The 64,638-nt window shown below is 46.9% G+C and overlaps 1 protein-coding gene across 1 annotated transcript; it reads left to right on the top strand.

Moving 5' to 3' along the window:
• Positions 1–1,470: 1,470 nt before the first annotated feature.
• MAML1 (mastermind like transcriptional coactivator 1) lies at positions 1,471–48,525 on the top strand. The gene is made up of 5 exons (XM_072731857.1): positions 1,471–2,043; positions 36,949–38,361; positions 40,416–40,655; positions 42,843–42,939; positions 45,048–48,525. The coding sequence occupies exons 1-5, from the start codon at positions 1,669–1,671 to the stop codon at positions 46,025–46,027; spliced, it is 3,105 nt and encodes a 1,034-aa protein (XP_072587958.1). The 5' UTR covers positions 1,471–1,668; the 3' UTR covers positions 46,028–48,525.
• Positions 48,526–64,638: the final 16,113 nt, after the last annotated feature.

Genomic DNA, 64,638 nt, shown 5'->3' on the forward strand with positions numbered 1-64,638 from the left:
GCAGTAATTTGTAAATAATATTCTTTAAGACATATGAGAGCCATTGAACTTTTAAATTTTTTTTGAACTTTTAAATTTTTATTAGAGAATGTTCAGAATCAGACTCTCTTATCTGTGCTTACTTGTGTATTTCAAGGATGTTTTTGAAAATTAGGCCAAAACTTAAGTGCTTTTAGGCTTTTGGATTGCTTACCAGAAGAGAGCGGAGTGTAGTACTCTTAGTTACTGTTATCTCGCCTATTAGAAAATAGTTTAATTCTAATGTAAAATACATGTTGGTAGACTGGAAAAAAAGAATCATTGATGTGGCCTTCCTGAGCTCTAGGCACTTTTGCCTTCGCCCCCCCCCCCTTTTTTTTTCTGCATTTGTATAAAAACAAATACTACTTGAGTAAGAACTCTTTTTTTTTTTTCCTTCTGATTTTAAAATAAAACATTTTGGTGGGCCCTGGTAAAAAGTTACTGTAACAGATGTCTGAGCTTTTGGTAGTGACTGTCCTGTGCAGCCTCCTGACACCTCCTGGGTGACCTTGACCTTTCTAGTCTCGGACCAACGCAGGCTTAGGTACCTAGTTTGGGTACTGAGTCATTGCTGGTTTTTCCCCAAGTCCCCCACCCCCAAGGCCTGCTGGTTATATATAACGCTAGAACGTAGTAGTCTCTGGTTGGATTTTGTTGAATGACTAAGTTTTACCTAAGTCACCATCCTTAAATGTCAGGCCAGGCTCCCTGTTTTTTGGCTGAAGCACTATCCTTTACATTTCACTCCCCCCCCCCCCCCCCAAGGGAGCTTAACTCTTCTTCACACCCTCCTCTTCACGTCTGCTGGGGCTGCTGCTTTTTACATTAAGTGGAAACTGACAGCCCCAGTGATTCAGAATGGTGCAAGAGAAAAACCTCTTAAAGCTCACTCATGGACAATTCCGATCGATTATGAGGCCGGATGTAAGGAATGCGGTCGGAAAACAGCTGACACTGAAAAAAGCACGGCTCCTTTCGAGTTTGTGAAAACAACTTAAGAGAGTGCAGGGGAAGAAAATGGTGAAGCGCGGAGGTGCCAGGCGAGCGTCCCGGTCCGGCAGCTACGCGGCGCGCACTGCCCCTTCCCTTCACGGGCCCGGAAGGGCCTGCCGGCGAGGGGTGGCGTGGAGGACCGGCTCCTGTCGGTCATACTTGGCTCCCCGCCACGCTCTGAGGCCCGCCCAGGGGCTTCCCTCCGCCCCTCACTTGAGAGTTCCTTTTAAACTCCGCTCGGGAGCCCCAGCTCGCCTCTTTGCGTGTTCGCCCCCGCCCTCCGGCGGCCCGCTCTCCCTGCTGATTGGCCGCGGTGCCTGTCCGTCAGCCGTGACGTCGGGGTCGTCCGCCGGGGCCCCGCCCTCTTCCGAGGGCCCTGAAAACAATTTTAAGATGGCGGCGGCGGCGGCGCGGAAAACAATGGGGCCGGGGCGGCGGGGACAGGCCGAAGCCTGAGGTGGGCAGCGAGCGCCGGCCCGGGTCGGGCCAAGCGGGGCCCGACGAAGACCCGCCGCCGCGCGCGAGCCCGCTCCGCACTGTGCGGGGCCATGGCGCGGCCGTGAGGCGGCCGGGCCGCCGGCGAGGTGCGGAGCCCGCAGTGCCAGCCGGCCCCGACAGGCCCGCCCCGGGCCCGGTCAGCGCAGCCCGCGGCCCATGGTGCTGCCCACCTGCCCCATGGCGGAGTTCGCGCTGCCGCGGCACAGCGCGGTCATGGAGCGCCTCCGCCGGCGCATCGAGCTGTGCCGGCGCCACCACAGCACCTGCGAGGCCCGCTACGAGGCCGTGTCGCCCGAGCGCCTGGAGCTCGAGCGCCAGCACACTTTCGCTCTGCACCAGCGCTGCATCCAGGCCAAAGCCAAGCGCGCCGGCAAGCACCGGCAGCCGCCCGCCCCGGCGCCCGCCCCGGCCCCGGCCCCGGCCGCCGCCCCGGCCCCGGCGCCCGCCGCCGCCGCCCCAGCGCCCGCCGTGCCGACTTCGGCCCCGCGCCTCGACGCCGCCGACGGCCCCGAGCACGGCCGCCCGGTCGCGGTGAGTAGGGCTGGGGAGCAGCCCCTGTCCGGGAGGCGCTGCCCCTGCCGCTGCCCCTGCCGCTGCCCCTGCCGCCGCCCCTGCCGCTGCCCCTGCCGCCGCCCGGCCGCCTGGAGGCTTCCCGGGAGCCCTCAGCTCCTCCGCTGCGGCTCGGGGGAGGCTGACATGGCAGGGACTGAGCAGTTGTCAGCAGCGGGAAGTGGCACTGTGGCATTTACTGTGGGAGAACATGACCGTGAGGCCCTGGCTGGGAGGCTGGGGTGAACCGTGCCTGAAAGGTGCTTCTTCCACGCTGGATTCCGAACTTTTGATCGCTCTTTTGGGGGGACCAGACGGGCATAGAGTTGCCTCTGATAGTGGCTTCCTTGTTATGCGAATGTTTATAAGGTCCTTGCCCTTGGAAGAGTCAGGGCTTACATATGGAAGTAAGTCGACCCGCAGTTGTCCAAATTAAACTGTTCTGAACGGAAAAATCCGCAGATCTGGGGCAGTCGTTGTAAAAGCCATAATGCTGCTTATTGAGTTGGAAAAAAGTATTGCTTATTTAGGCAATCAGGAATGCGTGAACTTGTGATTCCAGCAATATTGTTGACAATGCCCGTTTTAATTTATAAGCCTTTTTAAGATTTCTGATGTCAGAGAATTCGTTGGTTAGAGGTTTAACCTCCCAGAAACCGACCTGTAAAAGAATGACAATAAGGTTTTATTTTATTTTTTTGGTGGTAGTGGTTTTCATGGTGATTTAAAGTTTAAAACAAGTGTTACTAATCTAGTTTCTGTGTGGTTTTTAAATTTGTGCCTTTATTGCCTCTCACCTAGGCTGTTGCAGTACAAGTCTTGTCTTTTTCTCCTCTCTAAATGCTGTGTCCCCACAGGTCCTATGCTCTGGTTGAATTCTTTTCCTTATTCTCTCCTCCACTGGGCTGCTGGACACTTCACTGCTTATCATGTGGACTAGTCCAGCCTTCTGAACCTCACTTTTTCCATCTGTAAACTGTGGGTGTTTTTAGCTTCTTATCCTCCCGGGTTCTTGTAAGACTCAGAAGAGTGCCGATGTGAAAATATTTCATAAACAGAAAGGCTGCTGCCTGCAGGACCCTTCTCCCCTTTCAGAATCCTGCCATCCTTCAGCTCATCTTCCTCTTCTTTAAAGTGAGTTTCTGACCGGAGTCTTCTTTGTGAAAACATGTAGAAAACAACGTATGGTCTGGATGGCACCTGGGTGGCTCAGTGGTTGAGAGCTTCTGCCTTTCAGGTTGTGGTCCTGGGATCCTGGGATTGAGTCCGGCATCCAGCTCCCCGCAGGGAGCCTGCTTCTCCTTTGCCTATGTCTTTGTCTCTCTCTGTGTCTCATGAACAAATAAATAAAATCTTAAAAAAGAAAAGGTATGGTCTGTGCTATTTATTTTTAGCGCATAGTGGTACTACTTTAGGTCATGTCTTGCCAACTAGACTGGAAGCCCTGGGAGGCAGGTAGGAGTTGGGCTCCAAGTCCTGTGCACATCTTAAGGCCTTCAGCACATGTTTGTTGAGAGACTGATATTAAACTTTGTAGTACTTTACTCAGTAATCTATTCTCTTGTGCACTAACCTCGAAAAAGCAAAATGGCTTAATTTCATGAGCCACCTTTACTAACTCTTATTTTAAGGAAAGCCTTTAAGAGTAGTGGGTGGTCATTCCAATTAAGTACACCGTGAAAGCTCATAAATACCTAGTTTTATACTCAAAATAGTTACCTTGAACACCCTGTAGAAGGTATATTAGTAGTGATTCAATTTGTTTAAAGAGAGTAAGAGCTTAGACCCTGTATGTTATCTTTAGTCCTGATTTATTGGAAAGAAATGAGGCATGCTATTTGAAGAGAAATTAATTATGAGTGTGTTAGAACTTGAATCTGGACTGAGCAGTTGTTTTATATGGCTTGTCAGTCATTCCTTTGGGTGTTAGAGCCTGATCAGATGTGCCATGTTATGCTGATGTCTTTTCACATTAAACTTTGACCCATGGATTTCATGAGTTTAAACATCAGAGTGGAAGTGCTCTTCTGCCTCTCCTGGGATGGGGGACCCTTTTCATTTCAGTCTACAAGTGATTCTAGCTGACCTCTTTGGTCTTGGGATGAGGTCCTAGTAACCAAAGATCAATGTCTCTAAGAAAACAGTGATTTCCATTTTAACAGCTTTACTCAGTTCACAGGGGAGCACGGCCTTGCCTGGAGAGGACTTTGGCTTGGAGGGAGAGAAAAGCTTTGCACAGAGAGATGGAGAGGAGAAGATGCTTCTTAGTCATTGTTATGTTGGACAGTTCTATATATGTACTTGATCTACTTAATACACCTTTCATAGGGAATATTATTACTTCTTTTTTTCCCAAATGTACTATAATACTGGTAGGCCACTGTTTCATAGCCAGAGTAACCATCAGCAAACCATTTGTAAAACTGAAAAAGGATCAGATTTACAATAGAGTTCACCTTCAGGTTTTCTCCTTTTTTAGGATGTCCTACCACTGCAGTCTTAACCTCTATCCACTTATTTTGTTGAAGATGGATTCAAAACAGTGCCTCAGACTTTTTTCTATTCTAGTTGTCAAAGAATGACCCTATTAGGTTTTCTTTATACTGTATATGTATTAAAAACCAGATTGTTGGGGTTTTAAGATTTACTTATATAGGTGGGGGGGGGGGGGGCAAGCAGGGGGAGGGGCAAAGGGGAGAGGGATAGGGGGAGAGAGAGAATCCCAAGCGGACTGTCAACTGCAGAGCCCAATGCAGGGCTCAACATCATGACCCTGGGATCATGACCTGAACTGAAATCAAGAGTCAGACACTCGGATCCCTGGGTGGCGCAGTGGTTTGGCGCCTGCCTTTGGCCCAGGGCGCGATTCTGGAGACCCGGGATCGAATCCCACATCGGGCTCCCGGTGCATGGAGCCTGCTTCTCCCTCTGCCTATGTCTCTGCCCCCCCCCCCCTCTCTCTCTGTGACTATCATAAATAAATAAAAAATACCTTAAAAAAAAAAAAAGAGTCAGACACTCAACCGACTGAGCCACCCAAGTTGCCCCCAGATTGTTTTTAATGGCAGTTAAGATTGACTTCTTTTTATTAGGAATGCTGGATTATAGAGAATTATCTAACCACTATACAAGCATTTATTCTGTAATGAAAATAGTCTTCTACAGTAGCTTGAACATTTTTAGTAAAATGCTGTAAAGGTTTATGCCTCGTCCTGTTGTCCGTCATTGTTACACCTTTGCTGCTCATTTCCTTAAGTAGTTGTGCAAGTCTGTGGAGATATTTGACAGTTGCCTACCAACCATTCATGGAAGTTGCCTTCCCTGTTTAGGTGTGGAAACTTTTCCTTTCTTTTTCTCTTTTTGATTTTTGATTTGTATATAATTTAAAGCTTAGAGAAGAACTACACAAATAGTACAGAGAACATCTGTACAGTCTTCACTTAGATTCTGCCCGTGTCACCATTGTGCCCCATTAACTTTATCATTTGCACACATGCTCTTTCTCTCCTGTCCACACCCATCCATCCATCCATCTCTATCTTTCTCCCTTTAAAACCTTTGTTCTCTGAACTACCTCTGAGCACCCGCATATCTCATGGCTCTCTACTCGCAGACACCCCAGTGTGTACCTTCTAAGAGTTAGGAAAGATGTACAACATTTTAATAATGATATTGTGGACCAAACTATGTTAGAATTATGCAAATAACAAATTACTTCCAGGGAGTAGATATTTCTGAACGTGTAACAGACACGGTACTGTAATCATATGGAATAGTTTTAGAGAAAAGAGGACTAATGTGGCTTTAGGATCCCATTTTTTCCTATAACCTCTGGGACCTTGTCCTGGCACTCTTTGCTTTTTTATCTTTAGTATCCCCTTTCCCACCAAGTCCTTCCCTTCAGCTTGAGAACATAGGTAATTATTCTCCTTTCTTTTGTCTTTTCTCACCACCAAAATAGTATTCCATCTTTTTCCTTCCCTTTGCCCTTTCCCCTTGAACTTCCCATTTACTCATGGGGCCATTGTAATCTGCCTTTCACCGCTTCTACTCTTCTGAACTTGCCCCTGGAAAGGGCACCAAAGATGGAATTGACAAATTCAGTGGCCTCTTAGTCATCATTCTTTTTTACTTCCTCCTTCTCAAGGCTCTTCCTTTAGCTTCTCTCTTCTGATTCTCTTTCCAGCTTTCTGGTGTTGTCTTAGTCTCCTGCTTTCCCTTAGTAATTCATGCAGCAGGTACTTGAATGCCTACTGTGGATCAAAGGGGGTTTTAGGCACCAGGAGAGTATAGCAGCGAGCAAGACAAAACTCTGCCTTTGTGGAGAAAGAGATGGTGATTTTAAAAATTATTTTTTATAATATTATAATGCTAAGGAAAAAAGGAATGTCATACTGGTTGACTTACAGTAGCAGCTTTAGATAAGACACTCTTGTCTTTATTTGGGCCTGGTTGACAGGAGGTCATCAGTCAGCAGAAAGTCTCAGAAAAAGTATTCCCGTTAGAGAAAACCACCAGCACAAAGTCTCTGAGGCAAGAGCCTTCTGAGCTTGCCTGAAGAACAGAGAGAAGGTCAGTATAGCTGGAGCCGCATGGCAGGTAGGCAGCTAGTGTGAGAGGTAGGTAAGAAGGACCAGCTCAAGTGCACTGGGAAGGGTTAGCAGGGTTTTAAAGGCCAATCTGGTGCTGGGTGAAGAATGCTCAAGGTTGGTGTGCACAAGAGTGGATACAGTTGGGACACCTGGTGGCTCAGCGGTTGAGTATCTGCCTAGGCCCAGGGCGTGATCCCAGAGTCTGGGATCGGGGTCTGGGATCGAGTCCCGCATCAGGCCCCCCCGCAGAGAGCCTGCTTCTCCTGCCTTTGTCACTGCCTCCCTCTCTGTGTTTCTTGGAAATAAATGAGTAAATCTAAAAAAAAAAAAAAAAAAGCATACAATTAAGGCTTTCACGGTGGTCTGAACTGGGGCTGGAGGTAGCAGTGGCGATGGAAGGGAGGGGGTGTCACCTCAGCTCCCAAAGGCAGAGGTGACAGGGCTAGGTGATGGGCCAGATGGAGTGCGGGGAAGGGGGACAGGAAAGAGGGGGAACCGAGGGGAATTCCGAGTTTTTTGACTTGAGAAGCTTTCTTTGCATGCCTTTTAGATATTAGTGTTCCCCAGTTACTCTCTCCTCCACGTTTTCACTCAGTTGTGTATGTTCCTGGGTCATGTCATTGTTTCATGGTTTCATCTACCACCTATAATAATAAGGTCTTCAGATCTCCAGATCTTTTTTTTTTTTTTTTTTTTTTTTTAAGATTTCATTTATTTATTCATGAGAGACAGAGAGAGAGAGGCAGGCTCCATGCAGGGAACCCGATGCGGGACTCAATCCTGGGACTCCAGGATCACGCCCTGGGCCGAAGGCAGGCGCTAAACCACTGAGCCACCCAGGTGTCCCATCTCCAGATCTTTCTTCCAAGATTCGGATCCATTTTTTCAGCTGTCTACTGGACATTTACACTTTTATTTCCCACATATCCAAAATGGACTCTCCTTTTTTCCTACCAGTCTTATATTCCTTCTGAGTATTTTCCCTAGTCTAGTCATCTGAAGTACAAACCTGTGAATTGTCCACTCCTTTTCTGCATTTCCACCTTTCCATTGGTCATCTGTTCAACCATTTTAAGCTCCTGTTAAGAGCCAGGAATCGTGGTGGTACTGGACCTATGTCATGCAGACTCACAGGGAGTAGGTGGTAAACTAATTGTTGCACGGCTGTGTTGAGGGCTGCAAAGCCTGTAGAAATACTGGGGAAGGGATGCCCCTTGGGTGGAGTTCGGAAGGCATTAGAACTTGACTTTTAAACGAGGTCTTAAGATTTTGCTAGATGCTTTCCTTAAAAGGTGTTCCATGGAACATTTATTTCACAGAATATTATAAGAGTTGGAGAAGCAAATTTAAATAGTTTCCTTTATTTGGACTTTTCCAAGCCTTTAGATGCACTAATATGCATGGAGACTTGAGCTCTTATCACAGGGCACCTAAGAGGATTTTGATCTCTTTGGGAAACTAAGCAAAAGCACAAAATTATGACAACGAGTAGTTCTTTGAATTTGGGGCTTCAAGTGCTAAAAGCTAGAAGATGAAGCTAGAAAGTAGGAGTCATATTCTGAAAGGCCATATATTTGATACTGGACATTTGGACTAAAAAATTTTGCAACATTCTGGACCCTCAGCACATTTTTATGTTGACATCCAAAACTTTTCATTCCATGTTTTTTTTTTTTTTTTTTTTTAAGATTTTATTTATTCATGACAGAAAGAGAGAGAGAGAGAGAGAGGCAGAGACACAGGCAGAGGGAGAAGCAGGCTCCATGCAGGGAGCCCGACATGGTACTCGATCGCAGGTCTCCAGGATCACACCCTGGGCCAAATGCGGCACTAAACCGCTGAGCCAGTGGGGCTGCCCTCATTCCAAGTTTTTAAGCTTATGGGAAATCATAATGCGTTCATTGTGTTGATCAGCTGTATACTTGATACCTTTAACTCAATTTATTATGTGAAATGTATGAAATAAGAAGTGTAGGTAACCATCTTATAAATGCTACGTATATTCAGTGTGAATCAACTATTTTGAAAAGACAGAAAATGCTATTTGTAGTTTCAAGGGATGTAGCTTTCAGAGAATTATAAATATTAACTTTTAAAAATAAGATGGTTACATCACTTTTTAAAATGTAGCCTGTGGAATCTGAATACCTTAGCAGTATGCTTTCATCAGCCATTTGAAGAATGCTTTTCTTTCATAGAAATTTTAAAACCTTCATTTTCCTCCTGCATCTTGCATTTCTTTAGCACTTGCCCCACATAGTTTTATTCTAACATAATGTATGCTTTTTTTTTTTAAGATTTATTTATTTATTCATGAGAGACAGAGAGAAGCACAGACACAGGCAGAGGGAGAAGCAGGCTCCATGCAGGGAGCCTGACATGGGACTTGATCCTGGGTCTCCAGGATCACACCCTGGGCTGAAAGCGCTGAACCTCTGAGCCACCCGGGCTGCCCGATGTATGCTTTTTTTAAAGTTCTTTTTATTTTATCATTCTAGCCAACTTCTTGACAACAAAGAAAGGTATAAGAATTAAAACTAAAAACTGTTCAGTTTACTTTGCCCATAAAGCTTTATGGATATTTTCACTTTTTTTTTTTTTTTTTAAGAAAGGTTGATTTAGGGATCCCTGGGTGGCGCAGCAGTTTGGCGCCTGCCTTTGGCCCAGGGCGCGATCCTGGAGACCCGGGATCGAATCCCACATCAGGCTCCCGGTGCATGGAGCCTGCTTCTCCCTCTGCCTGTGTCTCTGCCTCTCTCTCTCTCTCTCTCTCTCTGTGACTATCATAAATAAATAAAAATTAAAAAAAAAAAAGAAAGGTTGATTTATACAGAAGAAGAATATATGTAGCATTTATAAGATTCTGTGTTATATATATATATATATTTTTTTTAAGATTTTATTTATTTATTCATGATAGACATGGGGGTGGTGGCAGAGATACAGACAGGGAGAAGCAGGCTCCATGCGGGGAGCCCAACACGGGACTTGATCCTGGGACTCCAGGATCACGCCCTGGGCCAAAAGCAGGCGCTAAACCGCTGAGCCACCCAGGATCCCCTTGTTATATGTTTCTTATTTCAGTAAGTTGAGTTACAGTAATTTAGTACACAACAAACAATAAATACATTATAAATTTTTATAAATAATTGTTAAGCAAAAAGAGCAAAGTTTATTAGAAATGCCTCCCTTAGGGGTGCCTGTGTGGCTCAGTTGATTGAGGGTCTATCTCCTGGTTTCGGCTCAGGTCATGATCTCAGTCAGAGTCATGAGATTGAGCCCTGCACGCTCAGCTCAGAGTCCATTTGGGATTCTTTCCCTTTTCCTCTCCCCCCAGTGCCCACCACTCTACCCCTCTCCCCTCTTCATGCACAGGGTGTCTCTCTCTCTCTCTCTCTCTCTCTCTCTCTCTCTCTCTCTCTCTCAAATAGAATCTGAAAGAAAAAGAAAGAAAGAAAAGAAAAGAAAAGAAAAGCTTCCCTTAGTGAGATGGATGAGTTTTTCACCCTCCTCAATTTGTTCATGTAAACATGGGTGAATATTGTTAATAAAGTGAGAGTTCTCAATTCTCTTCCTAGTTTTGGTTTTTATAAATGTAAGCCCCAGAAATCCTTATTCACATTAATACAAAGGAAAAAAAGAAATTTAGTTCTCACATTGTTATCATTTTTTTTGGAAACCTTAGTAGTTTGCCAAAAAATCACATGGTGATCTGTCATCAGAAATTAATTTACTAATTAACCTCATGAATTGGTTAGGTACTCCTTCAATTTTTAAAAAATATTTTATTTTTTTTAAATAATGAAATAAATTATTTAGACGGAGAAGCAGATTCCCCGGCCATGGAGAGAGCCCAATATGGGGCTCCATCCCAGGACCCCAAGATCATGACCCAAGCAGAAGGCAGACGGTTAACTGACTGTACCACTCACGTGCCTTTCCTTCAGTTTTATTGAAAACAAAGAATTAGAAGCCATCTGAAGAGCATATAATGCTAAGTGAGCTAAGTCAGTCAGAGAAAGACAAATATATGATTTCACTCATATGTGACATTTAAGAAACAAAACAGCAAAGGGGGAAAAAAGACAAATTGAGAAATGGACTCTTCATCTATGGAGAGCAAATGGATGGTTATCAGAGGGAAGATGGGTGGCAGGATAGGGGAAATAGATAATGGGGACTAAGGAGGGCAGTTGTCCTGAGGAGCACCCTGTAGTGTATGGAAGTGATGAATCACTATGATTTGCACCTGAAACTAGTATCACACTGTATGTTAACTAACTGGAATTTAAATAAAAACTTAAAAAAATTAGAAACCATCTGCTTATGAAAGGATTAATCTCATCATTAGTCATTCACTTACTCATTTACTGAGAAGCATAACAAAAGGCTTTATCAAGTCTTAGTAATTTGTCGTCAATTATACCTTGTTTTTCTTTTCTTAGAGGTACCTTGTTTAACCTAATAGTCTCAAAATTGGTTGGGCAACTCAAAATCAAACTGTTCACTTCAATATACTTTATCAGTATAGTATTTTTGGTAAAATACTTCTTTCTATTGGCTTTCAATACATTTTCACCAAAACCTTAGAACTGTGACTATAGCTTGTTTAATATATGCAAAGTGTGGAAGGTTTCTGCCATGTAACCTAACTGGCAAAACCAGTCTTTATTGTGAAATTCATCAGCCACATCAGACTCAGTTTTCTGTCAGAAAAAGCTTGATATTTTTCAAATACACATCCCTATGACTATCTCACTTCTGAAATATAAGGGGAAGTGTTAAAGACCATGGAGCCTTGTTGTGAGTTTTGTTACCTGCATCAAATACCATGCTCTCCCTTCATATTTCTTGATAAAGTGATACCTGCTTTCCTGTGGAGTATTCCTTCAAAGAGCTGGTTTAATAACTTGAGGATGAGGGATCCCTGGGTGGCTCAGCGGTTTAGCGCCTGCCTTTGGCCCAGGGCGTGATCCTGGAGTCCCGGGATCGAGTCCCACGTCGGGCTCCTGGCATGGAGCCTGCTTCTCCCTCCTCCTGTATTTCTGTGCCTCTCTCTGTGTGTCTATCATGAATATATAAAAATAAATAAATCTTAAAAAAAAATAACTTGAGGATGAAAGAGTGATGTCTTTAGATGGAAAATATCAAAACTCCAGCTCCCTACGCTATGGTATATCTGAATTAAAGCATCCTAACTCACAGACCAGACGTTGGCCATTTAAGTGCTGAAGGTCTTAAGGTCAGTGGAGAACTATTGTGTCTGACAAAGCAGAGCAGCAAGAGAGACATAGCACATCATGAACATTTGGAGTGGCAATAGTGCTACCAGGTCTAGTGGAGCAACATACATATCCTTGGCCTGTCATCTGGTACCATGGGAATGAAGTCCATGTGCCGCACTCTCAAGATCCCTTGGATAGTTTGAATGTAGTTCTTTGAAAATGGCTTAAATTCTCTTTGTCATCACATGTATTTTTCCCCAGTCTGGTAGTGTCTGCGGCTCCTCATCATTCAGAATTCTGCTCATATATTATCTTTTCCAGGACACCTTACAAGTCCTACCTCAAGGTGAGCTAGGTGCTCACTGTCCGTCAGAATAACTACACTGAGCTTTAAGTAGTGTGTTTTCTGCTCTTCATTAGACTCTGAGAAACCTGAAAGCAAGACCAGGAATCTAGTACCATACTGGCCACATATTTGGCAGTCAGCAAGTGTTTATTCAATGAATGTTAATAATATTGTGGATGGAACTCTGAATTGGGAATGATAAGCAGTATTTTTTAAGGTGGGATCATTTCAGAAGTGGAGTTGGTAGAGGTAAGACCTGAAGCCCCAGTTTGCTACCCATGTTCATTGCAGCATTGTTCACAGTAGCCAAGAGGTAGAAACAACTTAAGTGTTCATCAGCAGATGAATGGATGAAGAAAACATGGTGTGTACATACAATGAAATATTATTCAGCCTTGAATAGGAAAGTCCTGTCATATGCTAAAAAATGGATGAACCGGGGATCCCTGGGTGGCGCAGCGGTTTGGCGCCTGCCTTTGGCCCAGGGCGCGATCCTGGAGGCCTGGGATCGAATCCCACATCGGGCTCCCGGTGCATGGAGCCTGCTTCTCCCTCTGCCTATGTCTCTGCCTCTCTCTCTCTGTGACTATCATAAATAAATAAATAAAATTTAAAAAAAAAAATGGATGAACCTTGAGGACATTATGCATAGTAAAGTATGCCAGTTGCAAAAAAGGGCAAATACTGTATGATTCCACATACATGAGATATCTAAAATAGTCAAACTCTTAGAAATAGAAAGTAAAATGATAGTTGCCAGGGGCTGAAGGGAAGGGGGTGGGGGAACTCTTTATTGGATACAGTTTCCGCTTTGCAAGATGAAAAAATTCTAGAGATCAGTTGCATAACATATACTTAAATATATGGTATATTTTATAATGTTTAAAAAATTACAAGATCAAAGCTCTGATTTTTACAAACCATATACTCTGAAAACTTTATAGAAATTTTAAGGGCTTTTTTTTAAAGACTTTATTTATTTATTTGACTGAAAGAGAGCACAAGCAGGGGGATCTGCAGAGGGTTAAGAAGGAGAAGCAGACTCCCCACTGAGCAGGGACTCTGGGATCATGACCCCAGCCAAAGGCAGATGCTTAACCAACTGAACCACTCAGGCGCCACAAGAAATTTTAAGGGATTCTTTTTTTTTAAGATTTTATTTATTTATTCATGACAGACACAGAGAGAGAGAGAGAGAGGCAGAGACACAGGCAGAGGGAGAAGCAGGCTCCCTATGGGGAGCCCGATGTGGGACTCGATCCTGAGACTCCGGGGTCACAACCTGAGCCAAAGGCTGACGCTCAACCACTGAGCCACCCAAGCGTCCCTTAAGAGGTTCTTTTTTTTTTTTTTTTTTAAGATTTTATTTATTTATTCATAGAGACAGAGAGAGAGAGGCAGAGACACAGGCAGAGGGAGGAGCAGGCACCATACAGAAAGCCCAATGTGGGACTCATCCAGGGTCTCCAGGATCATGCCCTGGGCTACAGGCGGAGCTAAACTGCTGCGCCACCGGGGCTGCCCTAAGGGGTTCTTAATGAAAGCCATATCGATGACATTAGAGAGACCAGAGTCATTCAAAATTCAATCAGAAAAAGATGTAATAGATTCTGTGATTCTCTGCTTAAATATAAAACAAGGGAAAACTTCATATTTGTGTATCTCTATTATATTGCATCTTTTTCTGTATAGTTATGAATAAAAATTATTAATCTAAACAAAACTAAAAAAAGACAGTATGTCTTCCCCATGTCTCAGGGAAGGAAGGTGCTGCTAATGAGAAGGAAGTAGTTCAAGATTTGCATGCAGGGCAGCCCGGGTGGCTCAGCGGTTTAGTGCCGCCTTCTGCCAGGGCATGATCCTGGAGACCCAGGATCAAGTCCCACGTCGGGCTCCCTGCATGGAGCCTGTTTCTGCCTCTGCCTGTGTCTCTGCCTCTCTCTCTCTCTGTCTCTCTGTCTCTCATGAATAAATAAAATCTTAAAAAAAAAAGATTTGCATGCAAAAGGGATGAAGCTGTTTATGGGCCTGGAATTCAAAAATCTGAATGCAATGACACTTTCAGCCTAAAGTAATTGTATGACTTTAGGCATAGTACTTACTCTTCCTATTCCAACTCCCTTGTCTTTAAAAGGTATTATGAAAAAAAAAAAAGCATCTAAGAGACCAGAGATTGTAAATTAAATGAAAAAAAATTACCTCTAAGCAGAGAACCCAATCTAGCACAGTCTCTAGGCTCTGGAGCATGTGGCTCAGAGGAGGAAAAATAGGGTAGTTCTTTTAAAGCCAGAAGACCACAGACCATCTCTTCCCTTGCTGGGAAAGAAAAGGCTATGTGTTGCTGATTGGCTAATAATAATCAGGACTTTTCCATTAAGGAAGCCCTGGGCTGCCTGTTGGTGGTCTGCAGTGTAAAGGGGTAGCCATCCTGGGATTTGGCCTTCAGCCACCTCTGGTACTTAGATACGATGTGCCTGTCTTAGGATCATGGTATCCAGTCAGATCTGCTTTGATAAAAGTAGTCAAGGTGGACAGATCAAAAGAAAATTTTAGAAGGACCAGACTCTAAATATATTGTCGCTCAGTCCTCATGGTGGGCTCATTTGCCATATTACTGTGGCCAATTTTACTTGTAAGGAAACTAAGATTCATAGGTTAACTTGCCAAGGTTGCCAGCTCAGTGGTAGGACAAGAATTCAAACCAAAGTCCAATACCAAAGCTCTGCCTTTCCACTGTGCCATTTAGGTTCTGCAGATACCATACATGGGAAAGAACTTTCTAAAAATTAGAAGATTTTTTAGAAACAAATTACTGGTTAATACATTATTTACCGTAGCACAGTTAATACATTATTTAGTATGGTTACTCTCTGTGGCAGAGGGGCATATGTATCAGAATTACTTGGGGGCACACTTTTAATATACCTCTCCTTGCTTACTGATGCCCTCCCTCCTCCACCTGTCCCCTGACTTTTATCCTTAATCACTGCTAAAATGAGTTGCTGTTACTGGGATGCCTGGCTGGCTCAGCGAGTGTCCGTCGGCCTGTTGGTTTCTGCTCAGATCGTGATCTAAAGGTTGTAGGATGGAGCCATGCTGGCATGGGGCTTCCATGCTCAAGGAGTCTGCTTGAGATCCTCTCTCCTCTTCATCCTCTCCTAACCCCTTGTGTGTATGTGTGCGAGCGCGCTCTCTCCCCCCACCTCTGTCTCTCAAATAAATAAATACATAAAGGGCAGCCCCGGTGGCCCAGCGGTTTAGCGCCGCCTGCAGCCCGGGGCGTGATCCTGGAGACCCGGGATCGAGTCCCACGTCGGGCTTCCTGCATGGAGCTTGCTTCTCCCCCTGCCTGTGTCTTTGCCTCTGTGTGTGTGTGTGTCTCTATGAATAAATAAATAAATAAATCTTTTAAAATAAATAAATACATACATACATAAATACATACATAAACCTTTAAAATGACTTTCTATTATTGATGGGAGTTTGTCATATCCCTTAGTTGGGGGGCTCAGTTAAATGTTTGGCCTCAGTTTCTCATTCTATAGGTCATATTATAAACCCACACCCTTGGCATGACTTTATAGCAGACTATACTTCTTTATCCCTTGATTTAGCACCTGGACATATGACTTATTTTGGCCAATGATATATTATTGAGAGAGATTAAGAGATATATTTTATTTATGGAACAAGAATTTTTTAAAATTCAGGAAGCAAAAAGTTGGAAATGTTTTTAAAATATGAAGTATATGTGTGAACTATACATATGAAATAGGAATATTTTTCCAAAAAAAATAAAGAAAAAAAGACAAAACAGATGGAAAATAGAAAATTAGGGATCCCTGGGTGGCGCAGCGGTTTAGCGCCTGCCTTTGGCCCAGGGTGCGATCCTGAAGACCCGGGATCGAATCCCACGTCGGGCTCCCGGTGCATGGAGCCTGCTTCTCCCTCTGCCTGTGTCTCTGCCTCTCTCTCTCTCTCTCTGACTATCATAAATAAATAAAAATTAAAAAAAAAAAAAAAAAGAAAATTAGAGGACCAGTGTAGGAGGTCCAACATCTATATAATAGAAATTAAAGGAAGAGAGAAAACAAGGTAGGAAATTATTATAAAATAACTTGGATCCAAAGAACGTGAGTTGCCAAATTCAAAGGGCACTCTGTGTTGCTCAGCACTGGGGAAGAAGATAGACCCATACTGGTCATAAAATTTCTGAACATTGGATTAAAGAAAAGATACCACAGGTTTCCAAGGTTGGGAGTGTACTAGGTCACATATCAAGCATCAGAATTACTTTAGACTTCATGGCAGCAACAGAAGAAGCAAAAACACATTAGTACAGTGTCTTCAGAATTCTGAAGGTAAATGAATGATCTAGAATTCTAGACCTCGGCAAAATATACAAGAATGAGTATAGAATAGTCATTTTTAAAAAAAAAGAGTTTATTTATTTATTCTTGAGAGATACAGAGAGAAGAAGCAGAGATACAGGCAGAGGGAGAAACAGGCTTGTAGGGAACCCAATGTGGGACTCAATCCCAGGACTCCAGGGTCACACCCTGGGCTAAAGGCAGACGCTTAACTGCTGAGCCACCCAGGTGTCTCTAGAATAGTAATTTCAAAGATATGTTTTTTTTTAATTTAACCGCCACACACCCTTTCTCAAGGAGCTACTGCAAGACGTACTCTACCAAATTGAAAGGATAAGTCCAGATAAGTAAGGCATGAGGTACAGAGAAGACTCAACATAGAGAAGAATGAGGAGGGGATCCCTTGGAGGATGATGGAGGGATCCCCCAGGGCAGCTCTGCACCAGAAGTGGAGGGAGCTGAGCTGTCCTGCAGTAGTGTGACCCCAGACAGATGGTCATCACTGAGACCCCCCCCCACTTCAATCGAGCTGTCTTCTTTCTTTTTTTTTTTTTTTTTAACATCTTACATTTTTAAAAAAATATTTATTTACTTATGAGAGATACAAAGAGAGAAAGAGAGGCTGGGACACAGACAGAGGGAGAAGCAGGCTCCATGCAGGGATATCAGGCTGTTGTCTTATTTTTTTTTTTTTTTTTTTTTTTTATTTATTTATGATAGTCACACAGAGAGAGAGAGAGAGGCAGAGACACAGGCAGAGGGAGAAGCAGGCTCCATGCACCGGGAGCCCGATGTGGGATTCAATCCCGGGTCTCCAGAATCGCGCCCTGGGCCAAAGGCAGGCGCCAAACCGCTGCGCCACCCAGGGATCCCCAGGCTGTTGTCTTAAACCAAGGACAGAACACCCAGGGCAGCTTGGCCCAGATTCTCATTAGGATTTGGCCTGTCCTGACCATGTGCTCCTGAGGTCTCTCCCCTCACGCTCTGCTGAGGGCATGAGTGTCACTCACTGAAGTTCTCGGCTTTTCCCTGAGAGCGGGAAGCATGGCAGCCCGTTCCCTCTGACTATACTTCTGATGCACGTCCAGTGCCTGGTCCACACCTTAGTTTTGCTAAGTGCCCAACTGTGAAGAGACGGGTGTTTCCCAAGACTCACTCGTGACCTTGCTCGCAACTTCCCTAGAAGGGGCCTTGTCAACTCCCAGAGAAGGGGAAATCAGACCACAACTCGGAGATCATTCTCACCTCCTCCTGGACCCTTTGTCCCATGGGATCAGTGCTGCCATCTCCTTGCACAGCTGGTGTGTGTTTGCCCTCCGTTTTTGAGACTAGAGCAGTATATTGTTTAGGGATAGATGATGTGAGTGTGGTAGAACTATAAACAAAATAACACAAAATCAGGCTATTAGTTATCTGTTGTGGGGTTAAGAGGGAGAGTGCAGGAATTTATAGGGAGAGCTTCTCAGGCTTAATGTATATATGAGTCACTTAGAGATCCTTTTAAAATGCAGATTTCAAAGGCAGAGGTGGCAGTGACTGAAATTCAGCGTTTTTAACCTTTCAGATGATGCCAATTCTGTTGGTCCTGGGACCACACTTTAAGTGGCAAAGTCTAAAGTGTTTCTTGAGCAGTTGGAAAAGGGTGTTTGTTTTGTGACTATTTGCACTGTTATGTGTGCATATACGTATGATACCTTTCACAACAACAAAAATGTTAATTGCTAAAGAAAAAATACGAGAAGGATGTGTTGAGCAATAAGCCTAGAGACAGAAGCATGTCAGATCATAAAAGCCTTACATACTGTGTTAAAATTCTCCAGATAAACAGAATGTGTGTGTGTGTGTGTGTGTGTGTATAAGGTATTGATTGGTTGGTTGAGTATAATAAGTCAGCTCATGTAGTTTTATGGAGGCCAACAAGTCCTAAGATGTGCAGTTGGCAGGCTGGAGCCCCAAGAGAGCCAGTGGTATGGTTCCAGTCCAAATGTTGGCAGGCTTGAGATCCCACAAAGAGCCAGTGTTTCCCTTTTAGTCCAGAGGCAGGAAAATCCTCATGTCTCAGCTCAAGGCAAGCAGACAGGAACAGTTCCCTCTTCACTCCATCTCTTTGTTCTGGTAGGCTCCACTGACTGAATGAGGCCCACTCAAATTAGGGAGGGCAATCTGCTTTACTCAACCTACTGGCTCAAATGCTAATTCCATCCAGAAGCACCCTCACAGACACACCCAGAATAATGTTTGGCCATGTAAATATTTGGGCACTCTGTGGTCCAGTCATGTTCATGCACAATATCAACCATTACATGAACCATGGCAGGGAATTTACACTTGATTCTTTCTGTGTACTGTGGAGAACCAGTTAAAGGATTTAAATACAGTGAACCATGGAGTAAATTTGTGCCATAGATAATCTTTGCAGTGGTGTGGGGGATGGATTAAGGTGAGTGTAGGTAGGCTCTTTGATATAGGCAAGACATGATTAGGATGCACTAGAACATAGTGGTGTGGGAACAGAGCCAGATTCCAGAGATGCTGCGATGGTAAAATGAACAGAATATGGTGATTGGTGGACTGAGGAATTGGAGAATTGAGGGATGAATCAAGAGTTTCTGAGTTTTCAGGACCCCTGGATAGTTCAGTGATTGAGCATCTGCCTTTGGCTCAGGGTGTGATCCTAGGGTCCTGGGATCGAATTCCACATCAGGCTCCTTGCAGGGAGTCTGCTTTTCCCTCTGCCTATGTCTCTGCCCCTCTCTGTGTCTCTCATGAATAAATACGTAAAATCTTAAAAAAAAAAAAAAAGTTTCTGAATTTTGAGATTCCGTTTCCTGATCTGGGATCAGGAGAGCCTCTGCCAGGCTAGGAATTGCTGAAAGTTGCATTTAGCCACATGGGCCTCATCGGTGACCGTGCAGGGCCAGTTGCACAAGACTGACAGGAGCCATCAGATGTGGAGCTAATCCACAGCTCCACATATGCAGAGGTCCTGAGCTGCAGCCCTTTTGAAGCCTTGCCTGAGGTGCACTGTGAATGTCCCACTGATCCATTTATACTTTCCACCTCAACTTGTCTCAGGTTGTTTCACTTCAAAGGTTTTATTCAAGAAAGTTTAGAATCTGTGTTGTAAGTTGGGTTGTGTGGTACGACTTGATCACATGCATGCAGCCTGTATAAATTGTTATGTAGAGAGTTAAGAATGTACATGTATTTTGGGTACCATGCCAGCTTTTCATGTGGCAGGCAGCCAGCTATCCCTGGGAGCTGTGAAACTGCAGGTGGATGTTTGTAGCTCACACCCTGCAGTATTCTCCACTGTGCCTTCAGGGGTTGGTAAGATGTGAGCAGCTGTCACTCTCATGTTCAATACACACACACACACACACACACACACACACATACATACCTGCATTGCTTCTGACTATAGTTACCACTGATACTCCTCCTCTTTGCTCTACTTATTCTCTCCTCCAAGCCTTGGTTCCCTTCCCTGTGAAACAGTGACAGCGACACCTGCTTTGCAGAGTTCCTCTCCCTGGCACAGAATAAGTGCTTCATAAATGGTTACTCTTGTTGGTTTAGATTTCTTTTTGTTTGTTTATTTATATTCTTTTTTTCTTTTAAACAAAACGTGGAATTTGAACTCACCACTCTGAGATCAAGACCTGAGCTTGATCAAGTTAGATGCTTAACCAACTGAGCCACCCAGGCGCCACCCAGCCACCCAGGTGCCTCTACTTTTTAAAGTAATATACCTGACTTGAACTCATGACCCTGAAGTCAGGACTTCTGACTGAGCCAGCCAGGTGCCCCAGGAGATTTCTTTGTAAAGGTTTGCTTGTATATGTTGTTTTTGATCTGATTACCTCTGTTAATCAGGTATGAGCTTTTGCCAGAAGACATAGCCAATCACAGGCTGTTCTTTTGGTTGGCAAACTACCAGTCCCAACCAACAGACAGAATTTAGGAAAGCTGTTTACTGAACACTGATAATGATAAGTCACATGCCATTCTGGTGCGGTGGAGACAGGTGAACGAGGCAGTGACCCTGCCCTCGGAGCTGACAGAAACAGATGCAGAGACTGTCACTGTGCTGTGTTATATGTGCCACACCAAAGGATGGTACAGAAAGCTAGTGGCAAATTCTTCAGTCACCTTTGGAAATTGAGGAAGACTTTAAGATGTGGGTACTACTTGCTGTCTGCTGTTAAGTGCAGGGGATGCCCATAGACCTCCCTCTGCTCCTAACGGAACCATTTCTCCATCTGCCTCCGTCCTTAACCCCACAGACCCATGGCCTCTCCCTGTCACCAGCCTGAGACTCCATCAGGACTGTGCCAAGGAACCTGAACTCTCTGCTGCCACCTGTCCTCACTCACTGTACTCTAGCTGCACATGAGCATGCCCAGGACACTTCTAGAGACCTTTGAGCCAAGCCCTCTTAGCAAACCTCACCAGCTCCACCTTCAACATACACCCAGAATTGACCACTTCTCACCACCTCTGCCACTAGCAGACCATTCTAGAATATTGCCGCCTAATCAGTTTCCCCGTCTGCTCTAGCCCTCCTCCAGAATGTTCTCTGTGCAGCAGTTGGAATGGAATTGTTCCCCTGCTCAGTTTTCCAGCTCACCCGAGGGAAAAGCTAGCCCTTAGCCAGGGCCATAGGCCCTCTGCAGTCTGGCATGCCTGTCCCTCAAGCCCTGTCTCTCACCTTTACTTTCCTCCCTCCCTCAGGTCCCTTCTCCCTTCATCTCTTCATGCCTGCCTCCCCCGCCCCCCAGGCATGCTCCCATGTGGGCCCTGTGCCATTCCTCCCTCAGCCTGGACCCTCCTTTCTCATCTCCTGCCCACTTTGGCTCAAGCTTCTCATGCTGTGGAAGGCCTCTCCTGAGTATCTTCTTTAAATTGTAAGCCCCACAAACTCACTTTGTGTGCTTTATTTACTCCAGAGCACAAGCCAACTAGAATGTAGGTTCCAGGAGAGCAAGGAGGTTGTCTGGTTTGTCCCCTGTTGTATGCCAGGGCCCACACAGTGGCTGACCAAGCTCTCAGCAACTTTTTATAGGATACATAGAAGAAGATCATGAAAAGGAGTTTGGGACAAACAGAAAGGAGGGGCAAGGTTGAGTACTCGCAGCGAAAAACAGCCGCCTGTGCAGAGACATGAGGGGACCTAGTGTGTTGGAGTTCAGCTTTCCCGATGCAGGAGGGCAGGCTGTGAGGAGGAGTGTGGAGCCTTCTGTGCGGTGAGGGCCTGAAGCCGAAAGCAGGCCGCGGGTTCAGATCTTGTTGTCTGAGTACTGTCCTGAAAACTCACGTTCAAGGCCAATTTCTAGAGCCATGTAGTCCAGTACAGTCAGTAGCCAGCCACCAGCAATGGAGGGCTGTTAGTGCTTGAGATGTGCCTCATCCAAATTGTATTGTGCCAAAAATTTAAACAGACACTCTATTTTGAAAACTTCTTCTCGGGATCCCTGGGTGGCGCAGCGGTTTGGCGCCTGCCTTTGGCCCAGGGCGCGATCCTGGAGACCCAGGATCGAATCCCACATCAGGCTCCCGGTGCATGGAGCCTGCTTCTCCCTCTGCCTATGTCTCTGCCTCTCTCTCTCTCTCTCTCTCTCTGTGTGACTATCATAAATAAATTAAAAAAAAATAAAGAAAGAAAGAAAACTTCTTCTCAAAAAAAATGCGAAATTTCTTTTTTTAAAAAATTATTATATTTGAAATGGTAATATATTGAATTGAAAAATATTAAAATTAGCTTCATCTGTTTATTTTTTATGTGATTACACTGGGAGGGCTTGTTAAAACTTTCCTGGGGTGTCTGGAGGAGTGCCTGATAATTGCAGTCGTAGTGTGTTCCCAGGTGATGCTGATGGTACTGGTCTGGGACCACACAAGGAGAACCACTGCTCTAGAACAAAACATTGAAATTTGTTTACAAATGAAAATTTTTAAAAAGGTTTTATTTGTTAGAGAGTGTGTGTGAGTGGGGTGGTGGGGGTAGACAGAGGGCAGAGGAGGAAGGAGAGAGAATCTGAAGCAGACTCTATGCTGATTGTGGAGCCTGACATAGGGCTCGATCCCATGATCCTGAGATCATGACCTGAGCTGAAACCAAGAATTGGATGCTTAAATGACTGAGCCATCCAGGTGCCTCAGCGTTGAAGTTATTTTTGAGGTGAAGAGGGATTTTTTTTTTTTTAAATAAGCTCTATACCCAATGTGGGGCTCGAACTCATGGCCTTAAGATCAAGAGTCACATGTTGCACTGACTAAGCCAACCATGTGCCCTAGAGTAGAGCAGTTTGAAAGGGGAAGGTCTCAGGCAGGCCCACAAGGCTAAAGAAGGTGCAGCTAGAAGCAGTTAACATCTGTAAGGAAAGAGGTTTCCTTCTCAGAGAAGAGAAAGAGAAGAGAGGGGGCACTGGAAGTTTTGAGATGAAAAAGAGGCACATTAGACAGAGTCACAGAAGTTGGACTTCGGTAAATGACTTTGAATCAGATAAATCTGTGTTCAAATCCTGGTTTTGTGCTTACTTTCATGAAAGTGGCTTGACTTTTTTAAAAAAAGATTTTATTTATTTATTCATGAGAGACGCAGAGACATAGGTGGAGGGAGAAGCAGGCTGCCTGTGGGGAGCCTGATGCGGGACTTGATCCCAGGATCACGACCTGAGCCAGAGGCAGATGTTCAGCCACTGAACCACCCAGATGTCCCGCAAGTGGTTTGACTTCCTTAAGCCTTAGATTAAGTGAGCTAGTACTGCCTCCATTGTTGGGCACCAGGAGCCCAACTGAACCTGAAAGGCCGATGTACTGGAGGGGGCTAAAGAACAGTAAAGTGACCATGAAAGGGAGTGATGGGGAAGAAGAGAGGTTTACTCTGGAAACAGTCATTGGGAACCTGCAACTTGCTGGCTCTGGGAATGAAAAGGTCGAGGCTCTTGTCCTCCACAGATGGGGCGAGATGTAGAGAAATAAGGCAGTGCGTATTTACAGTAGGACTCCAGCACTTTACCATGAACAGGGAATATAAGTGATACGTAAAACACTTTATTAGAGCACTAGGGATGGAATAAGGAACTTAACCAGGTGTGCGGTAAGTGGTCAGGGAAAAAAATACTACAGAGGAGTTGTTTGTGCTAAATCTTAAAAGTTTAGTAGGAGATCACCAGGCAAGAAATAGATTCTCAGGCAGCCCCAGTGGCTCAGCAGTTTAGTGCCGCCTTCAGCTTGGGGTGTGATCCTGGAGACCCAGGATTGAGTCTCACGTCGGGCTCCCTGCATGGAGCCTGCTTCTCCCTCTGCCTGTGTCTCTGCCTCTCTCTCTGTGTGTCTTTCATGAATAAATAAATAAAATCTTTAAAAAAAAAAAAAAAAGAGAGAGAGATACAATCTCAGTCCTGAAAGGAATTCACTGTAAGTTGGGGTCCCCAAGGGAATAGGAGGGTATTAAGCAGAAAGGCTCATTGGGATCAGATCAAACAGGCACTTAGTGCCAGAATAAGGAATTAGAACTTTATCTGTGAGGCAGAGAGTAAGTGATTTAAAGTGATTCAGAGGCGGGCAGCCCAGGTGGCTCAGCGGTTTAGCGCCGCCTTCAGCCCAGGGTGTGATCCTGGAGACCTGGGATCGAGTCCCACATTGGGCTCCCTGCATGGAGCCTGCTTCTTCCTCTGCCTGTGTCTCTGCCTCTCTTTCTCTTTCTCTTCTATGTCTCTCATGAATAAATGAATGAAATCTTTGAATGAATGAATGAAGATCCAGAAAATGTTCACTCAGTAAATATTTGAATAGCCACTCCGTGCCACATTGTCAGGCTGTGGCCAAGGCCCTGAGTGCAGATGGAGTACCTGGGAGAGGACAGCAGTGAAAAACGACGAAGGAGCAGCATGAGAAGCAGCAGCCTGCAGAGAGTGGCCACGGAGGCAGGTCCAGAGAGCTGTCTCTTGGGCCTTAAGGGAAGAACATGTGCAGAGAAGGAAGGAGTGGTCATCAGAGTTGAGTGTCTCAGAAAGGTCAAGTAGATACGGTTTAAAAGTGTTCCTTGGATTTAAGATCCAGGAGGTGACCTTGGTTGTTTCTTTGAAGAAGCTCCAAAGTGAAGGAAGGGGATTGGCTAAAAGGTAAGAAGGTTAGCAGCTGTCTGGTAAGCAGTAGTGTTATGCCTCACAGCCTCCCCAAAGAAGTGGCTGTTCTCCCCATACCACTGCCACTACCAGCGCCTCTTTAGTTTAAGGAACCAGAGCTTCTTGAGATGTTTAGTAATATGCCTGTGAGCTGTTACACAGCTGTTAAGCAATCAAAGCAGGATTTGAACCCCGTCTAGCTGTGCCCTTAACACAGCTAAAATGTAGAGTAGGTTGGGGGCCAAAAGATGGGAGTATTGAGCATTGCCAATGCTTAGGGGAGGAAAGAACTGGTAAACAGGGAGGTGGCCAGAAAACAGAGGATAAGGTGGTGATGGAATGAACAAGAACCTTAAAGAAGCCACCTGGGAGTGGGATAGAGAACCCAGGTGGAGGCTGTGGCTTTGGAAGAGAAGGGCATCACTCTTACAGGTTCACTCCATTGACTAAGTCAAGAATTCCTCGAACAGGAGATCATGGTGTTTATGCTTTTAGTAGTTCATGATGCATCTTTTTCATATCTATCTATGAATGCCTGATTGCGTGGAATCACAGAGTTCCAGAAGATTTTAGAGAGATCTGGGGTAATCAGTAATTAATTATATGCTGTTCTTTAATTGAGCCTCCCTGGCTACTGGTCTCTTTCCCTCGCTTTTTAAAAAGAATTATTTATTTACTTACTTATTTATTTTATTTAGTGTAAGCCAGGGGAGGGGCAAAAGGAGAGGGAGAGAGGATGTCAAGCAGACACCCCCCAAACCCCCACTGAGGTTGGAGCCTGATCCCATCACTCTGAGATCTGATCTGAGGCAAAATCAAGAGTTGGACACCTGACTGAGCCACCCAGGTACCCCTCCTTCACTTTTTTAAATGGCTTTATTGAGATACAATTTCTATACCATACAGTTCATCCATTTATATTCCATTTCCCCAAAACAATCCAGTGGTTTTAAGTTTATCCGCAGAATTGCCTGACCATCAGCACAGTCGGATTTTAGAGCATTTCCTCACCCCAGAAAGAACCCCCACAACCCTTAGCTATCACTAAGGTGATATACTTAGTTAGATATCACCCTTAGCTATCACTGCCCCTACCCCCCACTTTCTAGTCCTAGGCAATCACTTAATCTACTTTGGCTCTGTATCTTCCTTTTTAAAATTAAACTAGGAAAAGAACAATCCATACTCTATTTACTTACCTCCCAGTTACTTCTCAGGTCAAGGGTTTTTCTTCCAGTGAGCCTTCTGGAACTGCTTTGGGCAATGGCATTGGTGACCCTTTAGTTACCAGACCCAGTGGACATGTTCAGCCTTTATCTTTCTGGACCTTTTGGATGTATTTAGCCCACCACTCTCCCTTATGTTCTGTTCTTATGGGCCCTTCACCTGCCCTTTGGCTGACCTGTCACTCTTCCTAAGTAAAGGAATCTGCTCGTGGTTTCAGCTGCATGCATTGCTCATGACAGTCTTTACCCTGGACTCATCATCAGTATTATTCACAGCCTCTTGGGCGTGACCTGAATGGTCTCGTCATCTCTTCATGGCTAAAACTCAACTAAGCCCTCCTCCCACTGAAAGTGGTTTTCCTTTATTCTCTATCTTACCTATGTGCCCAAACTAGAGAGACATTCCTTTCTCACTAACCCCCAGTATAAACTCAGTCTTCAGGACCTGCCAAATCCCTCCCACCCTAACTCTGAAATCCTTTCTTCTTCCTCATGCCTGCTGTCCAGCTGTCATCTCTTTCACGGACTACTTCTGCAGTCTTCTCCTTGGCAATCACTCTGGCCATGGCCTCTCTCCCTAAAATGTATTTGCCACAGAGGCATTAGAGATAGCTTATAAAAATGCAAATCCCCCCAAAATGCAAGTCTGACTTCATCTGCTAAGTTCCTATTAAAATGACATGCAGTGCAACATCACCTATAACTATTTATGTTTAAAAAAAAGTGAATCCAATCAAGCTTCTATCAGTTTACTGGAAATACAGAGGATAGAAGAACTTGTAAATGATACCTTGCAGGGCATACAGTCACCCAACTATGGAAACGGAAAATTCTACAGGACAAGTGACTAAGTTTCTTGGACAAATAAATGGCAAAGTTAAGAAAGGGAGAGAGAACTGTTATATACTAAGAACCTAAGAGCACATTAGCCAGATGCAGTGTTTTCGATCCTGACTTGAATAAACCAACTGTAGCCACAATTTGATTTTTTTTTTTTTTTTTGACATTCAGGAATAGTGTTGTGGTTATTTTTCAAAGAGCTTTCATATTTTAGTGATGCATGCTGAACTATTTAAGGAGAAATGATGTGGTTGCTAATTTAGCCCAGGGGTAGGGTATGAAGGACACAAAATGGGACATACGTTGTTTCACTTGGGCAGTGAGTAAATGGAGAGTCCTTCTACTTTCTCTCTACCTTAGTATATGTTTGAAATTTTTCATAATAAAGGAGTTATTTTGTTTGTTTGCAAAAGATCTTGAGACAGGGAAACTTGAACACTGCTGGTTTACAGGATGATAATAATTTAAAAATTTTTTTAAATTGTAATAAAATGCAACAGAGGGTGCCTGGACAGTGCAGTTGATTAAATGTCCAACTTGGTTTCAGCTTAGATCATGATCTCAGGGGATCCCTGGGTGGCGCAGTGGTTTGGCGCCTGCCTTTGGACCGGGGCGCGATCCTGGAGACCCGGGATCGAATCCCACGTCGGGCTCCCGGTGCATGGAGCCTGTTTCTCCCTCTGCCTGTCTCTGCCTCTCTCTCTCTCTCTCTGTGACTATCATGAATAAATAAAGAAAATCTTAAAAAAAAAAAAAAAAAAAAAAGATCATGATCTCAGAGGGTCATGGGATCGAGCATTGTGTTGGACTCCGCACTGAATGTGGAGCCTACTTGGGATTCTCTCTCTCCCTTTTTTAAAAAAAGTGGGTGTGTGCGCATATGTACGTGTATATATATACACATATGGATATATACATATATAAGTCAAAATTTACCAGCTTAACCACTTCTAAGTGTACACACTTCACAGTATTAAGTACATTCACATTATTTGTGCGAGCACCACCACCATACATCTCCATAGCTCATTTCATCTTGCAGAACAGAAACACTAGCTGCCTACTTCCTTCTCCCTGCAGCTCCCAGAAACCACCATTGTTCTTTCTGTCTCTGTGAATTTGATGACTCTAGGTACTGTATATAATTGGAATTATACAGGGATCCCTGGGTGGCGCAGCGGTTTGGCGCCTGCCTTTGGCCCAGGGTGCGATCCTGGAGACCCGGGATCGAATCCCACGTCGGGCTCCCAGTGCATGGAGCCTGCTTCTCCCTCTGCCTGTGTCTCTGCCTCTCTCTCTCACTGTGTGCCTATCATTAAAAAAAAAAAAAAAAAAAAAAAAAAAAAAAAAAATTGGAATTATACAGTACTTGTCCTTTTGTGACAGATTTATTTCACGTAACATAATGTCCTCAAGGTTATTCCATATTGTAGCATGTGTCAGAATGTCTTTGCTTTTTAAGGCTGAATAATATTCCATTGTATTGGATAGACCACATTTTGTTTATTCATTCATCCATTGATGAACACTTGGGTTACTTCTAACTTTTGGCTACATTGAATATGTGGGTATGAACATGGTCTACAAATATCTGTTCAAGTCCTTGCTTTCAGTGCTTTTGGAAATGGAATTTTTAAAGAAATGATATTGCTGACTAATACGGTAAATATTGTTTTTATTTTTTGAGGAACTACTGTTTTTCCATAGCAGATGCACCATTTTCATTCCTATCAACAGTGCACAAAGGTTCCATTTTCTCCATGGCCTTGCCAACACTTGTTATTTTGGGTGTTATGTTTTGTTTTAGATAATAGCCATCCTAATGTGTTTGAGGTGGTGATAATAATTATTAATGTTTTAGGTGTGATAATGGTATCGTAATGTTATACACACATGTGTATTTTTTTTTAATTTTTATTTATTTATGATAGTCACACAGAGAGAGAGAGAGAGAGGCAGAGACACAGGCAGAGGGAGAAGCAGGCTCCATGCGCCGGGAGCCCGATGTGGGATTCGATCCCGGGTCTCCAGGATCGCGCCCTGGGCCAAAGGCAGGCGCCAAACCGCTGCGCCACCCAGGGATCCCACAAATGTGTATTTTTAAGAGTTTTTACTTTTAGGGATCCCTGGGTGGCGCAGCGGTTTGGCGCCTGCCTTTGGCCCAGGGCGCGATCCTGGAGACCCGAGATCGAGTCCCGCATCGGGCTCCCGGTGCATGGAGCCTGCTTCTCTCTCTGCCTCTCTCTCTCTCTCTCTCTCTCTCTCTCTGACTATCATAAATAAATAAAAAATTTTTTAAAAAGAGTTTTTACTTTTAGAGATACATAACTGAAGTATTTTTGGATTAAATGGTATTATGCCCAGGATCTGTTTCTTAAATCATCCAGTCTTGGGGGTGGGGACTAGGGAGGTAGAAATGCAACAAAAGGACCAAATACTAATAGTTGTTTAAGTTGGGTAAGGGGCACCTGAGGATTCCATATACTGTTCTCTTTCATTTTGTGTATGTTTTGAAATTTCACAGTATTAAATAACATTTCGGGCCCATCACTGTCCATTCCCAGCCTCTTTCAGCACTTCCTGTTGTGCCATTTATACTTCAGCAACATTAAACTACTATTCATTTTTTCTGCTTGCCTCCTTCTGTCCACTCTTACTCTGGGCTCGCTTGTGTATCCATGCCTTTGCCTCTCAGCCTGGAATCCCTGCCCCCTACTTCTGGATGACTTCTTTGTTCTTTTAATACCTAACTTGAGTGCCCCTTCTCCCTCCTCTTGTAATAATCTGTCCTGCCTCCATAGCCTCATCATCACATCCCAGCTGGTGGGAGCAGGAACCATCTCTTATGTATCTTTTTATGCCAGTGCCTAGTGCCCTGCCTAGAGTATAGTAAAAACTTCATGCCTATCTGAATTTGCGATTATTTTTTGCTCACCTTGTATAGGTTAGGGTCTGGCACATAGGTATGATCTTGGTGAGTGAGCACTGCATGGGGGCAACCATTGGGGGAAACTGGGTGAAAAATATGCAGGCCCTCTGCAAACTCTTTCCAATTTCCTATGAACCTCAAATTATTTTTTATTTTTTATTTTGAGTACAGTTGACACAGGAACCTATAATTCATTAAAAATAAAACATTTAAGGGATGCCTGGGTGGCTCAGTGGTTGAACGTCTGCCTTTGGCTCAGGTTGTGATCCCTAGGTCCTGGGATTGAGTCCCTCATTGGGCTGCTTCTCCCTCTGCCCGTGTCTCTGCCTCTTTGTGTCTCTCATGAATAAATAAATAAAATCTTTAAAAATAAATAAAATAAAACATTTAAAAATGATGGTAAAAATGTCTGGACCCCAAAGTGTAAAGTTTTCTGGAAAATGCATTTCTTGGAACTTGCCATTTTCAGTATGACCTTGTAGGTGGATTCCGTGGTAAGGAGTAGTGTTTACAGATCTCTTTAGTACTTACCACACTTCTAAATGATTGGCAATTCCAAACTATTAAACAAATAATATCTTAAAAGTAGGAATCTTTAGTAACAGGTTTTATTTGGTTCTGTGATATTTTTCTTTTTCTTCAGTCTGTGTGTGTGATTTCCACATGGCACAGCCCTTTTTTCTGGTAATAACACCTTGTTGGGATTCTTCATGCTCGCATATGGAAGGTGCTCTTCTCACAGTTTGAAGCACTGACTCACTCCCTGCTGCTTGTGTTTCATAACAGACACCTCGCTCAGCCTCACAGGTGGAAGCGGAGTCTATGTGGGTGGGCCCCTCCCAGTCTGACCAGGAGGGAGACAGGGCCGGAGGATGGAGGATAGGCAGCAGATCCGTCCCATGACCCCCAAATGCCCACACCTTGGGAAGCCTCATGTAATCTGACTTTTATCTGCTGGAAAACAAGAACAGTGATTCTCCTTCCCATGGTGCTTTTGAAGGTTGCGTGAGATTCTGACACCATGAGTAGTAGTTAAATGCAAGTGCAGAGTGGTTAGTAAGGCCACTGAGGAAGTATTGACTTGTCCCTGTGGCACTTGGCTCACTTAGTGCCTTACCAAAGTTTCTACTTGACATGGATTTCCCACGTTTTCCCTCAGGTCATTGAAATTTTGAATGTTGGGACACGCGGGTGGCTCAGCGGTTGAGCTTTGGCTGCCTTTGGCTCAAGGAGTTATCCTGGAGTCCTGGGATCGAGTCCCACATTGGGCTCCCTGCATGGGGCCTGCTTCTCCCTCTGCCTGTCTCTGCTTCTCTCTCTTCTTTCTCTCTCTCTCTCTCTCTCATGAATAAGTAAATAAAATCTTAAAAAAAAAATCTTGAATATTGCCTAAAAGTAGATCGACTTTACCTGGAGATGGTCTTTTCCAATGACAGTCAGTGTTCCTGAGTGTCTGTACAGGGTACTAGAAGAGCATAATAGAAACAGGAAAAGTCAGCATGGTATCAGGTCAGATTGTTGCCTTAAAAAGTTACAGTTTTTTTATGTTTCAACCTACACTTTTGAGGCATTCCAGCAAGCATAGAGCATGAGTGTGGTTGGAAAGTTGGTGGGGAGTTAAACTAGTTCCAGAGCCGGACGGATGACAGAGCCAAGCTCAGGGTTATGAAGGCCTGAGGGCAATAAGGTGCCATTGAAGCGCTTTCAGGAAAATAGTAACAGGATCAGATCTGCCCTTTGGTGTAATCACTCTGACCAGAGTGCAGAATGTAGATGAGGGCGGAAATTGCAAGACTAACTGTAGACATGGTTAAAATGATTCAAGCAAGAGAAATTGGTGATAGTGAATGGAGAGTAGTGTGTAGAACCAAGGAATGCTGAGCAGTGGGCTCACCAGGACTAGCGCATAGATTGAATGCAGGGAGTAGAAAAGGAGGGGCTAGAGTGGCTCTCTGGTTCTGGTTTATGTGACCAGGTGGATGGTAGCAAACATTGTCTGGGATGAGCAGAGAAAGAAAGGAAAACGAGACTGGGAGAAGCTGTTTCAGATTTGGACAGATTAAGTCTGAATTATGCAGGACACCCCATACACCAGGTAAATGGTTAAACAAATGGGAGCCTGGAGCTCTGTCAACATGGGGATTAAGAGCACATTCATTCACAAATACTTATTGAGTGCCAGGCACTGTTCTAGGTACTGGGTCTCTGTTTTTCATTCTAAAGTGTAAAACTAAGGCTCATTCACATGAGTGCCTCCATGGGAGAATTAACAAGGAGATAGGATGGAGAGTGACTGGGAGAATGACTGAGGGGATAACGGACCCAAATTAGGAGCTAAGCCACCCCTAGGGAGATCGGGGGAAGAAGTGTTTAGGACAAAGAGAAGAACAAGTGCAAAGGCCCTGGGGCAGGAATGAGGGGGCACCTTTGAGGCACTATAAGAAGGCTAGTGTGACTCAGTGTGCTGTACAACAGGGGAGCATGGAAAAGCAGGTTGGATGAGGGACAAGGACTGATAGATCAGCACTGATCCCTGGCAGTTGGGTTTATTCTGAATGTGATGTTCAGTCATGGGAATTTGAAGCCATGGGAGTGGATAAGATCAGTCAGAGTGTGTGTAGAATAAAAAGAGGAGAGGGGTGCCTGGGTGGCTCAGTTAGTGGGGCGTCCACCTCTTCTCAGTTTCGACCCAGATCATGATCTCATGGGGTCGTGGAATCAAGCCCTGCAATGGGCTCTGTGCTTAGTGAGGAGTCTGCTTGAGATTCTCCTTTTCCTTTGCCTCTCCCCCTGCTCATGCACTCATGTGTGCTGGCACACCATTCTCTTTCTCTGTCATATGAATAAATCTTTTTTAAAAAATTTAAAAAGAGGAGAAAGGACTCCCATACTCATTTGAAGCAGAGACCTACCTCAAAGGAGACTAGAAGAAACAACCAGAAGAAAATAGAAGAGAAAGCAAGATACTGTGGTAAAGAAATAAGATGCAAGGAATTTTTTTTTTTTTAAGATTTTATTTATTTGGGACATCTGGGTGGCTCAGCAGTTGAGTGCTGGCCTTTGGCCCAGGGTGTGATCCCGGAATCTGGGATCGAGTGCCACATTGGGCTCCTTGCGGGAGGCCTGCTTCTCCCTCTGCCTGTGTCTCTGCCTCTCTTTCTGTGTGTCATTTATTCACAGGGAGCCTGGTGTGGGGACTCGATCCCAGATTCCAGGATCATGCCCTGAGCTGATGGCAGATGCTCAGCTGCTGAGCCACCCAGGTGTCCCGCAAGGAATTATTAAGAGGCAGATGATAGAGGGAAAGACTGAAAATGTGGACTGCATTTAACAGCATCAAGATCATGGGATCCCTGAGTGGCGCAGTGGTTTGGCGCCTGCCTTTAGCCCAGGGCGCGATCCTGGAGACCCAAGATCGAATCCCACATCGGGCTCCCGGTGCATGGAGCCTGCTTCTCCCTCTGCCTGTGTCTCTGCCTCTCTCTCTCTCTGTGACTATCATAAATAAATAAATTAAAAAAAAAAAAAAAAAAAACCAGCATCAAGATCATTGGCCTCGGGGAAAGCAGGCCTAAAGTCTTCCTTCTACACTACCACCCCTGCCTGTTTGGCATCCCGTCAGCTCCCCAGAGGATGGAAGCCATAGTGCAGTGGGTCTAGGTGCTGGCTTTCGGGTGTGGGGAGGTGGGTGTTTGGCTGATAGAATGACCAAGGAGCAATATGACTTGAGAAGTAGCAGGAAGCACTAGTGGCTGCCCCCAGGTGACTGCCGGCTCATAAGGAATATGGATGAGCAAACCACCCCTTTCTTAAGCAGCCACGTGTGTTTGTTAGCTCAGCAGAAGAGTATAGGTGTTACCCTTTGGTTAGTCTGGCCAGAAAGCACACTGGAACTTCAGTGGCCGGTGACAGAAGTGGAGAGTAGTGCTGTAAGTCTCATTCCTCAGGCTGGCATGAGGGTGATGAGGGGACACAGGACACTGATTTGGTGTCCGCAAGGTGTGGCAACTCCACCTAGACTCAGCAGTGTATATCCTGGGGTCCCTCTCCCAGAGCAGAAGCTGACGGGTGGCAAAGGCTGGGGTGGGAGTCAGGACTGCAGGGTGCTTTGGTGGAAGACTGACAGGGTGAGTATGCAGGGCTTCCAGCTTACCATCAGGCATGTGGTACCCTTTAACAAAACCCCCTTGTGAAGGAAATGAACACCAGATCACCTTATTCCAGGATGGGATCCTCCTGGAATCCTGTGTACCACAAGACCATTCTGTCTGAGCTGAGCGCCCCGAAGTACCAGATGTGTTGAGAGGGAGCCCATGTGTTTATCCATGCTGGCTAGTTTTGTCTGCTTTATAGCTCTTACTCTGTGTGTTCTTATGTAATTTATAATCCGTTCAGGCTGTCTGCACATCTTTGTTGTAAATTCCTGCTTTGTACATATCAGGCACTCCTGCAAATGCTCAAGACTTAAAAATCTGCCAGGGCCACCACATTCCACACTTCCCACCCCCGCCTACATCATTCCAGTTACATTTTGTTAGCAGTTGAGAAAATGGCCTGGTGTTTCCTTTGGAAAGTAATTGGATTGCAAAATTAAGTTGTTACTTTGGAACTTGTCTGCAGCTGTTTGCATGTGGATATTGAAAGAGGGAGTGGTAGCTTTTATAATTATTAGGGCAAAGAAGGATTCTGTTTCTAATCTGGGACAACCAGCTGACTCAATCTAGTGCCTTGACCTCCTAGGTTTTCCAACTTCCCCCTTAGGAAAATGGAAGACTGAGCTCCCAGGTTTATAGACAGCCCAAAGCTGACACTGAGGAACAAATGATTTTCCAGAAAGAAAATAATAGAAAGAATAAAAACCCAAGAAAAATCAGCAACTCATTTTGATTTCTTTGTGATCAATTAAATGGTTATGAATTGACTTTCCTCAAAGGAAACTTTTCCAGTGGTAGATCTTACAAAGGTCCATTTTAAGAGCTTGGATCCCTTCCCCCCTCACACCCCTAGGTGGCAGCAGGAAGCAGGAGAACCCACATGAAAGTAAAGCAGATGTCCCCTTATAGGGTCCTAGGATTGTTTTTCAGCTTACACCTCTGCCCAACAGTTTCATTTATTGAGTATCCCTGAGTTTTTCTGAGCTAACTTAGATACCCAGATATGGATTTAGAGGATTATGGACTCAGAATTTATAGAGCACTGCACAGTCAGCTTTAACAGTAAAAAAGGAAAATCTTGAAGCAAGGATTAAAAAAGGAATGGAAGCATTGGAATTGGGACTGCAGACTGAGAAAGTTCCCCTCCTTGTTTCCTTGCTCGATGTGCATATGTATCTAGAAGGTTTCCCTCCTACTTTTAGGAAAAGTTTACTGTTGAGAGCTGTTGCCCAAGGAGTTGCCTTGGGTAGGAGCCCTGGTCAGGGCACTGGTGCCCTCACACTCCTCGGACTGTGGTGGTGGGTCCATGTAGCTCTTCTCTGTAGCCCCAGGACAACAGTACAGAGTTTTGGGTGCCATCAACTCCTCTGAAATCTATTAAAAGATAATTATGAAAGCTCCTATTGGGAACTTTATAAATAATACAGTGTAGATACTTAGGGTCAGTAGGAGGGATGGAATGGGGGGAGTGGAGGGCAAAGGACAAAAACGTAACAAAAAACCTAGGGAAGGAACAGCACCAAGGTTAGAGCTAAGTGTAGGCACCTGCATTAATGAAGGAGTCATGTCCTGGCAGAGGCTAGGGAAAGAGTGGAAAGATAGCACCTTCCATTCTTCCCACTCCCATGTCCTGTTCTCTTCATGAAGCTCCTGTGCCAGACTCCCGGCCCAGGGTGCTGTTGCTCTGCTGCTCTCCCGTAGCCATGTCTGTATGTGTCCTGTATCCTGGCAGACTGAAAGCCTCGGAAGACCCCAGGAACCCCCTCATTGTCTTGCTCTGCACACAGCACCTGTCCATGACTGTTTGTAAGGCTAGCCAAACAAATCTAGATGAGGAGGGTGGGGGGAAGCAAGGATAATGGTGCAAGACAGGCTGGCTTTGGGCAAAGGAATGCTTTCATACTGAGAAGTGGGGTTTGTAGGGGCTACTGACTGGGGCGCAAAGGGTCAGAAGCTGCTTAGAGCTGGCAGGGAGGAGAAGGAGCAGCTCTGCCTGGGGAAAAGGAGTGGCACCGGACAGCAGCTCTTGAAAGGCCCAATGGGGCATGAACACTGGCCTGTGCAACACGTCAGCCACCTGGTGCTCGTGAGCCACCCCACCGAGGCCTGAGAGAGAGCCCCTAGCAGGCAGGGCTCCTTCAGCTGAAAGCCAGAGAAATCTGAGTCAAAGGAGCTTAAACAAAAAAGGAAGTTTTTGGTTCCCTGAAGTGAAAAGTGCAGGGGCATGGCTGGTCTCATGTACAGTCAGGACTTAGGTGACACCCTTAAGAATGTATATGTAGGGATCCCTGGGTGGCGCAGCGGTTTGGCGCCTGCCTTTGGCCCAGGGCGCGATCCTGGAGACCCGGGATCGAATCCCACATCGGGCTCCCGGTGCATGGAGCCTGCTTCTCCCTCTGCCTGTGTCTCTGCCTCTCTCTCTCTCTCTCTCTGACTATCATAAATAAAAATTAAAAAAAAAAAAAAGAAGAATGTATATGTAGCTTCTGCTTCTTTCTCTCATTGGCCCTACTCTTGGGCACACCCTCAGACTAGATAACTGTGGGCAACATCAGGCTTGCATCCTGCAAGAGAAGGCCACAGAAGTCAGGTATGGATGCACTGATTGAAGTTGGCTTGCTTTCCTGCAGCTCCAGTAGTGGCCCGGACTCAGGCCAGGGCGGAGGACCTGGGATAGGGGAAGTGGGGGTGTGCTCCCAGGAGGAGGGAGGATAAACTGGCTGGTCAGAGTCAGCAGGAGAGCATGGCAGGGGTGCGGGCTCTGATGGAAACCACCATCAAAAGCCGAGGGGCCAGGGATCCCTGGGTGGCTCAGCAGTTTGGCGCCTGCCTTTGGCCCAGGGCGTGATCCTGGAGTCCCGGAATCGGGTCCCACGGCGGGCTCCCGGCATGGAACCTGCTTCTCCCTCTGCCTGTGTCTCTGCCTCTCTCTCTCTCTCTCTGCCTCTCTCTCTCTCTAGGTCTATCATGAATAACTAAATAAATAAATCTTTAAAAAAAAGAAAGAAACAAACAAACGAAGGGGCCTCCTCTGTGACATTGTGTGTTAAGTCGCTCTTGTCGTGTTTTGCAGCATCTCCATGATACAGTGAAGAGGAATCTGGAGAGCACCACCTCCCCTCAGAATGGTGAGCAGCAGAATGGCTATGGAGACCTCTTTTCTGGACACAAGAAGACCCGTCGAGAGGCCCCTCTGGGAGTAGCCATCTCTTCCAACGGCCTGCCTCCAGCCTCTCCCCTGGGGCAGCCTGACAAGCCTGGTGCAGAGGCACTGCAGGCCAGTGGGAAGCACTCACTGGGGCTGGACTCCATCAGTAAGAAGTGTCTGGCTGACTCAAGTCTCCACCTGAATGGGGGCAGCAACCCTGGTGAGCCATTTCCTCTGAGCCTGAATAAAGAGCTGAAGCAAGAGCCCGTCGATGACCTGCCTTGCATGATTGCAGGGGCCGGGGGCTCCATATCTCAGAGCAACCTCATGCCTGACCTCAACCTGAACGAGCAAGAGTGGAAAGAGCTCATCGAGGAGCTAAACAGGTCAGTGCCTGATGAAGACATGAAGGATCTGTTTAATGAGGACTTTGAAGAGAAGAAGGACCCAGAATCTTCTGGGTCTGCTACACAGACCCCCTTGGCACAGGACATTAATATTAAGACAGAGTTCTCTCCAGCAGCCTTTGAACAAGAACAGTTAGGCTCTCCACAAGTGAGGGCTGGGTCTGCAGGACAGACCTTTATGGGGCCTTCAGCCGGTCCCGTGAGTACCGATTCACCCAGCCTAGGGGGCACTCAGCCTCTGTTCCATACCTCTGGCCAGCCTGGGGCAGATAATCCCAGTCCTAACCTGATGCCGGCATCAGCGCAGGCCCAGAATGCACAAAGAGCCCTTTCCAGTGTGGTGTTGCCTAGCCAGGGCCCAGGAGGGGCCTCAGAGCTGTCCTCTGCCCACCAGCTCCAGCAGATTGCTGCCAAGCAGAAGCGTGAGCAGATGCTCCAGAACCCGCAGCAGGCTACCCCTGCACCAGCCCCGGGCCAGATGTCCACGTGGCAGCAGACAGGCCCCTCTCACAGCCCCTTAAATGTACCCTATCCCATGGAGAAACCTGCCAGCCCTCCTGGTTACAAGCAAGACTTCACCAACTCCAAATTGCTCATGATGCCAGGTGTGAACAAGAGCTCCCCTCGGCCTGGAGGCCCCTACCTCCAGTCCAGCCATGTGAACCTGCTGAGTCATCAGCCGCCGAATAACTTGAATCAGAATGCCGTGACTAACCAAGGGTCAGTGCTGGACTATGGCAACACCAAACCCCTTTCCCATTATAAAGCCGACTGTGGGCAAGGTGGCCCTGCATCTGGCCAGAGCAAGTCCACCCTCATGGCATATCTTCCCCAGCAGCTGCCTCACCTGAGCAATGAACAGAATTCCTTGTTCATGATGAAACCAAAGCCAGGAAATCTGCCCTTCCGGTCACTGGTTCCACCCAGCCAGGTGAGCACATGAGGCTATTGCTCTGCAGCCCTGTGGTCGCTTGCCCCAGGTAGTTGAGGAGCAGAGGGATGGTGGGAGCAGCTACCGTCGTCCTTTGAATCTCTTGAGAGAGAAAAATCAGTCAAAGAAAACAGGATTGATTCTGAATAAACAAAAATAGGGTGAAATTCCCTGGTATAATTTGGTTTAAAGTATCCATACATTTGAGGCATCACCAGCACCTAAGCAGAGGCGTTGAGTGTCTCCTCCATGCTGTACAACTTTAAAGTAAGTCATGTATGGCTGTTATTTTGCCTGTAAAGTTTGCATTTAATGTGCTGATTAGAGGCTTTTCTCCTTTTGTTTTTTTTAAACTACCTTTCCATCTGAAAGGTAGTGTGCAGAATACCTTAAGATTTAGTAAGGGGCAAGCTAATCCCCAACACATCCAAACTCCATGGTTATTTCACCATGATGCTCCAGCCTGGCAGTCACATAACTGCTCTGTAGGGTGGAGAATGGTCAAGTACTAGTTTTATCGTGATCAATATTTGCATTTCTACTCACATTCACATGTGTTCTAAGATGTTTCTTCCCTGGCAACCTTCTCATGGCTAGGGCTTACCCCAGCTTCCTCCAAGGTACAGTGAAACACATTTGCTTTTCTCCCTCCCTGATGTGCCCCGGACTGTCTTCCATGTCTACACAGAAGATCCCTTGACAAGTTAAAAGTTGTGTGACAGCAGCTGTGGAACATAGGGCATGCCGGTGTGTTAGTGTATCTCATCATCTCCTGGTTTTCATCACTTATTATAAGTAAGCCTGTGGTGAATACCTTTGCGGGTGCCAGTGTGTATTTGTAAAATTTCAGAAATTAAAAAAAAAAAAAAACATTTGCTGGTGATGATGATAATGGGGAAATTGTGCCTTTCGACTGATGAGGGTATGTACATGGGCATGGTGCTTGTAGGAAGTAGTTTGGTGTTACATATTTTTCTTAAGCCATAAAAATGTTCATAAGTATCGACACATTATACCCCTGTAAGAAATAATCCCTAAAAAATAGGAAAGCTAATATACAAGATGTTCATTGCTTCACTTCTAGTAGCCAAAAACTAGAAGCAGATTAAGCATCTCTCAGCAGGAGAGTACATGTGTAAATGCTGATACTTCCACTTATGTCAGCCAGTAAACTGTTCCACAGCCACTAAAAGGATCCTTAAGAAGAGCAGTGACGACTGCCATTTCAGTAGTGCTCGGCACTGCACACAGCACTCTCATAGCCCAAACGCTTCTGGGGGTGGTGGATGAGGAAATTACCTCTGGGTCTGTCTGCTCGAAGCTTAGACTCTTGTAAGGATTAAAATAAAGTCCTGTAAGGACTGGAAAGGAGCTCAGAAAAGTTGAACTTGTTTAAATGATCATTGTTTTTTTTACCTTCTTCTGGATTCAAGTTAAATTTTCCCCCTTTTAAACATAAATCAGGATGATCAGGATGGGATAATACTGTGGAGCCTTTGACATGAGTCTCACTTTTAGCCCATGTATTGAGAATTTTTGTTAAAGTTTTCATTGGTACAGTATTTTGTGAGCATGCTCTGACAAAAGCCAACACAAAAGGACATGTGATACAGTCTCAGGCAGTTCAGAGACAGTCCCACTGCCAGGCACCCAAGATTTGCACACTCAGAACATCGAGTCCCCATCCATCAGAGCCCCTCAGAGTGTTCCTCCTTTTGGGGCCCATTTGCACTGATGCATTCCAGAAAGTGAGCATTTGAAAGTGGCAGTTGCCTACTGGAACTGATATGTGCCAATATTTGAGCTTAAATGTAAAATCTCGCCTCTGCTGCTGGTGAACCATAGGAAGCAAGGATCACCAGTGCAGCTGGTGACACTGCTTGTTGCTGTGCTTGGATACTCAGGTGTTCCTTCTTTTGGCCAAGCCCCGGAAGACATATGCTCTGGGGTTTGGGGCAGAGGCTCTCCCTGCACAGAGCTCATCTACTTCGATCAGGGCTTTTGGACTTCACCATGTTCTTCCTGACCTGAGATTCCCTTCTCTGTGCTCACAGGAGCAGAACACCCCCAGCGTCCCTGTGGCCACCCCTGCGGCCGGTGTCGGGAGCCAGCCACCCGCTGTGTCTGTGGCCAGCACCCGCAGCAGCGCCCCCTATCTCAGCAGCCAGCAGCAGGCGGCAGTCATGAAACAACATCACTTGCTTTTGGACCAACAGAAACAGAGGGAGCAGCAACAAAAGCATCTGCAGCAACAGCAGTTCTTACAAAGGCAGCAACACCTTCTGGCAGAACAGGTAAAGTGAGAGGTGAAGGCGACCCCCACCACCCACACTGTCACCTGCCTCTCACATGACTGCTTGGTTGCCCCTCCACTATATATGCACCTGCATGCATGTATGTTCACATGTGTGTGCATCAGTTGCATGTCCTTTGCCCATTTATTTATTTTATTAAAAGTTATTTTAGAGAAAGAAAGAGCACAGTGGGAGGAGCAGAGGGAGAGGGGGAGAATCTCAAGCAGACTCCCCACTGAGCATGGAGCCTGATGAGGGACTGGAGCCCACCACTTTGAGCTTATGGCCTGAACCAAAACCAAGAGTGGGACCTTCAACAGACTAAGCCACCAGGTGCCCCTCCTTTGCCCTTTCCAGGAGTGTGGCATTTTTCAAATGGTGGTGGCCCGTGTTAGAAGCAGCTTTAATGTCACTCGGTGAGAATTCATGAAGGCAAATGTGTGGCTAAACTAAATTTGTTAGGGACATTTTTCCATGTCCCTTGAGTACAACTACCAGAGCACTGAGCTCACTGGTCTGCTGGTCCACTATGGGATCCAGCTTTGTTGTAAATGTAGTTTGTTATACGCTAGAATACAACACAGGGAAATGAGTTCTAGAATCAGGCCTGCCCAGCCCCTCCATGTCCTGCAGTTCACCTGCTCAGTCACCAAGTGTAACCTGTAGATGCCAGGGTTACAAGAGTTCTTGGGATTTAAAATTGTATCTTTAAAGTCATTAGAGGGGATCCCTGGGTGGTGCAGCGGTTTAGCGCCTACCTTTGGCCCAGGGTGCGATCCTGGAGACCCGGGATTGAATCCCACGTCGGGCTCCCAGTGCATGGAGCCTGCTTCTCCCTCTGCCTGTGTCTCTGCCTCTCTCTCTCTCTCTCTCTCTCCCTCTCTCTCTCTCTCTCTCTCTCTCTCTGTGTGACTATCATAAATAAATAAATAAAAAAAAGTAAAGTCATTAGAGACTAGCTACCCAGAGGATGGAGGTGACTGAGGATGACTTTAAAGCCCACATGTCACTGCTTCAGTTCTGCCATTTTTAAAAATACCAGCTTTATTGAGAATCCATTCACGTGAGATATAATCCACCTATTTAAAGCGTATAATTTTTATTATATTCACACAGTGGTATGGCTATCACCATAGTCAGTTTTCGGCCACTATAAAGAAACCATATGCCCATTAAAAGTTACCACCCGTGTTGTCGCCCATGCTTTCCAGTGGCTGAACAGAATTCTGTTGTTTGGATAAGCTCCGTTTGATTTTTCCATTCACCGGTTGGTAGACATTTGGGTTGTTCCCCCTTCTATGGATGGAGGTTTTCAGTTCTGTTGAGTGTATGCCCAGGGGCAGAATCGCCCTGTGAGGAGTTGCCAGACTATTCTCCAAAGCTGCTGAGCCATTTTACATTCCCACAGCAGTGTGAGGGCACCAGGTTCTCCACACTTCATACTTCTTGTCTTTTTTATTCTATCCATCTTAGTGGGTGTAAAGTGGTATGTCATTGTGGCTTTGATTTGCATTTTCCTGATCTGTTCTCCCAACATTTGGGGGAGGTGGGGGTGGGGGAATCTCAAGCCGACTCCACACTGAGCTCAGAGCTGACATGGGGCTCAATTCCATGACCCTGAGATCATGACCTGAGCCACAGCTAAGAGTGGTATGCTCAACTGACTGAACCACCCAGGTGCCCTCCCACTGAACGGTTTTTTTTTTTTCCCATTTAACATTTTTGTAAACAGATACACTTTTTTTTTTTTTTTAAATCATCACTCTTTAGATCTGCTCCATCCTTCTGTTTTATACAGTTTGTTAAAAATACCCCAAACGGGGGCGCCTGGGTGGCTCAGTAAAATACCCCAAACGGGGGCGCCTGGGTGGCTCAGGGTTAAGCGCCTGCCTTCAACTCAGGTCATGATCCCTGGGTTCTGGGATCGAGCCCTGGATCAGGTTCCCTGCTCAGTTGGAAATCTGCTTCTCCCTCTCTCCCCTCCCCCACCCCTCGCTTGTATACCTTTCTCTCTCAAGAAAAAAAAATTTTTTTAATCCCCAAATGAAACCAGGAGCATCTGTGAATAACAAGTGTAGGAATCCATCTGTGAGTAACAAATGTAGCAGTTTACTTTTGTCTGATCTAACTCTGTTGTTTCTGTTCTATGTGGGTCTTGTTCTGTTCTATGGTTCATGGCGTTTCTAGGAAAAGCAACAGTTTCAGCGCCACCTGACTCGCCCGCCTCCCCAGTACCAAGACCCAACCCAGAGCACCTTCCCACAGCAGGTCGGACAGTTCACAGGTGAGGAGACATGGGGAGTGACGGGGGTGGGCAGGGAAGGCAGGCACAGGACAGAGCAGTGGTGTGTTCTGTTCCTGCTGAGCTCTTGCTGTCTGCCTAGCTTCCTGTTGGGGGCTGGCTGCATTTACTTGTTTGTAGAAGCTGCAGTCTGCCTGTGGAGCCTGGCTCTTTGGGTACCTGTAGGCCCAGGGGAGGGGGTCATAGGGGCAAACCACTTTGGTGAGTATTCAGGCGGCGCAGTCTTTTGAAGCAAAATCATTTCTAGCTGAAGGATAGCTTATCAACAAGAAATAGCTCCTGTAATTCTTAAGAAAGTTATTTGTTTCTGCTGTTACATGCCTTCGAGAAATGATGCCCTTATTTTCCAGATAAGAGAAGACTTCATGTAGTTTCTGTGGCCTTTTGCTTCTCTTTCTTCCTGTCAGCTCACTTGGTGTCACGGATGGCAGCATCATCAGTGGACAGTTGACCGCAAAAGGGCAGGAAGCACTCGGAGGTCTCAGCTGTCACATCTCAGCTGTGCAAGGGAACCTGGCTGCAGCTGCCTTCCTAGCTCTTCCTGGCATATCTTTAAAACCTGGCCTTTTCTTGGTCAACGACTGTCACTGTGAACTGTCCCAGGGGAAGCTGACCAGGGCTGGGCCCTTCTGATGGGGACACTAGGTAGCTCTGCTTGTGTGTGCTGACCCGACTGAGGAGTTAAGTCTGCGGGCTTTTTGGAAGCCCGGGCCTCCGCCAGCTGTCCTGCCCTCACCCCATCTAACGTTGTTTGGGGCTGTCAGTGGGAGTAAAATAGGCTATTTCCACTGTCCTCTTTCCCTCAGCTGGTTTTCAGTCTGGTGTCTCTGGGGAGCAAGAGAAGAAGAGGGAGAGGAGATACAGCCCCCAAATAGTCATACTCCTGTCCACAAGAACCCTCCTCGATGAGCATCATCACCATGCATCCACTGTCTAAGACAGAGCCCTAGATGGCAAGTTTCCTGAGGCTGGGACCTCTCCATCCCGTTGTACTTGATCTCCCCAGTGGAATGCCTACTAACGAGCAGGAGCTCAGGCAGTGTCTGCTGATGGTGGTCTCTCCCTTAGATGCCTTGTTCTGTGCTGTCAAGAACAGGATCTCACACTCTCCCTCTTTCACCCCCACCATGCCACAGCCTCTGTGCCCCTCGCCTAAGTGACAAGCACCCCCTGCCCAGCCCTAGCACCACTGTTGCAGTTCACTCACCCTGTGGCTGAGCAGCCCTGCCATTCACATAGCAGCCCTAGCTCTCCTGAGACTATCTGTGACTTTCCAGTTGTATCTCCAACCAGTGGGATATCCCCCAGCCATGGAGCATCCCACACAGATCTCCTCTCCTGTGTGCCTTTTGACACTCCACACTACTGTTTCTCCAAACTGTTACATCGCTAAACTCTGACCCCCTTTTTTTTTTTTTAAGATTTTTTAATTTATTTATTCATGAGAGACACAGAGAGAGAGACAGAGACACAGGCAGAAGGAGAAGCATGCTCCATGCAGGGAGCCCAGTGTAGGACTCGATCTCAGGACTCCAGGATCACGTCCTGGGCCGAAGGCAGACTCTAAACTACTGAGCCACCCAGGTGTCCCAACTCTGACCGTTTTAAAACCAAGTGTATTTGTCACCATTTCTCTGAGGCCCACCCTTTATCTTCTCAGGCAGTGAGCCCCTGACCCCTGCTGTCGTCGTCACCCTGTCACACCACATAGCGCCTTTGCCTCCCAAAGGCAGACCGTGGACTGGATCCATCTGGGGGTCCCCACGGTGGCATAAGGCTTCCCACAGAGCACAATGGGGTGGGCCTCTGACAGGTGAATCATTGAATTTCCTACCTTCTCCCACCCTGGGGTGTTGCCCCTTCCTCTGAGCCAGTCTTAAATGCCTCACTGCTCCACACTGGCCTCCATTCCATCCTGTGGGAAGTCCCAGGGGCTGTCGTCTCCAAGGTTCCACTGACCATAAAGATACCTGGTATTCTGATTTTGCCTTTCATGTGGAAGATAGCACCTGTAGCTTGGTTCTTAGAGACTCCCCATGGTGGAGGGCCAACAAATGCCAGCTCCACTGACCATCTCCTCTGTCTTTTAGGGTCCTCTGCTGCTGTGCCTGGCATCAACAACCTAGGGCCGTCTAACTCCAGCTGTCCCCGGGCATTCCCTCAGGCTGGGAACCTGATGCCAATGGGCCCTGGACATACCTCGGTTTCCTCTCTCTCCTCAAACTCAGGCCAGCAGGACCGGGGTGTGGCTCAGTTCACTGGCTCCCAAAGCATGCCCCAGAGCGGCCTCTACAGCATGGCCTCCGGCCTCACCCAGATCGTGGCCCAGCCCCCGCCACAGGCCACCAACGGACATGCCCACGTCACCCGGCAGCCCAGTGTAGGCCAGAACACCTCAGTCTCTGCTGCCTATGGGCAGAACTCTCTGGGGAGCTCTGGCCTCTCCCAACAGCACAATAAGGGGACCATGAACTCCGGTTTACCTAAGCCGCAGGTCCCCAGGGTGTCAGCTGCAATGGGAGGCCAGAACCCATCGTGGCAGCATCAGAGCATGGCAAACTTGAGCAGCCAGGCCCCAGGGAACAGCACTGTAAGCCCCTTCCCAGCAGCTTCCACTTTCCACATGCAGCAGACCCACCTGAAAATGCCTGGCCCCCAGTTCCCCCAGGCGATGCCCAGCAGGCCCATGGCCCCCATGAGCTCAACAGCTGCGGCGGGGGCCATGCTGCCCCCTGTGAACGCACAGCAGAGGACCGGTGCTCCTGCCCCAGCACCTCCCCAGGGAGCCCCACAGCAGGGCTTGCCGGGCCTGAGCCCCGGTGGGCCAGAGCTGGGGGCCTTCAGCCAGAGCCCCGTGCCACCAATGGGTGGCCGGCCAGGACTGCACTGCACTCAGGCCTACCCTGTGCGGACCGCGGGCCAGGAGCTGCCCTTCGCCTACGGTGGGCAGCCAGGTGGCAGTGGGCTGGCCAGCATGGCCGGAGATGCCGACCTGATTGACTCCCTGCTGAAGAACAGGACTTCAGAAGAGTGGATGAATGATTTGGACGACCTCTTAGGGCCTCAGTAACCAGAGGATTTGTGGTATTCTCAGTGTTCACACAGCCTGTATTTCTGTTCTCAGATTCAAGAAAGAACAACTACTTTGGACCAAAAGCCCTCGGCCCCTGGGGAGCCGGGTGGGTGGAAGCTAGAGCCCCAGGGCTGAGGTGGGCCCTGGCCAGGGTCTGCAGTGGGGGGGGTCTTGGCTCCCAGCCAGCAGTTGCGGTCTGTTGGGCTGGCCCCAGCCGCTCTACTGGCATCCATTGCCTGGTGTCAGGACAGCAGGACAGGGTTCTACAGGTGGTTTTCTATCCAAATGACCAAAAAAACCCAACAGTAAGAACAGTGAAACCCCGTGATGTCAGGCTTACAAAAATCTGTGCCATTGTGTTGACATAATCCAAGATTTCTCCACTTGCCCCGGTGTCCGGGACAGGTTTTGTTGCAACTTCATATAGCCGAACTATTTTTTTGCAGTTTATAGCATAGAAAATAATTTTTTTTTTAATTTTTAAGGTTTGAAGATGGATTAGGATAGGTGATGGTTTAAACTGATTGCGTGGCATTGAGAACCCAGGCTTTCCGTGTGGTCAGGAGCCTTTCTTAGTCCTGCTCTTTGTCCGCTTTCAGGGAAAAGGGAGGGTCACTGGGAAATGGCGTCCTTCAGCACAGGCTGTGACTGCATGTGCCAAAAAGGAACAGGATGCCATGAGGTAGCTGGCGGCACAGCTGCTCCTTCTCTCTCCCTCCCCGCAGTGCTGTGTCCCCAGGTGGCCAGCCTGAGGAATCCCCACCCCACCTCCACTCCCAGCCCAGTGCCTGGTGGTGGCAAGCCCCCAGGCTACATGCTGAGATGGAATGTTTGGGGTTCCTGTGTCCTCTCTTGTCACTCCCTACCTTTCTCAGTGTCTCTGAAAATTCCTACTTCATGTGTCAGGAAGGTGATGTAGTTGAGCTGTGCAAAGAGGCCTTCACCCCGTCTGCAGTCCCCGTGATCTCTCTGCCTCCCCTTCTTTCTCTCTCCAGCCCAAATAGGAAACTTCTTAAAGGAAACAGTGTACGAGATTGGTGGGAAAAGAGTCATTGAAATTTCTTAGGGAGCCCCAGCCTTGTGGGCATAAGGGCATCCCCTCCCCAGAAAGCAAAGGTTTAGGAAGGAGGGCAAGTGGCATGCGAGCTGCCAGGGAGGCTGCAGGCTGGGCCACAGGAGAGATTTCCACTTGGTTTTACCACTTGGGCCACTCTCCCACATCCGATGACTTGCACTTTTTAAAGAGAATGGCTTTATAACACTAATACATTCTTCCTAAAGATTTGAGTGGATTTCTCTCTGAAGGTCTATGGACTTGACTAAGCTAAGAGTCCACAAAACAGGATTGCCTGTGGGCTGTTCATGGAAAACAAAGATGGAGAGAGCACTTTGGTTAGAACGAAAGCAAAATGGTAAGTGCAGGGTGAGACCCTTTTTAAACAGAGTGTTGGAGAGAAAATAGGACACTGAGAAGAGTGGCTTACAGGCAGAGTGGTCTTGGGAGAAACTGAAACCCCACTTTTACTTCCCTGGAGTTGCAAAGTGGATGATTGAAGGAGTGTCTGCCATAAAGAATTGAGCCAGGGAAGATCTCCGAGTGGGCAGCCTGAGCGGTGTCAAGGGGATGAAGGGTTGTGCACCTAGGGGTAATTATTCTGCACCAGCAGTGCCTTTCGTGGGGGTATTCAGACCCTCAGCTCCTCTTCCATAATAGCCATTTCCCCTTTAAACGCCCTCCCTCCCTTCCCCCCCATGCTGAGTTTAGCTCTCAAAGAAGGGAATGAATCATAAAGCCAGTGAAGACTCTGCCCTCTGAGTGAGTTCCCCAATCTGAAGGGGAAGAGGGTGACTTCAGCAGGTTTTCTACCAAAAATAGTGGGCTGAAGGCTAGTAATGGGTCCTTGTTCCTCTCCCGGTCCCCCTCTGGCTGCTCACCTCTGTCCCCTCTTGGGGAGAGCGGCCCCTGCCTTAGTCCTCAGACCGCCGGACAGATAGCAGGCTTCTCGCCACAGTGTTGGAGCAATAAAATGTGATGCTTGGGGTCCCCCCAGGGAGCTGCCCATGGCTTTATTTATGAATCTGGTTTTTGGGTAGTTAGGGGAGGAGATGACTCCACTTCAGTGCAAATCCCCTCTTCCAAGAGCCATGACTCAAAAGAAGGGTGCTCGGACTTTGTTATACACATTTGCTTTGTGTAAATAAATGTTTACAATTTTATATTAAAGAGGAAATAAGCGTTAGAGTTTCTGACTGTATATTTTTTACTTTTATAGATTTTAAAATTATGATCCTTTATATATGTGTTTTGGGGGAGCTATGATAAGTTTTACGGCAAACAGTTGGTATTGTTAACTTTTTATTGTCATCAAAGTACATAAAAATCCTATTAATTCCCTTATTCTTCTACTGCCCTTAACTCTGGTATACACCAAAAAAGAAATCTTTACTCTCTTTCTTTTATCATTATAAAATAAAGTATTTTGCTAGTATGGAAACTGCCTATGTCTGACCTCACATGGCTGCGCCGGCAGGCTGGGCAGGGGCCCAGCTCGTGACCTCTTTGGTACCAGTGTCCATTCTGTCCATTCGTGATGCAGCTGCCTGCTAACTGCGTGGTGGAGGGAGGGGGAACATATGGTCTGGTTTACCTCCGACTAACTTATATTATTTGATGCTGGGCAGGAGGGTGGAACTTGGGGCCACTAGTCTTTCCCCTGTCGGGGGCCCGCCCCTGTCCTTGTGTCTAACAGGAGGAAGTTGGACCCCACAAGTCAGGGATACTTTAGGTCCCTGATGCAGCTCAGATGTTGTGCTTGAAGCCCTAGGCTTCCCCTCTGAGCTGCTCCCCAGGTCCTATTTAGTTTCCCCTTTTTGGTTTTTTGTAAGAACATATGCTCGGGTGCACCCACCTACCCACTGCTGTCACTGTCGCACTGTGGGGGGTCGTCACATACCGGACCCATCCTTCCCCTTTCGTCATCACACTGGTAATGCACCTGCCACTCTCCCAAGTTGGCTGTGCTTAACATTTCAAAGATGATCTGCTGAGTGGTTGCTGTAAGCTGGGCCACAGAGGCCAGCCAATGCCTGCAGAGCTTTTCATGACAATTGGGAAAGATGAATTTGGGACCCTCCTCCAGAGTGGAAATCTACAGGGCTAGGACAGAACCCACCCATCCATCTTGACATCTGCACCCGGAATGCAATCTCTGAGGGGGCTGACGCGAGAGGGGAAGAACTGTCATCTGCAAAAACATAGCGACATCACACAGAGCCATTGCAGGACCTCCTGTTCAGGGGCATAGAAGGAGCAGAAGCCTCTGACCATCAGCTTAGCACATGGGGCCTGTGCAGATGGCCTTATTTGTCCCTGTCCTTGGAAAGCAGAACTTTTCAAGGTTGGGGGAAGAAAGCTGGAATTAACTCTGTACTCCATTATGGAGGATGTAGCCCTACTTGGCTCAGCCAAGATGGGTGCCTGCTGAGCTACCTTTGAATTTATATCTCCTGACACCCCATCACCATCTCTCATCTTGAAAACCAAGGTCCCAGGTGAGTTCTGTACTTTCTTAAGTACCCAGCTGCTACTCCGTGCTGTGGGACAGAGCCCAACTGCACACTGTCACCTTCGAGGTCAAGAGCTACAGATGATCCCATCACTGTGTCAGGTTACTCTCAGAGCTGGAGAATCAAGAGGGTATCTAGAACCCCGAGTAGAAAAAAGAAATCAAAATCCCCTTTATTAGTTATATCTGGCCCCCCATGCCATTTCTTCTTTTTGATACTTGCTTGTGCAGTAACATACTTTTCTTAAATTCTGCGTGCTAGAGTGGACATACTTCTATATTTGTGATGACCAAATATTCACACCAGCCAAATATGTTTCATAAAGGACCCCGAGGACATCCATCTACCCGAAAGAGGGCATACCGGAGAGGTGCCACATCACTGAGAAGCTGGGTGGCCATTCCTCTGAGGCCTGGGCTGACGGTAGAAGAAGTAATAGAACCGGGCTCCCTGTTAGCAAGAGGAATGAGAGGATCCCAAAGCAATAGGGCCAGGTTGTAGTGTGGGCCTTTCAGAGGCTAGCCCCACAGAGAACCAGGGAGCTAGTAAGTGGATCATGGTGTGGCCACGGCGAACAGCTGGGCAGCTGACAGGGGGTTGGCTTCCTTCCTGCAACCAGAGGATCGTCAATTGGATAGTTGATGGAGGCAGCCCCGAGACAAAGCCACAAAACATCACCCAAATTCCAGACAGGAGGCAGTTCTCAGACTCAGAACCCCTTGACCAAAGAAGAGGCCAGATCCCACGAGGGAGTCTTCTCTCACATCACCATGAGTGTGCGGTGGTGCGGTCGTGATTCTCCTTGTCCTTCCCAGAGGGGCCTACCGCCATTTATTCAGAGATTCATACGTAACCCAGTGAAGAGGAACACCTAATTGCTTTAGGACTTCAGGGTCTGAGCTGACACTGATCCAAGGATGTCAAGGTCATCATGACTCCACTTAGGTTAGGGGAGTAGCAGTAGATACACAGTAAATGGAATCCAAGCCTGGCTCACAGTGGGATGGCTGGGTCCACAGTCCAGCTTGGTCTTCCCCTGGCCCTGATCTTTAATCATAGTGGAATCCCTGCTTATTGTAGAAACCTCCCATTGGCCAAGTGGAAGCCTCCGAAACTGCCTCCCCACCCAGCCAAGAGAGAGTCCATGGAAATCAATGTTGCATTCTAAAGGAAAGGCAGAGCTAGGTGCCACCCTAAAAGACTTATAGGAAGCTGGGGTGGGGGTGATCTCCTTCACATACGCCCCTTGAATCTACCAGTCTGGTCTTCACAAAAGTCAGATCATCCCTGGCAGTCACAAACTCAACCAAGTCCATAACCATTAGCCAGCCTCCCCCTCCCTCACCCCTGCCACCTCCCTGGGCTGGAAAAGGGCTTATGAAAGGACTAGCTACAGGGGCGGGGGGTGGGGGGTGGGGGGGGTTGAGGTGTCGTGGGGTGGCTCTGCAGGATCCCAGCAGCACAGTTCTGACTCATCCAGGTTGCTCCAGCTCTGTCACTGCTCAGGGTCCACCCTGCCAGTGACAGAGACCAATGCCCAGCCTCTGAGTCAGACCATGTCTTGAGATCAACTAGCCACTTGGTAATACCGCTGGAAAGGGTGGTGATTCATCTTTTTTTTTTTCTCTTCTGGCTTTTCGTTTTGATAGAACTTCAGATTTACTTTTGTAAAAAAAAAAGAAAGAAAGAAAGAAAGAAAGAAAGAGAAGAAAGAAGAAAGAAAGAAAGAAAGAAAGAAAGAAGAAAGAGAAGAAAGAAAGAAAGAAAGAAAGAAAGAAGAAAGAAAAAGAAAGAAAGAAAGAAAGAAAGAAAGAAAGAAAGAAAGAAAGAAGAAAGAAGAAACAAAGAAACAAAGAAGAAAGAAAGAAAATAGTACCAAGATCTTAAAAATGTGCTAAGTTGTGGCAGACATGAAAGATCACTTGTCATAGGAATGAATCCCTTTACATGAAATGTCTAGAAAAGGCAAAGCAATCGAAACAGAAAACAGGGACTCCTGGGTGGCTCAGCGGTTGAGCATCTGCCTTTGGCTCAGGTCGTGATCCTGGGGTTCTGGGATCCAGTCCCACATCAGGTTACCTATGGGGAGCCTGCTTCTACCTCTGCCTGTGTCTCTGGCTCTCTCTCTGTGTCTCTCATGAATAAATAAATAAAAACTTAAAAAAAAAAAAAACTTAAAAAAAACAAACAAACAGAAAACAGATCAGGGTGGCCTGGGTCGGGGACTTACTGGGGCCATGAATTTGCTCTAACACCAGATCACCATGATGCTTCGCACAGCTGGGCAATATTTACTAAAAGTTGTTGAACTGTACACTTAAAATGAGTGAATTTTATGGTAGATAAAATCTATAACTCAACAAAGTTGTTTTTCACAATACTTACACACGGTTCCCTAGCTTCCGTTATAAATCCTTTATAACAACAGCATAATTATTAAAAATAGGAAATTAGGGGCACCTGGGTGGCTCAGTCCACGAAGTATCAGACTCTTCATCTTAGCTTAGGTCTTGATCTCAGGGATGTGAGTTCAAGCCGTGCATTGGGCCCCATGCTGGGTGCAGAGCCTCTTTAAAAATATAAAGTTAGGGGGATCCCTGGTTTAGCTCTGCAGTTTAGCGCCTGCCTTTGGCCCAGGGCATGATCCCAGAGTCTCAGGATCAAGTCCCGCATCAGGCTCCCTGCATGGAGCCTGCTTCTCCACCTCTGCCTGTGTCTCTGCCTCTCTCTGTATGTCTCTCATGAATAAATAAATAATCATTTAATATATATTAATATATTAATAATATATAATTATTATAATATAATAATTATATTATTAATAATATAATAATATTAATATATATTAATATATAATAATTATATATATATAATTAGGGATGCCTGGGTAGCACAATCAGGTGTCTGCCTTCCCCTGGGGTTGTGATCCTGGGGCCCTGGGATGGAGCCCCACATCAGGCTCCTTGCTCTGTGGAGAGTCTGCTTCTCCCTTTCCCTCTGCCTGATGCTCCCCCTGCTTGTGCCCTCTCTCTCTCTTGTTCTCTCTCTCTCTCTGTAGCAAATAAATAAAATAATTAAAAAAAATAAATTAAAATTAAAAATAGGAACTTAATATTGAAACAAAAATTGTTGGGCAGCCTGGGTGGCTCAGCAGTTTAGCACCACCTCAGCTGGGGTGTGGTCCTGGGGACCCAGGGTCAAGTCCTGCCTTGGGCTCCCAGCATGGAGCCTGCTTCTTCCTCTGCCTGTGTCTCTGCCTCTCTCTCTGTGTCTCTCATGAATAAATAAATAAAATATTTTTTAAAAAAGGTTGTAAACCAACAGATTGTATTCAGATTTCAAGAGTTGTCCTGTAATGCCCTTTTTCTGGTCTGGGATTCCATCCAGGATCACACTTTACATTTGTGATCAAGCCTCCTTATCTCTTCTGATCTCTGCCAGTTCCTCATTCTTTGTCATTTGTGTCCTTGGCTCCAGCCATTCACATGTCCTGGAATGGACGCAGAGTCCAGGCGTGGCTCTGGCTGTCCTGCCAGTGAGGGTTCAGAGTGTTAGACCTGCCAGGACAGAGTACATCTTATGTCAAGTGTCTCTCCACAGCAGTGTGGTCAGGGGTGCATGGCAGCAGGATCCAATGTGCTGGCCCCCTCTGGACCCCTGGAAGCTGCTGACCTGGAGAGCAGTGGAAAGACTGTCCAAAGGTACAGGTCAGGGGCCAGCTTAGTGGTAAGTCCTTGCAAGGATAGGGTGCCATCCTCGAGGAAGGGGTATGCACCCCAGACCAATGACTGGGCCATGGGGCTTCAAGAGGTAGGAGACATGGGAGAAACTGGGAGTGGAAGTAGAGGTGGCCTTGCTTGCTGTCACTCCAGAGACCCACAGGGAGAGCTTGTGCTTCCCATTCTGCAACTCCAGGCTGCGTGCATCCAGGGACCCCGGCTCCCCAAAGGAGAGCACATCCACCAGAAGGCACAGCAGGAGTCCTGTTAGGCTTTAAATTACAGCCTGGGGATCCCTGGGTGGTGGCTCAGAGGGTTAGCGCCTGCCTTTGGCCCAGGGCGTGGTCCTGGAGACACCGGATCGAGTCCCGCATTAGGCTCCCTGCGGGGGGGGGGGGGGGGGGGGGCTGCTCCTCCCTCTGCCTGTGTCTCTGCCTCTTTCTGTGTGTCTCTCATAAATAAATAAAATCTTTAAAAAAAAAAATTACAGCTGCCTCCTGGGCCTTTGAGCTCCTTGCACCAAGAGACCAGAAGAAGAGGCCACCGTGAAAATCAAGGGAGGAGGGTGAGGTTCCACGGTGGAGAATGTTTTCCACCCGGCTGATCCCCTGGTGCGCCTCTTGGTACGATTCTGGTGGCGACGGGACAAGTGTGGCCACCATGCATTGATAGTGGTGGGTGGCCACGGGCTCAGCCGGCCCAGGGAAGCCGACGGGCTCCCGGAGGATGAGGGCGGTGAGGCTTGGAGTTACTGTATGAAGAGGACCCGGGTGGTGCAAGGTGCGGACTCCAGGTGGCGCTGTGGCGCGCGCCCCGTGCCGCTCAAGGGGCGGCAGAGGGGTTCCCCTGGGAATGGTCTGGACCCGGGCTTCCCCCCTCCGCTCGTGGTCCCTGTTCCCCTGCAGAGGGCCGCCCGCTTCAGTGCCGCCTTCCCGCTTCGGGACCTCCCGGGGGCCGGCCCAGTGTCGGGGCCCCGCGGCCGGCAGGGCCCGGCGGCGCCACGTCACAGCGCGGCTCGCTGCCTCCCCTCTGCGACGAGCACGCGCACGCCCGTCGGGCTCGCTCCCCAAACGCTCGGCTCCTGAGCATCTCGCTCAATGCAAACCGGAGCTCTGCGCTGAAGTGTTTTTGTTGAGGTGCTGAGTTCATCAGCATCTCAAGACCTTTTTAATTTTTCTGGTCCCCAAACGCGTCAACTGAAAACTGCCCTTCCCCACCCCTGCTGCCAACCACACTACACTGGGCTTCTGGAAAATAAGCAATGGCAGCGCTCGCGGGTTTTCCTGCCGTCTGCTTTTAAGCTCTTTTAAAATTGTCTGGTAGGGCAGCCCCCGTGGCGCAGCGGTTTGGCGCCGCCTGCAGCCCGGGGTGTGATCCTGGGGACCGGGGATCGAGTCCCACATCTGGCTTCCTGCAGGGAGCCTGCTTCTCCCTCTGCCTGTGTCTCTGCCTGTGTCTCTGCCTCTCTCTCACTCTCTCTGAATGAATAAATAAATAAATCTTAAAAAAATTAAAAAAAATAAAATTATCAGGTAGATTGAGCCTTGCTGGCCCAGTCGGCATAGCATGCAACTCTCGATCTGGGGTCTTGAGTTCAGATCCTACTTCAGGTGTAGAGATTACTTAAAAAGTAAATAAACAGGTAGAGAATTTCAGTGAATGTCACCAAAAAGCCATGATATTTAAATCAGTGTCTATCGGAGATCACTCAGCGGTTTGGCGACTGCCCTTGGCCAGGGCCGGATCCTGGAGTCCCCGGATCGAGTCCCGCACGGAGCTCCCGGCATGGAGCCTGCTTCTCCCCCTGCCTGTGTCTCTGCCTGTCTCTTCTCTCTCTGTGTCTCTCATGAATAAATAAATGGAATCTAAATCAATCAATCAATCATTCAATCAGTGTCTATCTGGGAACGCCTGGGTGGCTCAGTCAGTTGAGCATCTGCCATCAGCTTAGGTCAGGATCCTGGAACCTTGCCCCAGGCTGGGTTGGGCTCCAAGCTCAACTCAGCAGGGAACCTGCTTCTCCCTCTGCTGCTCCCCCTACTCAAGTTCTCTTAAATAAACATAAATAAATCAGTATCTACCTAATATTGTTATGGATAGGAAACTCAGGTTCGCTTCTCCCTGCTCAGATATGCCAGAGACAAATGGTAAGAAAAGAAAGAAAGGTTTTATTCAGGAAGATGGCCACCTGGGAAGATGGTGGATGAATGTCCCAAAGACTATTTTCCCCCCCACCCAAGGGAAGCCAGAGGGCTTTAAAGGGGGAAGGCATGGAAAAGGGGGGTGGGCTTGGGGAGCCCTGTGCAGGAGACGCAGGTGCACAGGTGGTTGATCACAGGTTAGACATAAGTCGACAGGACCCTGAGCCGACTTGCTGGCTGTTTTCAAATGTGCTCAGGACTTAGCTTTTGTGCCTGGTCCTTCACTTGTCAAGGCCAGTGGTCTGCAAACCTCAATGGGAGTAAATTAGTTCTGCTCCAGACCAAGGGACTTAGGTCAGCAGCAAGCAAGGGGTGCATAATCCTTAGGGCGGGTTGGAGCCCTGTTAAAATATCATTTCATAAACATAGCTGGTTTTTTAAATTGTTATTTACTTATGATAGTCACACAGGGAGAGAGAGAGAGAGAGGCAGAGACATAGGCAGGGGGAGAAGCAGGCTCCATGCACCAGGAGCCCGACGTGGGATTCAATCCCGGGTCTCCAGGATTGCGCCCTGGGCCAAAGGCAGGCGCCAAACTGCTGCGCCACCCAGGGATCCCAACATAGCTGGTTTTTATATTTTTCTATTTGAATCAAGTGAATATATTTGCTATTCAGAAAATTAAGTTTTAGCGGTGCCTGGGTGGCTCAGTCAGTGAAGTGTCTGCCTTTGGCTCAGGTTGTGATCTCAGCGTCCTCGGATCAAGCCCCTAGGTCTGGCTCCCTGCTCAATGGGGAGTCTGCTTCTCCCTCTCCCCCCTGCTCATGTTCTCTTTCACTATCTCTCTCTCAAATAAATAAAATATGTCTTAGAATTAAATTTTATAACATTTTATATGTTAAAAAAGTACAACCCAGAGCACCTGGCTGGTTCAGTCATAAGAACAGGCTATTCGATCTGGGGGTCCTGAGTTCGAGCCCCACGTTGGGTGCAGAGATTACTAAAATAAATAAATAGGGGATGCCTGGGTGGCTCAGCGGTTAAGCATCTGCCTTCAGCTTAGGTCGTAATCCTGGAATCCCAAGATCAAGTCCTGCATTAGGCTCCCTGCATGGAGCCTGCTTCTCCCCCTGCCTATGTGTCTGCCTGTCTCTCTGTGTCTCTCATGAATAAACAAATAAAATCTTAATAAATAAATAACTAAATAAATAGGAAAAATACACAATCCGGGTATTCACTGAAGCTTCAACTGTAATTGCAAAATATAAGATCACCCTACATGGGTGTGCAGAGGATTAATAAACTACAGTCTGCCCATGGGGCTACCCACAGGGGTAAGGATGAGGAAGATCTCTGCAAACACGTACCACACGCTGTCCAGGATTTTTCCTTCAGCAAAGACAGCGACGTGCAGACGAGCGTATCTAGCTAGTACGCTTCCTTTCAGGTTACGAAAGAAGAGGAAATGAAACTTACACGGATCTGCTTATTTGTGCAAAAAGTAACACAAGGCAGATGAACCAGAAGCTGAAGGGGGAAATTAGCCCCACGTGTGGGTGAAGATGGAATGGAGGGACACAGGGGTGCGGGAAGTGAGTGGAGACATTCATGGGACAGACCTTTGGAACAATGGGAAGGTTTTACACTCTCAAAAAAGGAGAGTAAATGAAATCAAAAGGATGAGAAAGAAATGAACTGAACAGTATCTCGGAGGAAGAACACGGCGATTACATGCTCCACGGCTGCAGATGAAGGCAGCTCTGAACAAATAACCAACTCTAGTTTGTAGGTTTCTGGAGGTCCGAACAAGCATTTGGAAACTCCTCTCTGGAAATTAATAATGTTGTGGATGATGGGATCGAGATTTTTCACTGTTAGAGAAAGTCGGAAAGGAGAAAGGATGGAATGAACCCTGTGTTAAATTTTAGAGTTAGGGATGCCTGGAGGGCTCAGATCAATAAAATCTTTAAAAACAAAAGAGTTTATGAGTCACAATAATTCAAATAAATGGAAGAGAAGGGAAAGCTCTTTTTCACTAATACATGTACAAAGAACAATGAAATTAGAAAACCACCATTTGGCCTCTATGATAATAATAAATGACTCAGGCCAGAATCCCCAGTGGTTGTTCGCTGGTGAAAGTTTGAGAAGTCACAGAACTTTTTTCAGTGTGACCCTACAAAGATAAGTTTCAATGGGAAGAAGAGTTATCTTTGTCAAAGATCAACAAAGCCAGGCTTTGTTTTTTTTTTTAATTCTTTCATTAAAAAAAGATTTTTTAATGTATTTATTCACAAGAGACACAGAGAGAGGTAGAGACACAGGCAGAAGGAGAAGCAGGCTCCATGCAGGGAGCCAGACATGGGACTCCATCCCGGGACCCCCTGGACACACCCTGGGCTAAAGGTGGCACCGAACCGCTGAGCTGGTCATTGTCAAAGTGATAAGGCAGTTCTTTTTTTTTTTTTTTTAATTTTAATTTATTTATGACAGTCACACACAGAGGCAGAGGGAGAAGCAGGCTCCATGCCCCGGGAGCCCGACGTGGGATTCGATCCCGGGTCTCCAGGATCGCGCCCTGGGCCGAAGGCAGGCGCTAAATCGCTGTGCCACCCAGGGATCCCATGATGAGGCAGTTCTTGAAGTCAGGTTCCTCCCTCCTCAGAGACTGGGAGACAGAGGTCCCAGCCTTCCTGATGATGATGACAAACCAGAGGGACATTTCAGAGAAGAGAATCATTTTTTTTAAGATTTTATTTATTTATTCATGAGAGACACACAGAGGCAGAGACACAGGCAGAGGGAGAAGCAGGCTCCCCATGGGGAGCCCGATGTGGGACTCGATCCCAGGACCCCGGGATCACGACCCGAGCCGAAGGCAGATGCTCAGCCACTGAGCCACCCAGGTGCCCTGGCCTTTAGCTTTTCTAGATTGGCAGTCAAAGGGGCTGGGTCATCCCAGTGGCCTTAGGCTGCCAGAAGCCGTGGCACAATTTGGGCAAAGTCCCTCAGTGCCAGGGCTTTGGACAGAGTTGATGTGCTGAGAGTTCTGGTGGATCTCATTTTACAGAGAGAAACCAGCAGACACCATATTAACAGAGCAGTTAAAACATCTCCAGGAAAAACAACAACAAAAAACCCAAAACGAGGCACCTGGTGGCTCAGCGGTTTAGCGCCCCCTTCCCCCCGGGGCCTGATCCTGGAGACCCGGGATCGAGTCCCACGTCGGGCTCCCTGCACGGAGCCTGCTTCTCTCTCTGCCTGTGTCTCTGCCTCTCTCTCTCTCTCTCTCTGTGTCTCTCATGAATAAATAAAACCTTAAACACACACACACACACACACACACAAACCCTCAAAACATCTCCAAGAACAAAGCTCACTCAGTGGAGCATGTGACTCTTAATCTTGGGGGTATAGAGATTACATAAAATAAAATCTTCAGAAAAAAAACCAAAACAACTCCAAACCTATCTTTAGGAACAGGATAGACTGACATCATGTATCTTCCTGACAATGCATCAAGAGGAACACAGCACCATTCCCCCAACGCTTCTGATCAAAGCGCGTGATTGATGATAATCAGCTGAAACCTCAGATGAACTCAAATCAGTAGATTTCTACAAAATAAATGGCCTGTGCTCATGAAAGATAAAGATCTGTGAACTGATCAACTCTTCCAGACTAAAGGAGATTGAACTCCCTTGACAATGAAATACAACATGGATTCCTGGGGTTTCTTTTCCCAGGACCCCAGGATCACGACCTGAGATGAAGGCAGATGCTCAACCAGTAGGCCACCAGGTGTCCCGCCTTTTTTTTTTTTTAATTGAGATATAATTGGGGCATCTGGGTGGCTCCGTTGGTTAAACATCCAACTCTTGATTTTGGCTCAGGTGTAATCCTGGGATGTAGCCCCATGTCAAGCCTCACATTGGGCTCCATGCTCTGTGTGGAGTCTGCTTGTCCCTCTCCCTCTCTGTTTCTCCCTGGACACACACTCTCTCTCTCAAATGGATAAGTAAAATATTTTTTTAAAGTTGAGATATAATTGACATATAACATGCTATTAGTTTCAGTCCTGGGTATATAATGGTATTGTCTTAATGTTGATTTCCTGATTTTGCTCATTGTACTATATAGCTAGATAAGACAACATTCATACACATGGAAGTATTGATGAGCAAAGGGACATCCTGTCTGAGAATTATATTCAAATGGCTCAGAAATATCAGTGTGTGTGTGTGTGTGTGTGTGTGTGTAAAGAGAGAGAAAAGAGCCAGATAAATCAAATATAATAAAATGGCAGAAATCTAAATGAAGAGTATACTGCAATTCTTTGTATTATTTTTTCAAATTTTCTGAAATTATGTTTAAAAGAGTTCTTTGGGGAAAAAATGCAACCTCAGCCAGATACCATTAGCAAACCAGTTCCCAGCGAATTAAAGGCCTATGCATATAAAGCAAAGGTATCAGTAAAAGATGGATAAACGTGTTACAGTAAAGTTAAGAGCTTCTGTGCAGGGACCCCTGGGTGGCTCAGCGGTTTAGTGCCTGCCCTTGGCCCAAGGCATGATCCTGGAGTCCCAGGATCAAGTCCCACATCAGACTCCCTGCGTGGAGCCTGCTTCTCCCTCTGCCTGTGTCTCTGCCTCTCTCTCTCTCTCTGTCTCTCATGAATAAATAAATAAAACCTAAAAGACATAGAGAGAGAGAGAGAGAGAGAGAGAGAGCTTCTGTGCATTAAAAGCCACTGTAAAGACTCCGAAGGCACTGGCCTCTGGCCAAAGGGGGTCCCTCCCCAGGCCAGTTTTGGGCAGTGCCAGAGGGAGAGCTGCCATGTGCCCAGGGACCCCCTCAGCCAATACTAAGCATCTTTTCCTTTGTGTGATGGCCCTCTGTTGTGACCTGTTGGGTCCCACAGAACCAGCCAAGGTGACAGGCTGCTCTGGCTATAGACACACTTGGTGCTACGGTGTCCCATGGCCCTATAGTCAAGGTTTGCTTCATTTTTGGAATGATTGCCTGCTTCTCCCTCTGCCTATGTCTCTGCTTCTCTCTCTGTGTCTCTCATGGATACATAAATAAAATCTTAAAAAAGATTTTAAAGAGGAAGAAGAAATCTCCCCGTGGGGAGTCTCATGCAGGACTCAATCCCAGGACCCTGGGATCACGCCCTGAGCCCAACGCAGACGCTCAACCACTGAGCCACCCCAGTGTCCTTGGAGCCTGTATTAACATGCTCCAATAACTATTTCCCATCTGGCACAGCTGCTCCACTGAGGCCTGGGCTCCTCTGCTTTCTGCAGGAGCCAGCCTGGTGAACAACCTGGGGATGTGTTGGAACCGCCACCCTCCAACATTTAAAGCTTTCAGTGTGTGGCACGAATCTCTGTCTCTCTTTCCAGAGGCAATATCATTCTTCAATACTCTCTTGGTGACTGGCTAACAGTTTCAGGAGATCCACTTGACTTTTTCCCTCTCCAATACCTCTTACTCTATAGATCAAGGAGCCGAAGTGTGAATCTGCCTGTGTCAGAGGGTCCCCAAGAGCAGCCCAAGTCCCATGATGTGCTGGGAGAACCCCCAGAACTCAGATAGGGGTGCTCATAGTATGACTCCTGGCACTTAGTAGTAGGCCACGCTGGATCCCAGCCAGTGGGTACAGGGAAAAATCAGCAAAGGGGAGAAAGCATATGGAGTGAAGACTGGGGAAGCAGACACACTTCCAAGAGCCCCTGTCAGTAAAATCACACAAGAGATGCTTCATTCCTCCAGCAATATGATATGATGGCCCATGTGGCCAACCAGAAATGCTCATCAGAGACTCAGCACCCCAGGTTTTTATTGGGAGGCTGGTTATAGAGGTACTGTCTAGCATGAACCACTCCCTAAAGGAGAGCAGATGTTCCCCCATAAATTCAAACAGGTTAGGCACAGCTGAGCCATTCTTATCAGTTAATGGTGGGAACCCTCCTGAAATCTGAGTTAGCTGCTGTCAGGCACAGGCCAACCCTGCAAGGACAGCAGTGACAGCTGTGTTGTGCAAACTCTTTTGCACGATGCCAACCGCCTAACGCGACTGTCCAATGATACATCTAGGAACCAAGGAAATGACCCAGGGGTCACAAGCCTGGCTAATTCACTGTGAAATGGAGCTTGGCTAGGACTCTCTTGGGGAGGCCCAGAACACACTTAGGTTTGTTACCTCCCCTCCATGGCTGCTGTAGTGTGGGATGAGTGATAAGAGACACCATGATAGGAGCCCCTGAGTGGCTCAGTTGGTTAACTGTCTGCCTTCAGCTCAGGTCATGATGCTGGAGTCCTGGGATGGAGCCCTGAGTCAGGCTTCCTGCTCAGCAGGGAGTCTGCTTTTCCCTCTCCCTCTGACCCTCCTTCCTCCTTGTGCTTTCTCCTTCTCTGTCTCAAATAAATAAATAAATAAATAAATAAATAAATAAATAAATATTTAAAGAGAGAGAGAAAGGGATGCCATGATGGAATTGGATGCTTGTGAAACAGTGGAGGTGATAAGAGACAGGAATAATAGAGCACAGCACACACCTGTCAGAAGCCAGGTGTCAATGACTACTTGGCAAGATCAGAGTGGCAGGGTCTAGAGTGATGGCTTACAGAAATCAGGGTACCCACTGACAAGAGAGATGCGCAGCCGACGGGAGTCCACTGCTTAACAGGTGTCACCAAAGGAGATCAAGAATGGATAAGCAGAAAGCCAACTTACAGGAGCCAGTGTAAACTCATTATCCCTTGGCCATTTCCAAACCTACCTCAGTTCTCAGACCCAGAACCCACTGACTGCATCAGAGGCCAGCTGTCTTTGTAAAAACCTTGCAACACTATGGCAAGTACTTCCCGCCCCAACCTCCCCTAAAGGAATCTGTCCTATTTACTAAGGTCACTGTCTTCTCACTATCAGTTCCCTTGAAGGAGAGGGAGCTAAAGGGCAGCGAGGCTGTTTGCTCATTCGTGGGTATGTTTCTTTGAGCACCCACACGACACCAAGGCTGGGGACCAGGTGGAGCACAGGCATCTCATTGCAGGCCCTCTTGGAAGAGCAGAGAGGTAGAAAACCCAACAAGGAAAACAGAGAGTGACAAGGCATCCAGGGAGGGGTCTCAGGAGTCCTGGGGTGCAGGGTTGGCTGAGGGGACCCAGTGCCTGGAGGGTGTCAGGTTGAGGAAGACCAAGGTCAGATGCATGAGTCAGGGAGGGACTCTGCTGGTGGAGTGTCGGCTGGGGCCAGGTTGGGCAGGAAGTCAGGAGCAAGATGCTCCATTGTCATCCATCTTTACTTCTTAGTGTAGAGAGCTCATGGTGGTGACCTGTGGGATTCATGCCCCTTCTTTTTAAAAATTTTTTTTTATTTTTAAAAAAGATTTTATTTATTCATGAGAGACACACAGAGAGAGGCAGAGACACAGGCAGAGGGAGAAGCAGGCTCCATGCAGGAAGCCTGACATGGGACTTGATCCCAGGTCTCCAGGATCAGGCCCTGGGCTGAAGGCGGCGCTAAACCACTGAGCCACCCAGGCTGCCCCAATTCATGCCCCTTCTAATGTAAGGAGACATGTCATTTCTGTGGCATTCTTGCTAAAATGGAGTCTAACCTCAGTCTAACCATGGGGAAACATCAGACAAACCAAATTGAAGGCCATTCTACAGAAGAACAACTGGTGGTCCTCAGCAGTGTTGAGATTGTGAAAAGCAAGGACAGAATGGGGCACCGTACAGTTGTCCCAGACTGGGGGAGGCTAAGAACACATGATCCTCGATTGGATCCTGGACCAGTCAAAGGACATTGTTGGACAATTTGGATAAGGTCTAGAGATTAATAGCCCTGGATCAATGTTACTGTCTTGATTTTAACCATTACATCATTGTTCTATAACATGCTAGGGTCAAGTATACACAAACATTCTTTGTAGTATGCACAAAACAACTTTTAAAAATTTATTTATTTTTATTTAATTTTTAAATAAAGATTTTATCTATTTATTCATGAGAGACACAGAGAGGCAGAGGAGGAAGCAGGCTCATTGCAAGAAGCTCGACGTGGGACTCGATCCTGGGTTTCACACCCCGGGGCTGAAGGCAGAGCTAAACCACTGAGCTACCTGGGCTGCCCACAACTGTTTTTTTTTTTTTTTTAAGATTTTATTTATTTATTCATGAGAGGGAGGGGAGGGAGAGAGAGGGAGAGAGAGAGAGAGAGAGAGAGAGAGAGAGGCAGAGACACAGGCAGAGGGAGAAGCAGGCTCCATGCAGGGAGCCTGAAGTGGGACTCGATCCTGGGTCCCCAGGATCATGCCCTGGGGTGAAGGCGGCACCAAACCACTGAGCCACCCAGGCTGCCCTACAACTTTTTTTTTTTAAGATTTTATTTATTCATGAGAGACACAGAGACATAAGCAGAGGGAAAAGCAGGCTTCCCGTGGGGAGCCTGATGCGGAACTCCATCCCAGGACCCTGGGATCACGCCCTGAGCCAAAGGCAGACGCTTAACTACTGAGCCACCCAAGTGCCCCCCCCCCCCCTTTTTTTTCAAGTTTTTTGTTTAAGTAATCTCTACACTCAGTGTGGGGCTTGAACTCATGACCCTGGGATTAAGACTCATAGGCTCCATTGGCTGCATTAGCCAGGTGCACTGCACCCCTCCTCTCTGCTGCTTTTATTACTTTTTATTTTATTTTTAATTAATTAATTTATTTATTTATGATAGTCATACAGAGAGAGAGAGAGAGGCAGAGACACAGGCAGAGGGAGAAGCAGGCTCCATGCACCGGGAGCCCGACGTGGGATTCGATCCCGGGTCTCCAGGATCGCGCCCTGGGCCAAAGGCAGGCGCCAAACCGCTGTGCCACCCAGGGATCCCTTTATTACTTTTTAAAAATGTATTTTAGCGACTGAGTTGGGCACTGCTTATCATGGTCTATTGTTTTCAAGTTGTGGTTTCTTCTCAAGTAATGGTCTTGCGGGCTCTTCCACTCCTCGGAGATCCTTGGCGAGCTCAGCTTCCAGAAGATTCCTCTGGGCGTCGTAGGGGCTGTAGTGCAGAGGGAATGCTCCAGGGTCAAAGTGGCTCATCTAGCAAGCAGGGGCTCAGGGAGGGCTCTTTCCATTTCCTCCAGGATGTTAGTGCCTCAGGGCTGCCCAGGAGGGTGGG

This window comes from Vulpes vulpes, chromosome 12 (genome assembly GCF_048418805.1).
Source record: "Vulpes vulpes isolate BD-2025 chromosome 12, VulVul3, whole genome shotgun sequence".
Taxonomy (NCBI): Eukaryota; Metazoa; Chordata; class Mammalia; order Carnivora; family Canidae; genus Vulpes; species Vulpes vulpes.

Excerpts from the sequence above, each read along its gene's own strand:
- MAML1 (XM_072731857.1), top strand. The coding sequence starts at position 1,669 with ATGGTGCTGCCCACCTGCCCCATGGCGGAGTTCGCGCTGCCGCGGCAC. Across the intron at positions 2,044-36,948 it reads AGCACGGCCGCCCGGTCGCG|CATCTCCATGATACAGTGAA; the intron begins GTGAGTAGGGCT and ends CGTGTTTTGCAG. Across the intron at positions 38,362-40,415 it reads CACTGGTTCCACCCAGCCAG|GAGCAGAACACCCCCAGCGT; the intron begins GTGAGCACATGA and ends CTGTGCTCACAG.